The sequence below is a fragment of the Primulina eburnea genome, chromosome 7 (assembly GCF_022965805.1).
Source record: "Primulina eburnea isolate SZY01 chromosome 7, ASM2296580v1, whole genome shotgun sequence".
Lineage (NCBI taxonomy): Eukaryota > Viridiplantae > Streptophyta > Magnoliopsida > Lamiales > Gesneriaceae > Primulina > Primulina eburnea.
In genome coordinates this window covers 18,136,063-18,208,151 of record NC_133107.1, presented here as the reverse complement: position 1 = coordinate 18,208,151, position 72,089 = coordinate 18,136,063, and the positions used below count along the sequence as shown (strand labels likewise).

The 72,089-nt window shown below is 35.9% G+C and overlaps 2 protein-coding genes and 1 non-coding gene across 4 annotated transcripts; 2 read left to right on the top strand and 1 right to left on the bottom strand.

The window, feature by feature from the left end:
• The first annotated feature begins 7,183 nt into the window (after positions 1-7,183).
• On the top strand, positions 7,184-8,740 carry LOC140835752 (uncharacterized). Its single transcript, XM_073201160.1, has one exon. The coding sequence runs from the start codon at positions 7,184-7,186 to the stop codon at positions 8,738-8,740; it is 1,557 nt and encodes a 518-aa protein (XP_073057261.1).
• LOC140836174 (uncharacterized) lies at positions 8,649-9,802 on the top strand. Of its 2 annotated transcripts, none has more exons than XM_073201579.1 (4): positions 8,649-8,969; positions 9,054-9,225; positions 9,339-9,514; positions 9,654-9,802. In XM_073201579.1, exons 1-4 carry the CDS (start codon positions 8,801-8,803, stop codon positions 9,797-9,799), a joined length of 663 nt encoding a protein of 220 aa, XP_073057680.1. In that variant the 5' UTR covers positions 8,649-8,800; the 3' UTR covers positions 9,800-9,802. The 2 variants fall into 2 exon arrangements, with proteins under 2 accessions (XP_073057680.1, XP_073057679.1); XM_073201578.1 differs by having other exon boundaries at positions 9,054-9,258.
• Positions 9,803-60,161: 50,359 nt separating this feature from the next.
• On the bottom strand, positions 60,162-60,268 carry LOC140837550 (small nucleolar RNA R71). Its single transcript, XR_012119379.1, has one exon. It is a non-coding gene; the product is annotated as a small nucleolar RNA R71 (small nucleolar RNA).
• Between the last annotated feature and the right edge of the window lie 11,821 nt (positions 60,269-72,089).

The window sequence follows — 72,089 nt, the reverse complement described above, 5'->3', positions numbered from 1 at the left end:
GTCGTCAATCAATTATCATTTTGGGTGAGGTTTGATCTTTGAAAGTGACTAACCTTTATTCTCTGGTCGACTGATCAGTCTTAGCTCACCATTGCATATTGGTACGGGCACTAGACATCGACGTAAAATGAAAATACGATCGTTGAGCTCCTTCTGGGGTTTTCTCTCGTAAACGGGCTCCCTCTGGGGTCTTCTCCCTCACGATATTCCCAAAAATCATATATCATATCTTTTTTGTCACATTCAATTCATATCCTTCAAAATATTTTTTCTTTTCTTTTTATTATAAAATATCATGTCCTTTCCACATTCGAAAAATAGCATTTTAACAGTAAAAATTGCACAGCTTTAATCATAAAATTTCATATTTTCATCATAAACATTTTAAATCCTTTAGCATGTATTATGTTTCTTTTGGGCACTGCCAAGCCTTTCGTACTACCAGGGAAGCAAAATAACCATTTTACCATTGGACCCTAAAATTTTCGATTTTGACCTTTTCTTACTTTTATTGACCCGAGACTATCCCAAATCATTATATAAGCTTAAATTTTTCCTTTAATATTTTTCTTAGACGTAAACTCGAGCATTTCGATTTAATAACTTATTGACTAAACCATGAAGCGTTTTTACCCCGAATAAATTCAAAACTCAATATTTTCTTCCCAAATTTTAAACATAAACTTTTCATCTCTAAACTTAACACGACACCTTAAAATACACCGATAAACATTTCTTAGACGAAAAATTTAGATTATCAACTAATTTTACAATTCTTTTTAAAACTTAACCGTGTGTGGCGGTTTTAACCCGTATCGACTCAAAACTTAACCAAAGTTTACCAAACTTGAACCATAACTTATTAATACCTTACTAACACTTTTTCATCCCAAATAAAGCAAATTAAGACCTTTGAACAAGCCTAGAACCATGCTGGAAAATTCTGCTCATTTCCGGAAACCCTAGCTTGCAGAAACCCTAACTTGCTTCGACCCTAGCCCTTGGCTGACCCAACCAGACCTTATGTAACCTTACTAGGACCATGACAAAGCCCTTAAAAACCTACTAGAACATCCCCTACAGCCCATGCACTTGCCAACACATAAACCATCACCTACAAGCCTTGCGCGGCCAACCCCGAGCGTCCCATGCCCTAGCCCTCACACCAGCCATCCCTTTGCCTATCTAGGACCATCATACACCCCTCTTGAGGCCTCTAGACGATACCCATATGCAGTACACATCCTTTCCCTTCTAGCACCCAAATTCGAAAACCCTAGTTTATTTAAAACTCAATTTTCGTTCATCATGACACCCTATCATGTCCAGTCCTTAAACATGCACCTAAGGACCCTTAAACATGTGGAAAAATGACCCTTCCCATAACTCTACCATGGCAGTCCCTTTATGCATCATAACCATGAATCTAGAAACCAAAAAAATCAAGTTTTGTTCATATTATACCATAAAAACGAAAATAAGAGGATTTCATATTTTTCATGCAAACATGATTAAAAAAACATAATTCGAATGGCGCAAAAAGAAGGTTTGAAAACGTTTCTTTGCGTTTAAAACGATGAGCCCAAAATATCTTAGTTGAATACTAAAAATAGTATTCATCTCATATCATAAAATATGCCCATACATAAACAAATCAACCACATATAAACAACTCATATCCTCGGGACATGTCCCGGTATATAGATACATATACATATATACTGGAAAAGACCACGAAACCTCAAATCTCAACCATGACTCTCTCCAGAAGTACCATCTCCGGTCTCCTGATATCCTAGAGTACCTGTCATTGTCAACATTCAAAGACAACAATAGCCCCTTCTGGGGTGAGCAAAGCTCAGTCTGAAACAACCACAATATATACCACAAGTATCTAAACAATGATATATGGTATGAAATGCATGTATGTCGTGGAGGTATCAGGTCAAATGCCCATTCACTGTGCATATATTAGAATCAATCGAATCGCTATCAAATCAATGCTCGAGCTAGCACACCGGCCTCAATCAGGGATACTCATATGATAACATCGACAAAGCGTCATAAAATCCCGAATCTCAATCAATCATCAGGGCCACAAATGACTTTGCTTTAAGGGACATGTAATACCAAACATAGCATCGTGTTCACAAACCCCAGAATCGAATCGAATCAAATCATATCAGGGTATCCAAGGATCATAGCTCAACGTGCATGTCATGTATGCCACATAAACTCAACAAATAAAGCACATAGACATGTATTCTCAATCCAATCAATCAAACATATATCGTATAATACAGATACATGTCGTATGTTACCCGGTCGCAACATACCTCAATTTTTCGTTCCAGACGATGTAGCTTTAGATTTAAGTATAAAAATCTATCTACATCAATAACATATTCATTTCAATCAATAAATTCATTCAAATTCAACAATATAAGTTTCAAATATCTTTAGAAACTTTTAAAATTCATATCAAATCGAAATCATAACATAATTCAATTCCGACTTCGAATATGAGTTTCTTGTTGGTTATTCTATTGCATATATTGAAATCAACTTCAAATAAATGCTATTCCAGCACTTTAATATTTAGAGCTGCTGAAACCAAAAGAATCTTACCTCAAAATGAGGCTCTCGACGCGAGGATTCCGAATATATAATTTGTTTTAAGATTGGACAACGTTTCGAGGTAATTTCGTACAAAAGAAATCAATTTCCTCTCATTTCTCTCGAAACCTCGAAGGGATATGCAGCAAACTTCATGCTGATCTTCCTTATAACGTGTGTAGCAGAGGTGTGGGTGCATATGCGCGGCCGGAACTCGCGCATATGCGCGGCTCATTCTGCCCACGCACGCAGCCTACGCACGTGCGCGTCTTGTTCTGTCCGAAACTCTAGTTTAGGTTCCGAATTAGAAAAAGGGGTAAACATGAAAGTTGTAGATCAATCTTCTCCGGTCCTCCGTTCCGGCCAACCATCGATGTTCTTATGAAAATCTTTAAATCATGAAATCAAACAAAATTACACAATTAATCATTTATTTGCTCAAAATATATCACTCATGTATCCAAAATCATTTAATTAAAATATTTTAGCAATATAATAATTTTCATGCATGCGGTTAACATAGACTGATTTTTGGACGTTACAAAACCTCTCACCATAAACCTCATAACCCATGCCTCTTCACCCAATAACACTAGGACTCTCCATCAGCCAAGATGCACGCACATCACACGAAAATTTTGAAGGAAAAGTCACATAGAAATCGAAGAATTTCAGCAAGGTCTCCCCCTCGTTAACGTTCTTCGCATCATAAGTTGATTTTCGAACGTCATATATGTAAAAGCATGCCTTAATCTTCCTGCAAACATCTTTCGCACCACATTATGTATATTTAATTATCCTTGCATGAAAAACATGATGCACCACTTGTATTTTCGTTTTTATGGATTTATATGCATAAAAGTAGAGTTTTTTTTAAAAAAAAACTCTTCCATGCACAAAGGGGCTGCCATGATAGGGGTATTGAACGGACGTTTTTAAAACACGTTAAGGGTCTATTGATGCATAAATAAGGGTTGCACGTGTAAGATTGAGGGCTTGAGCGAAAATAGGGTTTTCATGGGACAAAGGCTTGCATTTTGTCCCGAGGAAAAGCCTGTTAGCTGTTGTAGGGAATTGATCATGGGTCCTATTAGGGTCTATTCATTGTCCTAGACGGCTCAAGGGGAGGCTGGTGCAAAGATTAGGAAGGAGATACACGTATGAAGTCGCGCATGGCTTCTTGTCACGGCTTGAGGGCTGTGGCTTCTTGGCTGGTTTGGTTCCATCCAATAGGGTTCCTAGGGATTGTTCATGGTCCTAGGATGATCAGCTATGGTCTAAACGGGTTGGCTAAGGGCTAGGGTCGAAGGTTGCATGGGATGGGTAAGCTAGGGCTCGAACAAAATAGGGCAAAAATTTAGCGGCTGGTCTAGGCTTTTTCAAGTCTTAATTGGCTTGATTTTGGTTGTATATGGTATAGCTAGGTGTTATTAAGCTATGGTTCAAGTTTGTTTAAATTTCGAGTCAATAATATTAAAAACCGGGATGTACGTCTAAGTTTAAAAATGAATTGGGAAATTAGTCGAGAAGCTTAAGTTTACCTAAGAAATATTTATGGTCATATTTGAAGGTGCTATGTTATATTTGGAATGATTTGGGCCGTCGTTTTAAGGTCTAAGAGCAAATTGGAAAAGTTAGGGTTTGAGGGGCAAAACAATCATTTTACACCTGAAAAATGTTAGATGTCCTGGCAGTGCCCTGAATGATGTAATAAATGTTAAAATTTTTATTTCAAATGTTTATGAAATTTTATAATGAAACGTTAATGCTAAAAGACATGTTGCATGCTTGGTTTAAAAGGAAAATGATTAATATATGCATGAATTTTTATAAGTGATAGAAATATGAAAAGTTGAAGGAGGTGAATTGATTGTGACTAATACGATGATACGATGATATGATGATAAGTAAGGCCAATGCTCAGTTGACGGGTGAGAGTATCGATGATGTCCCCGCCGCCTGGTACCGTGGTAATACGTAGATGGATCCATCGACCTACAGCTAATATGAAAGTCACAATTTAGGATCTGAATTCAATAAAAAAGGAAACGTATACGTATGTGATGAAAATGAAAAATGTATGTGATGAAAGGAAAATGTTTAAAGTTTATGTTCATGAAAAGCTAATTTGATGAAAAGTATTTTCATTGTTGCTTGTGAATGTATATGTATTAATTTCTATCATGTTTAAGGTTTTCTGAGTCAATAGATTCACTAGGTGTGATCGATGCAGGTGAACGTGATAAAGACGGAGATTTTGATGGTTGAACTAGCTGGACTAAAGGTGCACACAACCCGAGGATTATCGCTAGTTTTTTCACAAATAAAAATCATGTTTAAGATTTAAGTTACTTTAAAAATGTTATGACTTATGACGCTTTTTAGTGGTTTTGAGAGGATGTTAGAGTTAAGTTTATTTTTGAAATAATTTAGCTTAGGGTTGGTAGACGTTTATGATTTTATGTTTTAAAAGCGTCCTTTTGGATTTTTAAATAATAGTTGGTTGGTTTATTTTAAATTGTGCAAAAGAACTTTAAAATATATTTATGCATACTTTCGGCCGAATGCTTAAGTGGGGGAAAATTCTAGTATATTTTAAAGAAAAACGAGTAGTAGACGTTCCAGTTTTAATACTCTTTTCTTACTATTTCTCTACTTCATCTCTTAATTCTTTGAAATTTTTATAGGCATCAGACTTCAATTTCATTAAATACACATACATATACCTTGAGAATTCATCAGTAAAGGAAATGAAGTAAGGTTGCAAATTTTCCGTGCTAATACTTAGCGGGTCAGACACATCTGTATGGATCAAATCCAATGTTAATGTGTACGCTAATTGTTATCATGAAATATTGTCAATTTCTTGTGTAAAGCTAGCCGTGAATTCACAACTTCATATGATTCAGAACAAAATTTGTTCATATTCAGGCTTAGCCTAATTAGCCTCATTTTTTTTCATCAATCCTTTGATCAAAAACGTCAGAACTCAAGTTTGATTGCACCCATCAAATCATGGTAAGAGCATCTGGCAGAATCCCCCTATAATTTCTTACGTATCATTGATAATGTTTGCAAGAACCTTAAGTTATGATTAGAGTACATTACAATCCCTTCAACTCATATATCCCGATCAAATACGTAGATCCCCCACGTTGTAAGGACTAATCGTGTACAATCATAACTACATACTACTTCACTTGATAAGTGATAACTAGTTGTTCAATGCATCATCAAATAATCACTCATCCGTATGAATGAACATCTTCATGCCATTAAAAATGAAACATAACATTTACATCACATATGATAGTATCCAGCTCAAGTTGTCTTTATCCTTATTTTAGTGGATGAATCCAATAGGAACCTGTTTAGAAAATACTGTATACCAGTGTTATCAAAACCGGACCGGACCGGACGGTCGGACCGGTTCAACCGCGAACCGGACTCCAGACCGGTCCGGAGATACATAAAAACCCGGAAAACAGGTTTAACCGGAAAAAACCGGTTAAAAATCGATTAAACCGGAAACCGGTCGGTTTTTAGGAACCGGACGGGTCTGTGAAAACTAAATATGGGCTGTGTATGAATTTGGGCCTCCTTAAAGCTGAGCGGCTGGGTCCTAAAACATTTCCCAAATAATTTTCCCGTTCACCATTTTGGTTCCAATCCGAAACCCTAAATCGAATCACTCTCATGTCACAAATTTCACTCGTTGCTTTCCCTCGCAGTGGCTTCGACAGATGAACAACTTAGTCGCTTAGCAGAAGGTGGTTCCTCATTCTTATTTTTTGTTACAAGTCTCTGTGCACACAAAATTGCTGCTTTTGGTAATATTTTGTAGTTTTGAGATCATTTGTGTTTTATGCATATATCTGTGTACATGTTCTTATAAATGAAGTAAATCTTATATTTATGCAAATATTAATTTATAATTTAAATTCAAATATATGTTTAACGAATCAAATGAAAATTTGTAGCAAGGCTCCACGAAAAAAGTTGGAACTATGCTATGTGCATTACCATACAGGGGAAAAAAAGAGCCTTTTTTTCGGTGTAAGTGCCAAAAGTTTAGTTAGACAAGGACTGTGTATTGCTTAGACATGGTTAACTCTTCTTATATATTGGATCATAAAACGTACAAGAATTAGTGAAATTAGTTTTGACCAAAACCTCGAAGGATTTGGACAGTGGCATCAAGCAAAACTTTCTTGGCATCGCTAGGAGTTTTTATTATGCTGCTTATTGTAATTCAGGCACCATTAATTTTCACATTGCCAAAGTGCTCTTCGAAGGAGTTACGTGCTCTTCCATTTCTTTGATATTTTTTTCCCAATTTTCCATCGAGTGCACTGTGCAATAGCTGTTGGATTCCATTTTTTAAAAATAATTTTGTACTCATGTTTTCGTGTAGTTTAGTTACCTTATCAAATTTATATTCCTTTTGTGATGTATCTCTCAATTATTATATTGAATTACTCATATGTTCATAATTTATTGTTTATTTTTCCTCTTTTACTATACTTCATCAACTGTGCATTAAAGTTCATTATTTTTTAAAATATAGATGGATTCATCAAGTGGCGGGCAAAAATCTAGTTCCACATCTAATTTTGTTTCCTCGTTTAGAAGCAAAACCGATCCAGCATGTGCTCATTTTAAAGAGGATGTGGGTAATGATGGGAAAAGAAGTTGGACTTGTTTGCATTGCAATAATGTGTGGAGGGGTGGAGGGATCAATAGGATGAAAAAAAATTTAGCAGGTAGAAAAGGAGATATTGCATCATGCAAAAAAGTTCCATATGATGTAAGATATCAAATGGAACAATCTTTAAAGGCATTTGAAGAAAAAAGCATAGCTCCGATATCATTTGAAGATGATAATATTGATGGTCCTCATATGACAAATCTTGAAGAAGAAATGCATCCACCACATACTCAAACAAGGGGGAAAGATAAATCTTCTTTTGGTGTGGCTTCTCAAAAAGGAAAGAGAAAGAGAGATGAGAAGATGCCTAACTTTTTTGCACCAAGAACTACTGTCGGTGCACAACGTTCTATCAAAAGTGTGCTCGTAAGTAAAGAAGCTTTACTTAATGCTGATATGAGCATTGCTAGGTTTTTTTATGATACTTGTATTCCCATCAATGCTGTGAATTCTGTTTATTTTCAACAAATGATGGATGCTATTGATGCTGTTGGTCCCGGTTATAAAGCAACGAAATATAAACAGTTGCGAACAAACTTATTAGGAAGCATGAAAAAGGAAGTTCAATTAGTAGTTGATGGTTATCGAAGTGTTTGGGAAGAAAGAGGTTGCACTATAATGGCTGATGGTTGGCAAGATCGGTCAAATAGGCAACTTATAAACTTTCTAGTGTATTGCAAGAGGGGAACATCATTTGTGAGATCTGTTGATGCTTCTGATATTGTGAAAAATGCAACCACACTTTGTAATCTATTTGTTGAGTTAGTGGAATGGGTTGGATCAAATAATATCGTTCATTTGGTAACTGATAATGGGGCCAACTATAAAGCAGCCGGTGTTTTGCTTCATGATAAGTATCCCTCTATCAAATGGTCGCCTTGTGCTGCACATTGTCTGAATTTGATTCTTGGTGATATTGGTAAAATGGATCTTGTTAGTAATCTTACAAAAAAGGCTTCTTTGGTAACAAAATTCGTTTACAATCATGCATTTCTGTTGGCATGGTTGAGAAAGAGAGAAGGATGGACAGAGATTGTACGTCCAGGGCCAACTCGTTTTGCTACTACATTCATTGCATTGAAGAGTATCCTTGAACATCAACATGATTTGCAAGCTTTTTTTACTAGTAAGACATTTAAGGATTCTCGATACTTCAAAGACAAAAAAGCAAGTGTTGTTCTGGCGGTTGTTCTTGATACAAGATTTTGGAGTGATTGCATAGTTGTAGTCGGTGTTGCTGCTCCTCTAATACGTATGTTGCGTATAATGGATACTGATCGAAGGCCTTCAATTGGTTATGTATATGAAGGAATGTATAGGGCAAAGAAAGCAATAAAAAATATCTTCAAGAATAAAAAGAAATTTTACAAGCCTTTTACAAGTATTGTCAAGACAAGATGGGACAAACAACTTTGACGAGATATTCATGCAGCAGCATATCTCCTGAACCCTGCTTTTGCATATGACAAGTTTAATATGTGCACTAAAAAGGAGATAATGGATGGTTTTGTTGAGATGGTCACTACCTTGATTAGTGATAGATCTGTTCAAAGAAAGTGCATTGATAAAATAGCAATTTATCAAGATAGATTAGGAAGTTTTGCTCGACAACTTGCTATTGATTCATCAAAGAGTATGCAACCAGGTATGCATTATTATTTTAAATATTATTGTTGTGGTAATTCTTATATTTTGTACTTATTGTTTAAAAGTTTAAATTTTCTTGTAGATGAATGGTGGAGAGTTTTTGGATGTAGTGCTCCAAACATGCAAAATTTGGCTATTAAGATTTTGAGCCAAACTTCTTCTTCTTCGGGATGTGAAAGAAATTGGAGCGTGGTTGAAAGAATACATACAAAGAAAAGGAATAGATTGGAGCATCAAAGATTAAATGATCTTGTGTATGTCCATTACAACTTGCGTTTAAAAGAAAGGTGATGGTTTTTTTACTTACTCTTTCAATTTGAATTCTTGAAATTTAGAATTATTGTTTTGTTTATTGTTGTTGTTGTAGGCTTGATAACCAAATGAATTGTCAAGATCCTATTGATTATGAGAGCATTGATAAAACTGATTTTTGGGTTATGGAAGAAGAAGAAGAAAATTCTTCACCTATTTTAGACATAGATGAGTTGGATGAGATGCTTTATGGTGAGGAAGCTTTTCTAATAAATATTCAAGAAGAAGAAAGTAAATTTTCTTTCCTTTATTTTTGTTAAATAGTTTGAAAAAATAATTATTTCTTGGTTTATGTCTTAATAATAATTTTTTTTAGCAAATTTTTGCTTTCTGTTTGCTAAACATGTATTATTTTAATTTTTTAAAAAAGATTTAGATAAAGGTATTGGTGAAATGCAAGAAACACCTTCTTTGGACTTGGAAGAACTTTTGGATGGTGGGGATGAAGATGATAATGACTACGAAAGAACACTTCAAGAATTGGATGCGGTGTGGTCATCAAAGGATGCAACTTGAAAGTTGAAAACTGGATGTTTGATACTTTTTTATATAAGAAACTTGATGTTTGCTACTTTTTTGTATAATTAAACTTGATGTTTCTTGGCCACTTAAACTTGGTCATCACTATTTGGTTACATGTTAGGTGTAATTTGGATTTTTGAATTTGAAAAGTGATGTTTATTTGGATATTTGTTGTAATTTTCATCTTAAAAGTTAAGTAAAAACTATAAAAACATAAATAATTAATATTTTACTATTTTATTTATTATATAAAATACATAAAATATTAATTTTATTGATCCGGTTCGACCCTTCGGTGGAACCGGTTGAACCATTTTTTAAGGCTTGACCGGTTCGATTAACGGTCCGGTTATAAAAACATTGCGGTATACTTCCTAATGAGTTTTATAAACTTGCGTGGAAAGACAGATCTCATGGTATCTATAGTATATTCAAGGACATCATTTATGCATCTTGAATGAGTATACAAATAACTAAATATCGTAATTAGATAAAACCGTCAAATATTATTAAAATTAAGATTTTTTACATAAGAGTCAATAAAACTCGAGCTACAATTTTGTTTGCTGGACATCTACTCTAAGATCTAAAATACTATCGATTCTATGTATGAAAAATACTCTTGTTTTTATTAGGATGGCGAATGTAGCTTGCCCCATTAATCGCTGTCTGGTATACCTTACTGACCTATATTTTTAGTCTTCCCCGCATACATTTTCATTGTCTTTGACTTAAGCATCAAGTAATAAAATTAAAGTGTATTTCTTCTCTCTAAAAGGAAATTTTCAACCAAAATTGTTAAATGCGTTTGTTTAAGAAAAAATATACCTTTTATCTTGTTTAGTAATTACATTTTTTCTGCTTATTAAATGTTGGAATTTTTTTTTCGAAGGAAAAAATAAACTTATACTTGTTTGGAATGTAAAGATATCATAAAATTTAAAAGTAACAAGCTTGTCAGTCAATAGAAATTTTATGTTATGACTTCCTAAATTCATTTAATAAATAATATTGGGAAAGATCATGAAAATATGATTAGATGGAAAATTATGGAATATGTAATGTGATATAAAAAAAGTTAATGGAAAGAAGTTATTTTCCGTTCAAACTAAATACTTTTCTTCTTGTGTCCCAAAACCCAACGAGGTTGTCTCCAATTAGGGACGGAGCCACCCCAAAGGCTGGGGTGGGCTCCAGCCCATGCTAAAATTTTGGCTCAAACTAGTAATATGTATTGGGTTTTTTTTGTATTAAATTTTAGCCTTCTTAGTAAATTTTTTGAGCCCACTTTAGCCATTTCTTTTAGCCTATTTCGTTGATGAATGGCTTGCTTTTCATTTTTTAGGGCAACAATAATATGATTATGGTATGCATCTCAGCCAGGATAAAAAAAATTCCTGGCTACGTCTCTGTCTCCAATCCATACCACTTTTTCTCTTAAAACTTCAAAAATGATGGAAATGAGAGATGTCATGTGACAATCTCTCCAAAATATTCTGACATAACAATTCACTAAAATAATATTTATTTATGTGTAGTGAGCTAAACGAACTATAAATTTATGAAAATTTGGTGCTTCTTTTTCTATATCGATTCAAGTTTCTACTATAATCATTTCATTAGAAATGTAATTAATAACTAAAAATTATTTTAGAGTTTAATGAAATTTATTTTCAAATTAATATTATTACTCCAGAGTTTAATCTATTAAATTTTAAATATTGGTTTTGGTGAATTAAATTTGATTTTATTTGGCTTTCAATTCTATTTCTCCGTAATGATGACGCGATAGTGAAAAATGCTAACACGATATTGAAAAAAATCCTGACGTTATATCGAAAATTGTTAACTTATCTTATGTGAATTCAACATTTAGACAAAAAAAAAACCAAAAATTAAAAGTCAAGTGTACCTAAAGTAAACTTTAAACACCTAATAAATCCAAACTAAAAATTAGAAAAGTTGTTTGCCTAAAATATTATTTTTCGTATTTTTAATAATAGTTCATAAAGGTGTGTCCTTGATTAGGTGTCCTGTAATCCAGAAAAAATTTAATAAAGTCTACTATTTAAGATTCAAAAAATTTGACATTATAATTTATATTCGTTTTGCAAGAAAAATGAAACTAGTTATTTGTACCTACATTTTTTAGCTCACTGCATAAAAAGAAAGTCAATCTCATTCATTTCATTGAATCTATAGTTGGATAGGTTTCATTTATTTTCGTGCCCATATTCTTGACATGAGGTATTTTGAGTAAAGTCTGAAAACAAATTCATGAGAGTTTATGTACAAAGTAGACAATATCATGTCATTTTGAAGATATATAAGTTTCATTGTACAACAAGTGGTACCAGTCAGGGTCTATGTCATGTCTCATGTCCCGAGCTCGAGGCGTAAATGACATATGACATTGTTTAAACACAATAAGCCTAATAGCAAAAGAGAGCGAAAACCATTCTATTTCATAAAATAACGTCGTCTTTACATATGCAAAATTAGAATAAGGATGAAGCTATTCTTACAAAGAGAATGTAAAAGATGCGGAAGTTGTTATAAAGAAACTTATAAATTTTGAAAATCAGGAACTTGATATTCATAACTCCGTATTTCATTACCAGCCCCAAAATTAGTCTAATTTTCATTTTCTACCTGTTCTTCACCTTTATCTGGGGTGGAGCATAATGGGGTGAGAGTTTTGAAAAAACCTCAGTAAGTGGGAGTTCAATCGATTATCATAATGACAAGTTTTACATATCTTTATTTTTAAACTGATCATGTTTCAGACCTGGAGTAAAAAACGGAACAAATGGAGTTTAAAACCTATATTGTACCGGACGATCATATCATAACAGAACAGAACATAATCTTAATATTTAAGTCTTATCAAATCATAATAACATATTGAACACATATTTTATAATAATGACGACGGGCTATCTTTGATATTGGGTTCCCTTTGGAGCCTTCTCTTGTAAATGGTCTTCCTCTAGAGCTTTTTCCTGCATCCGAGCTCTCTCGCCTTCTCCCATAGATAGGCTCCTTCTGTAACATTTTTCCTCATAGGCTTCCCCAATTCACCATCATTCAAATCATATCTAACAAGCTTATCTCTTGGAACGAAGGAACTTATCGAATTCAAACGGAAGAAACTTATCAAATCGGATGGATCAAGTCAGAACAGAACGTAGCAAAAGATGCAAATATGAAGCATATAGTCAAACAAATGGATTCATAGAAAAACATACAGTATGGATCAAATTTTAACACCTACATAAGCCTTTAAAACATATATAAACCTACTTATAGAAATTCAAATATGCGGGTTAAAATTGATCGTATCCTTGGTCAAACTTGGGAGGAGCTTGAACGTAAATTGGACAGCACTATGAGGAAAACTTGGATGTAGTACATAGGTAAAATAACACCTTAAAACATTGACTAGATGTTATGTAAACTCGACTAGAATCACACGATCTTGGAAGCTACATGCTCGAGGAACCCGAACTATAACGATTTGAATGGGGCTCAATTTAAATTTTGTTGCTGCTCAAATCCTTAGGGCACTTTTGGTTTGATTATAATTGATTATTTGGACAGACTAACTCCTTAAGATAATTTCTACTTGGTGCCCAAAATTTAAGAGCACAACAACAAATTTTCTCTCGCGAAGGGGCCGATTTTTTGGTGAGATTGTGGAGGCTTTTTGGAGTTTAAATTGTCTAGGCCATGCGTGGTATTTATAAGCTTCAAATGACATATCAGGTCCATATATGTGCAAAAACTTGGAGCCCAAACAAACTCCATGATGGTTAAATTGTTTAACCACTTCAAAGGTCACTTTGGTTTATTAAAAGGTCATCTTTTACACCATAAATAAGTCTAACTCCTAGCTCATCCCTTAGCTACATTTTATTGTCATTTTATGAAAATATGAATGAGCTTCTTCGAGATAGATATTGGGATCCATGAGCTGGGGGTTTGCATCCTCGAGTTGTCCCACTTGTATTCTTCGATCCGGCATCACCTTGGGATCCAATAAGCTGAATTGAGTACCTTTGACATGTTTTGCTCTTTAAACTTTCGAGTTCTCATATCTCACCCACCTTATTAGAAGTTTCGTCCTAAAAATTGGGTTTTCTTGATATTCAAAAAGGTAGGGGTACTGGGTATTCATCTTCTCCTCTACTCCCATGTTGCATCTCGTTCGTTATGAGTAGACCGTTGTATTTTCATATATGGAATGGTGCTTAGTATTTGGTGATGTGATACTCACATTGATAAACAAGAAAATTAATGGTGGAGCATTCAAGTACCTTGATTTTTATATATTGAAGATGATGAAAGAAATTGAAGATCAAGATACTGAAAATTTGAAGAAATTTAAGAAGTTGAAAGATTATGCTTGGAAGTTTAAATTATTTTTTATTGGTCAATATTAGTTAATTAGATATCTAAATTTTCATAAAATTTTATGTTATAATTTTCAAATTTTAAAGTCTATATTTTCAGTATTTATTAATTAATTTCGAATTTTTGATCATATATATTTAGATTTCTTTTGTTGCAAGCTAGAAAGATTCCAAATTAATAGATTTCCTTATTTACAAAGTTTCCTAATTTGAGTAGATTTAGTTGTCTATAAATATTTCATTGCATTAGACCTATGGAAAAAAAAATTATCGATTATTATTTGAGTTTTATCAGAATTTGTTTGCACATTTTCGTGTGTTTTTTCAAAAAAATAATCAAACTTATCAATTTTTTAACATTTTTGGCGTTTGTTAATTGTTCTTCAATTAGGTTGCCAATGACAAGTTCCTTGGAGGTTCAATTGATTACAATTATTTGTTTCTCAGATATTTCTGTTTCTAAACCATATAGTTTAGAGGTGGAAATTCGAAGCTTGAGTCAAAGAAGATAGGGACGTTGCCGCATGAATTCTTGTTGTTTGTGGAATCGATGACACATGTTTAATATACTCGTTTTTATGTTTCCAGTGCATACAAGAATCATATCATTTGATATCAAAGATTAAGTTCGCTTTGATTCAAGTATCGTATTTATTTTCAATTTGTGTTGTCCATTTTTTTCTTTTGTTGTTTCTTGTGTCACAAGATTTTTTGTAAAAAATCTTGTGAATCATTTTCCTTTGTTCCTGAATCTTGCCATTCTCAAATATTCTTGTGTAAAAAAAAGTATTAAAAAAAAAGCATTTGATCCTAAAAAAAGATTGAGCTTACAAAAAAAAAAGATAAAGGACATGAAGAACAAAGAAAGAGAGATAAAAAAATAAAAAAAATAAGAAGAAGAAGAATAAGAAAAAATGATTGGACAAGATTCAAACAATAAAAATCATGAAGATGAATTTTAAATTTGTGAAGATGAGTTCCGTGGATATCCAATCATGATTGACGTTATTTCTCATACTACATTCGTTAAGGTAAATTTAGGAAAATTGAAAAATACTTAATTAAATTATTTTAATTAATTGATTAAATATGGTAGGGATGTTTACGTGTTAAAAATATGGTCTGCTACTGGAATGCATAAACAGTTTCTTAAGGGTTATTCGAGACTCGATCGAGGAATGGAGACCGGAGACCGTAAAAAAGAAATATTTTTTATTAAATGATTATTTTTAATTATTTAATATATGATATATTTAATATATTATTTTCAAAAATAGGGTCTTTTGAGATATTTTTATACGCGGAGTCGTATTTTAAACCGTTAATCGATTTTTGACGAAAATAAGAATTTTTTAGAAACTCGGCTAATATTTTTGAAAACTTTCCTAAACAAAATAATTTTCCTACTTTATAATAGGCCTATTATACTAAGTTTTTTGGGCCAAGCTCACAACCAAATATTTTGTATCAAACTTTGAACCCCCAAGCCCCACAACAACACAAACTCACACCTTTCTATCCAAACACACGTCCACACACACCCCACATTTTCAAGGCTATTCACGTGAGTTTGAAGAATAAAAATGCAGCAAGGCTCCCCCGTCTCTCCGCTTATATCCCTCGTTTCAATGATTGTTTTTCGTGCGTGAAACACGAAAGGCACGTCTTAATCTTCCTTTACCCATCGTTCATATCATATTATGTGTGTTTATACATGTTTGCATGAAAAATATGACATTATTCTTATATTTTCGTTTTATGGCATTACATGATCAACTTAGATTTTCATGATTTTAAATTCACGGTATAGAAGCACAAAGGTGCTGCCATGGTAGGGCCATTAAAAAAGGACATTTTTCAATAGGTTTAAGGGTCCATAAAGGCATGGCTAAGGGCTGGAAAAGAAGGTAAAATTTTGAACGAAAATTGGGATCATGATGGCTAGGGCTTGACTTTTGGGAAGAAAACAGGAAGGAGGCTGTGCAAGGGCTGGCCAGGCAAGAAGCTGGTCTCTTGAGGGTCCTAGCCATGATTCATGGTTTTCCAAGGATGGCAAGATGGTCCAGGAAGGGGAGGCGCACGGCTAGGACCCAATCTAGTCGTGCGCGTGAGGGGCATGAGCAGGTGGTGCATGTTCTCGTGCATGGGCTGTATATGCTTGTCCAAGTGAGTCCTACGGGGTTCAATCTAGGTCCTAAGAGGGTTGGTCAGGGTCTGGTCCACCCGGTTAGGGTCTAGATTCGAAGGATTTGGAGTTGGCTTAGGGCTAGGGTTTGATTGAAAGGTAATTAAATTTTCAGTGGGTTCATAGATTATTCTATGGGTTTAGTTGGCTTATTTGGGACGAAAAAGGGTTGATTAGCTGTTAGTAAGCTATGGTTAAAGTTTGGTGAAGTTTGATTAAGTTTCGAGTCGATTCGGGTTAAAACCAAGACTTCGGTTCAAGTTTTAAAACAAATGACGAAATTAGTCAAGGAGCTTAAGTTTACATTTAAGAAATTTTTATGGGTGTATTTTAAGGTGTTAGGGTAAGTTTGGATAAATTCGGGTCATCGTTTTAAGGTCCAAGGGTAAATTGGGAAAGTTAGGGTTTCAGGGGCAAAACGTTCATTTCACACCTGAAAAAATGTTAGACTTCTTGGCAGTGCCCTGAATGCTGTAATGAATTATAAAATGTTTATTTTAAAAGGTTATGGGATTTCATGATGAAAAACGATAAAGTTAAAAGATGTGTTTGTAAAGGCCATAAAACTCCTTGCTTGAAAATTTGCGGAAAATAAAAAATTTTCTTTTTATAAGAACTTAAATGGCCTTACTCATAAAATCACCCGGTGAATCAAGTTCAATGTTTAAAATAAAAGCAGCGGAATAAAATAACTGTTTTCCAACAATAACATTTTAAAAATGTTCGATGACTGATAAAATGTTTGCGGAATAAAATAAACACTGCTGCACTGAGGTCCTCGGGTGCCACTACTGCCGACCCAAGCTGGCTCACTGGTCCCCGTCCTCGGCCCTGACCTTATCAGTACCTACAACAATCAAGTCTAGTGAGCCTAAAGACTCAGCATGCATATATCGCAGGTAACGAGTAAAAATCTGAAGTAAAATATGCATGGGATAAAATATCATGTCATGAAGCATGCTGAAAATAATCTGTACTGAGCAATTATAATACGTGCATAAGTGAACTGATAATCACAGTAAAAATGTTTGCTCCTTGGAGCCTGTACTGAAATAACTGGTAAAATTTTCTGTTGAGATTATGTTTTACGCCTGTGGCCACTGCACGAAGCTGAAACTGATCGGTAACTGGCTACCGGGGAGCTGAAACTGAACTGATCTGGACGGTCACTGGCGACCGGGTGGTACCATACTTAACTGATCGGTCACTGGCGACCGTATAAAATAACACTCCCACATAGTGAATGAACCACATGCCATATCGCATAAATCTAAAAAATAATCATTTTCTGTTTTCATGCACTGTAATATAATTTAACTGGCATAATGAAAAATCCTGTAATTTTACCAACTGGATTGGATTGGATCGTCCCCCAGGCGCGCTGCAACCTAACTGTGCTATGAAAAATATGCAAATGCTAAACCTTGACCAACTATGCAATTTAGTCCAAAGGATGCGACTATGACGCCTAATGACTTCGTATTTAATCATGACTCCGAGCCAATCTGAACCGACACTGAACCGACATAAAGTCATGATTAAAATACGCTGAAATATCATAAAATAATGCTCATAAAATGATAGGGTCGATCTAAACATCTAGGGGCATGGTATGAACCGTGGCTAAGGGCCATAGGCCAACCAAGATCCATACCAAGCAACAAAAGAAACAAAACCATATGCTGAAAAATGGAAGAGGCCGAAGGGTTATAGGGGGCTGTTTTGATTAAAAACCGATGAGCCATGGACCAAGCCACCAAAAGGGCGACTTAGTCACGTCTTAGACATGCTAGGGGAGTGATCTAACCATGGATATAGGCCCTTGGGGTAGCCAAGATCAGATCCTTCCTCCTTGCCATCAAAACTGAATTTCGAAACTCATAATGGACCAAATGAGAAGTTGCTGTCCATTTCTGAATTTCCAGCAACCAGGGGCTTGAACGAACGGACCAATCTGATCCTAATACCTCCTATTACGTGTACATATGTTGCTTTGGGAGCCTGGAGTCGAACCAATCACCTGAAACTCACAAACCAAGAAAAACGTGAAGCTTGCCAAGGAATATCAAAAATTCTGCATGTGTTGTTTCAAAATGTTTTGACATAGATCTCGATTTTTGCTTGAATAAACATGATCATGTACTGAAAAATAAATGATAATATGACTTGATTGAGGTTTGAAAGAATCTAGACATGCCTGGTTTCGTTTCGAAAGAAAACGAACGAAACGACGACGACGCGGACACGGAGGAGGTTGAGCGCTTTCTATTCTACCTTTCTTGCTCGATTTTTCTATCCTCTTTCTATCTATGAAACCCACGAAATTTCTCTCCAAAATCACTCTGAATTTCGAGACTAAGGGAGGGGGAATGGTGGTTAAGAGGGTGAGGAGAATGGGGGCAAAAATATAGGGAAAATCAAGACCAAGTCTCCCCCTTTTTGAATTTTGAATTCTTGTTGCTATCAAATATTGGTGGGGGGAAATATTAGAGGTGCATGGCCGATTCTTGCATGTCCAACAAGGGTTGGATAAGATTGATCATTAATTAAATGGTGCTAGAAAAGAATGAAGAGATTATTCTACTAATTAAATACAAAGAAAGGTCAAAGGTGTTGAGTTGGCAAGATAATGCTTAGTCATCTAAGGGGCCAAAAATTCATCTATTAAAAGGAGGGGAAATTATTATCTAACTAGTAAATTTATAACCCTTAAAATCCTCACTAATCCTTTAATTAATTTAGTGAATTAACCTCTTAATTAAGGAACTTAAAATGAATTTATTTTCTACTCACCTCAAGTAACTTAAATAATTCCTTAAACTTCCTTTTAACTTAAATTAACTTACTTGCTAGCTAAAATAAATTCTGGAAATATTTTCTCAAATCTTAAATTCTATCTCAAAACTCCAACTCCAGTCCGGCCTCACTGAAATAACTGAAATGCTAAAAATCAAACTACTGAACTGAAATAATGAATAATTAACTTCAAATAAATGCATTTAAAATAATTATGCAATGAAGTCAATTTAAATTTAAAATACTAGAATTATGCATGGCTTATACGTAGACTGATGTACGGGTTCTACAGTGTTACATGCTTAGTTTAAAAGAAAAATGACATATATGCATGAATTTTTATAAGTGATGTATATGATGAAAGATTTTGAAGGAGTTGATTTGAAAGTGACTAATATGAATACGAATACGAAAGGATATGATGACATGTAAGGCCAAGGCTCAGTTGACGGGTGAGAGTGTCGCTGATGTATTCACCGCCTGGTACTATGGTAATACGTAAGATTGATCAATCGATCAACAGCTGATACGAAAGTTACAATTAATGATCTGAATTCAATAAAAGAGAAACGTATATTTATACAATGAAAGGAAAGGTACATGATGAAAGAAAGGTTTTAAAGTTTATGCATATTCATGAAAAGTTATTTTATAAAAGTATTTTCACTGTTTCATGTAAATGTATACGTATTACTTGCTATCATGGTTTGGGTTTGCCGACCCATTAGACTCACTAGGTGTGAATGATGCAGATAAGGATGTTTATGAGGATATTGGAGGACTTCATGGTTGAACTGACTAAACTGACGGTGCACAGACCCCGAGGATCATTGCTAGTTTTTCTGCATTATGATGACTTTACAATACATTAAAGATTTTATGACTTTTACGCTTTTGAATGGTTTTTGAGAGGATTTAAGAGTTTATGCTATTTTTGAAAAATGCTAGTTTTAGTTTTTGGATTGACGATTTACGATTTTATATCTTGCACTATGTTTTGGATTTAAAATAATTAGTTGATGATATTTATATACGTTTAAGTATTTTCGGCCGAAGCTTGAGGAAAGGGAAAAAAATCTAGAATATTTTAAAAAAACGAGTAGTCGACGTTTAAACATTACAAGATTTGAGGACAAATCTTTGTAAAGAATGATGTGAACCTCACATTGATAAACAAGAAAATTATTGGTGGAGCATTCAAGTACATTGATTTTTATATATTGAAGATCGTGGAAGAAATTGAAGATCAAGATATTGAATATTTGAAGAAATTCAAGAAGTTGAAAGATATTCTTGATTTAAAAAAAAATGTAAAAAAATTGTGTCCGTCATTAAAAAAAAGATCGACCTTACATAAGCAAAAAGAAGAGGAGATAAAAGGCATGAGGAAGAAAGAAGACGAGATAAAAGAAGAACTTGGTCTTTGGTGTCCAATATACAGATAGAGACTTCTTTGTATTTTAGTTCTTCGTACAGGTTTCCTTCTATTAGAAATAGTGTGACTTCAAGAATATGGTTTGGGTCAGGAAGCTATATTCTTAGTTGTGAAATTGGAAGACGTTGTGAATTCTTGACATCCTGGTGACAAGGATAGTCGGTAAGCTAAGGTTCCAAAATTTTCCAAGAATATCGAAGGGTCCAACATATCTTGGATCTAGTTTTCTTGATTAGCTAAATCAAATCACTCCTTTCACATGAGATACTTTCACATATGCTTTTCAACGGCTTCAAAATTTAATGGTCTTTCAAATTAGCCTAACTCTTTTGTCGATCTTGTGCTGCCTTGAGTTTATCCCTGATGATAGCTACTTTATCAACAGTTACTTGGAAAATTTCAGATCCCATGATAGCTTTCTCCTCGATTTCATCCCAGTATATGGGTGCTACACTTTCGTCCATAAAGGGTTTCATAAAGAGCCATTTTGATATTTTTGTGATAGATGTTATTATAAGCAAACTCAATTAGAGGAAGATGTTTACTCCAATTTCCATTGAAATCTAGGGCACACGCCCTCAACATGTTTTCTAGTGTGTATATTTTCATCTTAGTGTGACCATCCGTTTATGGGTGGTAGGTTGTGCTGAGAGTGACTTTAATTCTCATGGCTTCTTGGAAACTCATTCAGAATTGGGACACAAATCTTGGGTCTCTGTCGGATAATATACTTGTCGAAAAATTGTGTATTCTGACAATGTTTTCCATGTATAGGGTGGCTAGTTTATCCAGAATGTAGTTCATTTGAACCTCTAGGAAATGTGTAGATTTGGTTAATCTTTCAACGATTACTCATATCTCATCATGATTTTGCCTTGATTTTTATAATCCTACTACAAAGACCATGGAAATGTTCTTTCACTTCCATTTTGGTATTTCTAATGGCTGGAGAAGTTCTTCAGTCGCTAATATTCGGCTTTGACCTATTGACAAATTTGGCACCTAGAGACAATGTCAGCTACATCTTTCATCATTTCATTCCACCAGTATTTCTTTTTCAAATCTCAATACATCTTGGTGCTTCCAGGGTAGACTAAAAATTTTGACTTGTGTGTCTTGTACATCAATACTTGTCAAATTCCATCGATTTCCGGTACACACAAATGCCATTTTATCCATAGAACACCATTCTCATCAATTTGAAACTCTCGTGCTTTCCCTACTTAGAGTTGTTTCTTAGTATTTTTCAAGTATAAATCTATGTTTTGTTTTATTTTGTTGATTCTTGAAGACATGGTTGGGCTGAAAGGGAGGCTCAATTTATTCTCCTCATGTCCTTTCGACTTAGCGCATCAACAACCTTCTTTGCCTTTCTTGGATGATAACTAATGTTTAAATCACAATCCTTCAAGAGTTTGATCGATCATCTCTATCTCATGTTCAATTCTTTTTGTGTGAATAAGTATTTGAGGCTTTGCTGATCGGTGAATAACTCGAATTTAGCACCGTATAGATAGTGTCTCCAGATTTTTAACGCAAATACAATTGCATCTAACTCAAGATCATGTGTTGGATAATTTTTCTCATAATATTTTAAATGTCTTGACGTGTAAGCAATCAATTGTCCTTCTTGCACGAGCACGTATCCCAACACTCCCTTAGATGCATCACTGTAAATCATGAATTCCTGCTTTCATCGGTGGGTACCAATACTGGGGTAGAAGCGAGTTTCTATTTCAGGATTTTGAAACTTTTCTGACACCCTTCATTCCAATTAAATTTGGAGTTTTTCTGTGTGGTTTAGTTGGAGGAATGATAATTGAAGGAAATCCTTCAACAAATTTCCTATAATAGCAAGCTAAACCCATAAAGCTTCGGACTTCGGTTACTTTTTTTGTCTAGGCCAGTCAATGACTGCTTCTACTTTCTTGGGGTCCATTGATATGCTCTTTTCTAATATTATATGACCCAAGAAAGCAATTTTTTTTGCCAAAATTCACACTTCTTCAATTTGATGTGTAGTTCTTTTTCTCTGAATATCTGTAAAAATAGCTGAAGATGTTCCTTATGATCTTCCCCAGTTGGTGAGTACAAAAGGATATCATTTATAAATACTACCACAAACATGTCGAGGTACGGCTTGAAAACTCAATTCATGATATCCATTAAAGCTGCTAGATCATTAGTCAAACGAAATGGCATTACCGTGAACTCATATTTTCCGTATCTTTTCCTAAAGGTTTTTTTAGGAATATTTTCAGCATTGACCTTCATTTAGTGGTATCCTGAACTTTGACTGAACTTTGAAAAGACCTTGGATCCTTTTATCTGATCGAAAATGTGATCTATTCTAGGGAGATGAATTTTTTTAAAAATTTTGATCTTATTCAACTATCTACACTCGATACATATTCTCATACTCAGTATTTCTTTTTCACAAATAATTATGGGGCTCTCTGATAAGTGCAAGATTTGCACTTAATTTATATAATAATCCATTTTGAATTATGTTAGTTTCAAACGAGATTATGCGGTTTTTGTTTGTTTCTGTTGTCATTGCAGGAGTGAGAAAAATAGTGCAAAAATAACAAGAAAACACACCAAGCATAGCAGTGCGAGCACGTCTCGACCAGAAGGGTGCGCACGGATGCGCGACATCACGCGCTACCGCGCACGCACACATGCAAGAAGATCTACATAAGCTTGCGCGCGGCCGCGCGACATCACGCGCAGCCGCGCGTGCAGGAACATAGGCGAGAGACCAGAATGTCGCACGCGACCTCGCGACATCACGCGCAACCACGCGCGCAGACACAAGCAGATGAACAGAATGTCTCGCACGACCGCGCCACTTCTCGCGCAACCGCGTGCGCCGTGCGTCCAGAAAAATATATAAAGCCGCGAATTAGGTCATAAACGGGGGGAGCCGCCGTGGGAGAAAGAATCACGATAAAAAACCATTTTGGAGAGAAAAACACACGGGATAGAAGCGCGGACACGAGACGAACATCTAGAGTGCAAAGAAAAATCAGAAATACAAAGAACGGCGGATCTGGGGACAGAGACGAAACTTCGGATTTGTCATCTATTCTTTCGCCTTTATATTTTCTTGTATTTCGATGTCTATATCTTCGAATATGTGTTGTTTTTATTTAGAATTCATCATGAACTAATTTCCAGTCTAGAAAATGACGTAACTTTGTGGATACGATGATTTTACGCAGTGGTTGTTTATTTGATTGAACTCCGTTTTTGTTTAATTGTGTTCTCTGTGTTTATTTTACCGCAATTTACTGGTCATAAATTGTGTGTTGTTCGATTAATTCTATAACTCGGGAGAGACTATGATTATAGATCATTAGAAACACATCGTTGAATGTTTAAATCGTTCGGAAGGCGTATAAATTTAGCGAGGCTTGGGTAAGAACATCGTTTGCATCTATCAATTAAACTTAGATTTTATTAGGGATAATTGAATCGAAGTTTGATAGATACAATTTATTCGTCACTTGGGAAAGGGGAAATAACATAATTTAGTGTTCTTAGCTATTAAATAATTGAAATTCAGGAATATAAATTTAATTGGAAATAATTGTCGTGGAAACTTGGTGAAATCGTTTCTCTACATATTTTCTCTAATTGTTATTCTTCAACTCAGTGATTAGATTAATTCTTTGTTTTCATTTAATTCGTTCAAGAAAACCAACCTTTTAATTGATTATTCTAAATAAAGTCTTTACTATTTTAATTACAAGGATTGATATATATTTTATTTACACTACTGGTGGGATCGACACTTGCACTCAAAAATACATTTTACTATAACTTGACGTCATGCGCTTGCGAGCAATCAAGAAAACACGCAACACTCCCCACGGAGATGCAATAGGTTAGATTTTATTTTTGTCCAAAAACTTCTGGAGTTAATCTTTTGACTCCCTTAGCTCTGCTGAGTTCATTTGGTATGGTGCTTTCGAGATCAATGTAGCACCAGGGACCAAATTAATTTTTAAATCCACTTCGCGGTAAGGAATTGTGCCAAGCAGTTCCTTGGGGAAAAAATCCAGAAACTCTGTATGACCAGAATATCTTCTAGCCTCAGGGTAGTTTCTTTATTTACCTAGTTTATCACTGCCAAATTTTCTCACACGAAAGGGACGAATTTTTGGTCAGTTTCTGGAGGTTTTTTTGAGTGTGAATTGTCTAGGCCATGAGTGGTATTTATAAGCTACAAAATAGCATATAAAGGCCCATATATGGTCGAAAACCTGGAGCCCAGCCCAAACATCCTCCATGATAGTCAAATTGCTCAAACACTTCAAAGCTGACTTTAGTTTACTAAAAACTCATCTTTTACACCATGATGATGTGAACTCCTAACTCATCTCTTGGATGCATTATATTGTTTTTAGGACAATATAAATGAGCTCTTTGAGCTAGATATTAGAATCCATGAGCTGGGGGTTTGCACCCTCGAGTTGTCTCACTTAGATCTTCATGAGCTTGCATCACCTCGGGCTCCAATAAGTTGAATTGTGTACCTTTGAGATGTTTTGCGCTTTAAAATTCCAATTCCTCACAATCTAGATCTAACCACATGGGAGAATCATTAGAGACTTAAACGAATGAGGTGGGAACTGAGCTCTCAGTAATGTGATGATGTCTTGAGGTAGGTGGCACTCCAAGTATTTCACATAAGATGTTTGTTCTCAACACAGTGGAGAGAATTGATATCAATTGGAGTGTATTATTCTCTAAGTGGAGAGGATGGATGGATGTGCTTGAGTGGAAGCCCATGCCCTGAAAATAATATTAAAACTTTGTTTGAGGGGAGGATTTTTGATAATACAATCAAAATCTCATATTTGAAATACATAGGAATGTTCATGTGTTTGATGGAATATATCTCTCTTTCTATAGATCTTTTGGGGGAAGTCTAAAAAAATCCACGAGAGTTTATGGGCAAAACGAACAATATCATATCATTGTTGAGATATGTGAGTTCCATTGTATAACATGCTCGTCCAATTTTTTAATCACATTTTGACCATAAATCTTTTCACTCTTTCTTTATAATATATAAATATTTCCTCTTTTACTTTTCCGTGAAAATTGCAATTTTATTCCTATAAGTTGACTTGGTTTTTATTTTAGTCATATAACTTGTTAATTTTTTGTTTTCATCAACTAACTTGAATTTGTTTTGGCTTTGATCATTTTTTTACTCGAATCCATTAAATCTATCAAATATTACTTATTTTAATCTGATATCCTCCTACATGACTCATATAGCAAGAACAAAACATATGTTATACACATTAAAATCTATTTAAGTAAAAGGAAAGGGATAGACAAAAAATATTCCTCTCATTTTGAAATATTGGGTGTCACTTTGTTTTTTCTCCACTTTTTTTGTTTAGATTTATTTTGATGTGTGTAATATGAGTTTATGCTCGCTACATAAGTTATATAGAAGAACATCGATGTCGGATAAATAATATTCGAATGAGTTATCAGTTTTTGGAAAAAAAAGGGACCAAAACCAGAAAAAAATCCAAAATATCGAATGGAAACCAAATATTAACAAATTATTGGAATAAAATCAAAAAAGACCTGAACGGAAATATAATTTCCCTAATATTATCTTTTCCTTGTTGATTTGATTGAGTATAATATTTAATTGTGGTTTGCCTTTCTAGATAATTATGTTAAGATTTTAGTGTGATATAATATCTTTTGGAATATTGAGTTTTACCTTTTGTTAAGATTTTAGTGTGATATAATATCATGTGGAATATTGAGTTTTACCTTTCGAGATATTATTTTTATGATAAAGATTTTCTAGATATTATATTTATGATAAAGATCTTAGAGATATGGTATCAATGTTTAAAAGGAGTTTATTTCTAATTAAACTCTCACTTTTCTTGTGAAATAGGTTTCCTTGAAGAATAAAAGTCTACATCTATAAATAAGAGATAAAAGACGTTGTTGAAGTTCTCTCTCTTACTCTCTCTTCTCTCTCTCTTGTGCACAAGCCTTCTCGATTATTCATACACGCACTTTGGAGAGAGCTCTTGGATTGAGGATTCACGCATACTTTTAAGAGAGAGCTTTTTCGATTTATATGGTTTTCACTCTTCGCTTGGAGGTTTTCATGAATGCATAACTTATGCACTTTTGCACGTTCAGAATTTCAGAGAAAACCTTATTCAAGAGACGTGCTGTGTTTGAAGAGTTGTGGTAGGATGTTGCAGTGAATGTTGAGAACATCTCCAGACAACATCTGGGAAGAAGTTGGCCGAAGATTGCTTCTCTTGGATCTACTATTTGGCAACACGTTTTTGCTTTCTTGTTTTAGTTTTATTCTGGTTATTTGTTTTAGAAAGCATTTGTTTTCTCAACTTGTTGAGAAAATTGATTTTAGTGAGAATCACTAGTGATAGGTTTTTGTGTAAACGATTTGGTTTTTCTAGTGATTAATTTTTGCCATAAGGCACCGCACAAGTATTTATACTTGTGCATAGTTAATCTTGTCCATCTATTTATTTCAAATCAATTTGTGTTATTAATTTTCCGCTGCATGTAGATGTTGTCCGAGATGTTGTAACATCTGGTACAACATTTAATTCTGATAAAACACGAATTCACTATTTTATATCATATTCTGATATTTTCATTATTTTCGATATCTGTCGGACAAAATAATCCTAAAAAGTGGTATCAGAGCCAACTCTTGATCTACTAAGTGCTGATTCTGGTTTTTATTTTGTTTTGACAGAAATATTTAATGGACACATCACTTGCAAACGGAGCACTTCGACCACCTGCTCCTAAACCTCCTGTCCAAAAACAGTTTCGACCAAGGAATCAAGAAAAACGTTGGTTGCAAGTGAATCCTTTAGGTGTTGCCCTAGGTGTTGCCACTCATGGCCGCAACATCTGCAAAAATTCAGTGTGTTTAAAATCTACAGCTTCTGGAAATTTCAGTGAAGATGGTGTGGAAGCTGATGATGAAGAAATCACTCTTGAGAGTGTTCAAAAACTTTATGAAGAGTTGTTTGAGGATTGGACCAAAAGAAACAAGCTAAACTCAACTCTTATGAAGGAGAACATCGATCTAAAATCCGTGGTTGCCAAACTTGAGGTAATTTTGAGCAAAAAGGATTTGGAACTTGGCAAGACCAAAGAAGAACTTCAAAAGGCAACTGAAACTTTGTCCAAGTTTAACTCAAGCACATCCAAGCTTGACTCCATACTTTTGATGGGAAGAGATGACAAAAAAGGGCTAGGCTTCAAAGACAGTGTGTTTGAAATAGGTGAATCTTCCAAGTCTACTGTTTTTGTGAAGGGAAAAGCAGATACATCTCCACAACCACAATCCAAGTCACAAATCAAAAGCTCTCCATCAAAAAGACAACATACTACACATGTCCCTAAGAGAAGAAAACGAAAGTATGTATGTCATTACTGCTTTAAGCCTGGTCATATCAGATCCTACTGTTTTAAACTCAGGGATGATCGCATGAATCAAAAGTCGAGCCAGATGTTGCCCCGAATGTTGTCCAACATTTCCCGCAACACCTCCCACCATCGACCTACAGTAAGACAAATTTGGGTCCCAAAGGTAAAAACTCACTGTAAAGTTGTTTATACTTCGTTGAAAACTAATACTGCAGGTCATTGGTACTTTGATAGTGGAAGCTCACGCCACATGACGGGATCACGAGAATATCTCACCGATTATGTTGAGCAAAAATATGGTAGAGTGACCTATGGAGGGGGAGCTAAAGGAAAATTGTTGGAAAAGGCACTTTGAATGTTGAAGGACTACCAAAGCTCCACAACGTGCTTCATGTTGAAGGATTAAATTCGAATTTGATAAGCATAAGCCAATTGTGTGATGATAATTTGCTTGTTAAGTTTGATAGACATACTTGTGAAGTTTTTGATGAAACTAATATGTGCATTATGACAGGTACAAGGTCTTTGGATAATTTCTACCAAATAGGTGAAGATCTTTCATGAAAACATGTGCAAATCACCGAACTTGACCTTTGGCATCAAAAACTCGGACATGCAAGCTTCAAAACCTTAAAGAACTTGAGTAAATACGATGCAGTACGAGGTATGCCTAATCTTTCATTTGGTATACCATTTTTGTTCGGAGATCTCAAAAAGAAAACAGCTGAAGATGATGTGGATGAGTTTCTGGAAATTCAAATATCACTGGAAAATGCAGATGTTGCCCCAGATGTTGCAACATCTGACACAACACTTGACACTGAAGTCACTGAAGCTGAGGACGGAACGAATAACGATGATGGACAGAATATTCCAAATAACAGAAAAATCATCCATCATCTCAAATAATTGGAAGTATGCATGAAGGTGTCCAAACTCGAAAGAAAGAAAAAGTGGATTACCGAAAGATGGCTGGACTTATTTGCATGAGATCCTTATACTCACAGATTGAGTGAATATCTACTGGTAATTGGATTCAAACGAGGTGAGGTAGACAAAACTCTTTTTATTAAGAAATCTAAAGGTGAGATTCTTATTTGTCAAGTCTATATTGATGATATAATCTTTGGTTCCTCATCTCAAAAGCATGTAGATAATTTTGTTTCTTTTTTTGTCACTTTCAACTGCTGAATCCGAATATGTGGCAGCAGGAAGTGGTTGCACTCATCTTTTGTTGATGAATCAAATGATTGAATACTATGGAATTTCAAGTGAAACTTTAGTTGTATACTGTGATAATTCTAGTGCAATAAACATTTCAAAAAACCCAGTACAACACTCTCGAACCAAACACATTGACATTCGTCATCACTTTATTCAAGATCTAGTAGAGAAAGGATTGATTCGGATGGAATTTGTTGATACAAATAACCAATTGAACGATATATTCACAAAAGCATTAGACTTTGAGAGGTTCTCCAACCTTAGGAAATCTCTCAGCATGTGTTCTGTCTGATCATACATGGATGTTGTCACAGATATTACAACATCTCGGACAACATCCAACATGCATGTGCATTTCTAGGATTTAGACATACTGCATTTTTCATTCATACTATTATATGATGTGTTATCACAGTGTTGCATAATCTTCTGGTGCGCTTACAATTTCTTGTTCTATCTAAACTTAACACACTTGGATATGATTGATAATCTGATTAAATCACAAAGTAGTTGAAGGATGATCATGTACTCCATGACATTATCTCATACGGAAAGTGACACGAAAAGATTGAGTAAAAAGAAAAATCAATTATGCATATGCTCTGTATCAGAAGAAAAGATGGGAAAAAGCTACCTAAAAGAGTCCAATGAAGACTGTGCTTTTAGTGTGGGAGCTACCTTTTCTGAATTTAATACAAAGGGCAAAAATAGAAGAAAATGAAAAAAGCTACCTAAGGAGTCCTAAAGAAGACCGTTCTTCTAGTGTGGGAGCTACTACTTCTATGATCAGAAAGTTGATAAGTCTTTTCAAGTGTGAAGAAAATAAAATTGTTTTTATGGAATTGTGCGTGTTGTCAGAAGATGCTGCCAACATTTGTGAAAACACTTCATTTGTGAACATAACTCATATTTGTTTTCATGTTTCTATTTTTGTTACATTCTGTTATTAGGCATAAATAGGTCATGCATAAACATAACATTGTGAATATTGTTTGTTGGTCAAGAGGGTATGCGTATTTCCACAGAGAAAATTCGAAGAAAATCCGAATTTTGCTAGAAATCCAATATTTGTGATTTTTGATGGTTCAGTAGTGTTAATTCGATGTGGGTTTCAATTCTGGAATTTTTTTTGAAATGATATTTGACGCAATTATCTCAGTAATTTTGGATAGTGATTACTCGCTAAAGCTGATTTTGTCTCTTATAAGAACTTAGTTTCTGACTATTGTTTGGCTATGGAGGTGGATGTCCATTCTGGACAAAAAGGGGGAGAAGATGCGACTCAAACTCAAGAGACTGTGAATTGAAAGGATCACATGATACCATCTATCTGATATATTTACTTGATTTCATTTTTAATATTCTGCTCTGTTAAAGTTCTGCTTCCCTGATGTGATTCTGTTTTAATGAACTGTTAATGGTTTTTGCAGGTGTTGTCTCAGGTGTTGCCAACACGATGAACAACACCCGTACTAACTTGATTTTATTCAGGGGGAGAAAAATTCTCATATTGAGGGGGAGTTAACTGGAGCTTAACTGAAGAATTGAGTTTGATTTGCTTTTGTCCAGAAAGGCAAAAAGGGGGAGATTGAAGGGAAATATAATTTCCCTAATATTATCTTTTCCTTGTTGATTTGATTGAGTATAATATTTAATTATGGTTTTGCCTTTCTAGATAATTATGTTAAGATTTTAATGTGATATAATATCATGTGGAATATTGAGTTTTACCTTTTGTTAAGATTTTAGTGTGATATAATATCATGTGGAATATTGAGTTTTACCTTTCTAGATATTATTTTTATGATAAAGATTTTCTAGATATTATATTTATGATAAAGATCTTAGAGATATGGTATCAATGTTTAAAAGGAGTTTATTTCTAATTAAACTCTCACTTTCCTTGTGAAATAGGTTTCCTTGAAGAATAAAAGTCTACATCTATAAATAAGAGATAAAAGACGTTGTTGAAGTTTTCTCTCTCACTCTCTCTTCTCTCTCTCTTGTGCACAAGCCTTCTCGATTATTCATACACGTACTTTGGAGAGAGCTCTTGGATTGAGGATTCACGCATACTTTTAAGAGAGAGCTTTTTCGATTTATATGGTTTTCACTCTTCTCTTGGAGGTTTTCATGAATGCATAACTTATGCACTTTTGCACGTTCAGAATTTCAGAGAAAACCTTATTCAAGAGACGTGCTGTGTTTGAAGAGTTGTGATAGGATGTTGCAGTGCATGTTGAGAACATTTCCAGACAACATCTGGGAAGAAGTTGGCCGAAGATTGCTTCTCTTGGATCTACTGTTTGGCAACACGTTTTGCTTTCTTGTTTTAGTTTTATTCTGGTTATTTGTTTTAGAAAGCATTTGTTTTCTCAACTTGTTGAGAAAATTGATTTTAGTGAGAATCACTAGTAATAGGTTTTTGTGTAAACGATTTGGTTTTTCTAGTGATTAATTTTTGCCATGAGACACCGCACAATTATTTATACTTGTGCATAGTTAATCTTGTCCATCTATTTATTTCAAATCAATTTGTGTTATTAATTTTCCGCTGCATGTAGATGTTGTCCGAGATGTTGTAACATCTGGTACAACATTTAATTCTGATAAAACACGAACTCACTATTTTACATCATATTCTGATATTTTCATTATTTTCGATATCTGTCGGACAAAATAATCCTAACAAGACCAAATTACATTACTAAAATCATAATTTTCCCTACTTTTCCTTTCGCTTTTATCTGCCAAAGTTAAAATAATCCATTCTATAATTAAATCATTACTACTCCTCTACTTTCAAACCCTTTTACAGTTTGTTACCAAAATTATTTAAAAAACAAAAAACAAATCACTGCCTTTCTCCTTTAACTTCACCGAGATTCACATAACCAAGTCAAATGGCCCGTTTTCTGTGTTTTTTCTGGACCTCCAAGTCTTTGATACCTCTTCTTATTGTTATATTTGCGGTATTTACTAACTTTTCACTGTCATTATCTGCACTTTTGATCATGTTTTCGACGCTTGTTTACATCAAATTCTCCGAACAAAAGCAGATAATCTCGAATGAAACATCACAGCAAGAAGCAGCAGCTTCCAGATCTAGTTATGGTTTTTTACCTCAAGAAAAGCATCCACCTGCCCTTGAAGAGATCAAAACCACGTTTATATCCTCAAAGGTCCAAAACGAAAAAGAAATGCTCGTGCGAGGACCAAAAGAAGAAGAAAACCGAAAAGGATCTTCGATCAGATCGCAAGATTTAGACTCAGACTGTGAAAGCATGGATGAACACTCAAGTTCTGATTCAGGCCATGAAGATGATTATTCTGATATCGAGGGTCTACGCGACATGGAACATAAGCAAGCAGAATATTTCCTGGAGGGTTCGATATCCGATGAAGAAAGCCTGATTGAAATAGCAATACCAAGTGGCCAATTTGTTTCTCCGCAGGAGGAAGATCCTAAACTAAATCTTAACTTCAAGTTGTCTGCAAAAGAGAGATTTCAAGAGCGCAACGCATCCGGTTTCACGGCTGATACCGGTGACTCAGCGGGCGATCAGGAAGATAATCTGATTGAGATTGACATTTATATGGGATCTATCAAATATTCAAAACATTATGGGCTCAAAGATATCTCTTACTTGTAAGGAACAAGCGAGAATTAATTCACAGGTGAGTATCATGAAGAGTGCCTAAGTGCTTTTTTCATCCAAGTTTTCGGTCAAAAATTGTAAATATATAGTCTTTGAAATTGGTTTAAATCAACATTTTTGGATCATCTAACTAGTTAAAATATGATCTTAATTTGTTAAGATTGGAACTTGGACCTAACTCAACCCCAAAAGCTAGCTCATGGAGGGAGGATTGTTCAATCCAATATATACCACTCAAAGGTTATTTAACCAACCGTTGTGTGACAATTCACACCCCTCTCACGCCCAGGAATGAACATCTGGAGCGTGGAGTTTACAAATGACCCAATTATGGGCAGAATGGGTGGCCTAATTATAGGCAGTCCAACACATAACGGTGGAACCCGGGCTCTGATACCATGTTAAGATTGGAACTTGGACCTAACTCAACCCCAAAAGCTAGCTCATGGGGGGAGGATTGTCCAATCCAATATATACCACTCAAAAATTATTTAACCAACCGATATGTGACAATTAACATAATTCACTGGATTCCAATCCAATTTTTGTATATTTGATTCGATTTAGGTTCTTGGTAGTTGACTTAACATTATTCTTTTGATATAGATGAATTATATAACATAAATTAATAAACCAAAATTTTAATTAAAAATCTTCTAAACATTTTGGAAATCTCTAGAAATCATGGGTCGAAATGCAAGTGTCGAAAATATAATCATTTTGGTACTTTTTTTTTACAAAAAGAATAAAGCTAATTTCGATAAAGTATTAAAAAACTTTGGATTCCAATAAAAGTTGACTATCAACTACTATATAGGGCCCTTGGTTTGATTCAATTCGCCTAAAGTAATTAAATTTAAAGAAAAATATGATTGTAATGGAACACCACTTGCATTTATTTAGATCCTCAAAAGAAAAAGAAAAACATTGGGCATCTATAATTATGGCCTGAAATCATTTTACAGGCCTGCACGTCAGTAAAACTATAAAATAATAATTAATATAATAAAGAAAACAGTTGAGTGATTTTCTTATAAAATATAATTATCCTACCAATTCAAACTGACAATTAATTTATTATTTTTTTGCATTTGTATTCCATATTATTAAAGACTTCTTCGAAAATATGTTCATCACTGATTTGACCTTTTTTCTTGTAGTGAATGTATAATTCTAAACACTCAATAGATGTTTTTAAACACACGATGCTCAAGAACAAAAATTTTAAATTTTCGCTGTGTTTTGGGTGCGAGAACACGATGTTCCAACAAAATACACGGGATATATCCAGAGAATCAAGAAATCAAATCCTTCTAACACATTTATAAAGAGCATCAGCTACATACTGCCAGTTCTTTGCTCTGACACGCAAAAAATTTGTATTTTCCGAAAGATCTCTTCAATGCATTGTTTCTTTTGAGCAAACGAACATTTATTCCTTGCATTCCATAAGTGATATACGACTGCTGCTGTGGCCATGCAACGCATTTTTGACAAAGAAGATGTACCTCGATAATTGTCTCGAAAAGCTTTTGGCGAGGATTGGTGCGTCCCCATAACTTCGTTCACCTCTTCACTTGGTCCCATAATGACCTCGAGAACCTGCATTTAAGAAACAAATGTTCGAAACACTCATCATGATCCCCACAAAGAATACTTCTTTTGTCCTCCACGTAACATTGTCTATCCCTTGTCATGATGAACTTCCAATGAGAAAACAACCATAATGAAAATATGTGTTTTGGTAGTATACAAGACTTTCAAACCAGTGATTTCCATGGCCAACACCCATATCATCAGGCAAAAAGAATATGTTGTTAGAATAAGTACTGCTCAATAAACCAACTTGTGACTTGAGTTTTATTGATTTTTATTTTAATAATATTGTATGTTTTATTAGCGAATGAATCTCCACAACGAAAGATGAACTCCAGAAGAAACTCAAATGAATATATTGAGAAAAGGTTTTAAAAAGAATACAAGGCAATTGTTCTATTTATAGCAACAAAATGAATAAAGCGTATTTCCCTAAAAGCGTATAAGCGTATAACAATTCTAATACTCCCCCTCAAGATGGAGAGTGAATGTTGTGAATGGCCATCTTGGATAAGAGCTCTCGGAACCGTGCGGGGGAGAGAGACTTTGTAAACAAATCAGCAAGTTGCAAATTGGAGGCCACATACAATACTTTGATGATTCCAGCCTGTAACCTTTCCCGTACCACATGACAATCTATCTCGATGTGCTTAGTGCGCTCATGAAATACAGGATTGGAAGCAATATGCATTGCTGCCTGGTTATCGCAAAACAAAGGTACTGGAACATCAAGGTGCACTCGAAAATCATTGAGTAATGAGAGCAACCAGACCACCTCACATGTTGCATGAGCCATTGATCGGTATTCAGCTTCCGAAGACGACCTGGAAACAGTATGCTGTTTCTTTGATTTCCAAGAGATCAATGACTCTCCCAGAAGCACACAAAAACCAGAAATTGAATGTCTTGTATCAGGGAAAGCTGCCCAGTCAGAATCAGAGAACAAACTCAGCTTGAGATTGGATGAGGAGCTGTAAAACAAACCTTGACCCACTGTTCCTTTAACATACTTGAGCACAGAATATATGGCTTGCAAATGAGTGTTTCTTGGCTTCGAAACAAATTGACTTAGCTTGTTAATTGAATATGCTAAGTCAGGGCGTGTAACAGTGAGGTAAAGGAGCCTACCAACCAGACGTCTATATACTGAAGGATCTGGAAGTAATTCACCTTCTTCTGCGCTGAGCTTCAAGCCCACATCCAACGGTGTAGTACGCGGCTTACAGCCAGTGAGTCCCGTATCAACAAGCAATTGGAGAGCATATTGTCGTTGACACAGAGAAATACCTTGTGATGAACGTGCCACCTCAATTCCAAGAAAGTATTTGAGGTTACCAAGTCTTTTAGTTTAAATTGATTGTCCAGAAATGTTTTTAAAGTAGTGGCTTCTTCTTCATTGTTCATGGCGATGACTATATCGTCCACATACACTACTAAAGCCAGAAACACATTTCCTCGATTGCGAATAAACAATGAATTATCTGCATGAGATTGAATAAAACCAATACGAAGTAATGTAGAAGAAAACTTGGCAAACCATTGCCTAGAGGCTTGTTTCAAACCATATAAAGACTTGTGCAACTTGCAAACCGCATTCGAGGGCAATAACTCCCCTTGTCGTTGATATCCCGGAGGCAACGACATATACACCTCTTCAGATAGGTCACCATGCAAGAATGCATTATTTACATCCAGCTGTGTTAAAAACCAGCCATGTATAGAAGCCAAAGCTAACAAAGTTCTTACCGTTACCAACTTTGCGACATGAGAGAATGTCTCAAGATAATCGATTCCCTCTTGTTGCGTGTAGCCCTTAGCTACGAGCCTTGCCTTATAACGTTCTAAACGTCCATCAGCAAAGAATTTTGCCTTATACACCCATCTACAGCCCACAACACGTTTGTTAGGTGGCAAAGACACAATGGACCAAGTTCCATTTCGTTCCAAAGCGTTTAATTCCTCGGACATGGCTTGTCTCCATTCAGGTTGCACAACAGCCTGAGAAAAAGTGTTTGGTTCGATGATGGATGAAACAGCATGGATGAAAATTTTGTGAGCTGGGGATAACCGATGATCACTAAGGACAGAAGACATCAGGTGAGCTGTGCAATTCAATGATGAAACAGTAGTGGTATAACAATGGAAGTCACTCAAATAGCTTGGAGGTTTGATTATTCTGTTAGACCGACTGGAATGTGTTGGATGATGTTGAGTAGAGATTTGAGAAGACTCAAATTGTGTTGGTAAGACATTCTCAAGGAAAGAATCTAAATGTGAAAGGGAAGATTCATTGTAAAAAGGAAAAATGGTCTCGTGGAAAATCACATCACGAGAAATGTATATCTCATTTGTAACAATATTGAGGAGTTTGTATGCCTTAAAACCCAATGGATAACCCAAAAACACAGACTTAATGGCACGGGGTGAAAACTTAGTACGATGGCTCAGATAAGTAGAACCATAACACAAACAACCGAAGACTTTTAAGTGAGAATAGGAGGGTGGTTTGGAATGCAAAAGTTCAAATGGAGTTTTATATGAAAGTCGAGGAGAAGGGGTTCGATTGATTAAATGTACAGCAGTTTGAACACAATCACTCCAATAGACCAAAGGAATGCTCGACTGAAACAACAAAGCACGTGCCACATTGAGTATATGTTGATGTTTTCGTTCAACAACTGAATTTTGTTGTGGTCGTTGCACATATGAATGCTGGGAAACAATGCCTTTGCTACGAAAGAAATCATAGAATTCTAGCTCAGGAGCATTGTCAGTTCGAACAGCCTTGATCTTACGTTCAAATTGGGTGTAAATCATTTTGAAGAAAATGGGAAATATGTTTGATACATCAGATTTAGCTTTGAGGAAATAAACCCAAGTGAATCGTGAATGATCATCCACAATAGTTAGAAAGTATCTATAACCTTCAATACTGAAAGTAGAGAAAGGACCCAAAATATCAAGATGTACTAGATCAAAAAAACCGTCACTAATTGAATTATTTGAAATGAATGGTAAACGTTTCTGCTTAGACAATGGGCAGACATGACACTCAAACTCTTTTGTTGGACATAAGTTCCCAAGAGCTAAATCTTTGCCTATGACAGATAATCTGGAAGAGGATGGGTGACCCATTCTAAAATGCCAAAGTTTACATTGAGTTAAGGAAGCATTACAAACAGTAGATGATGGAGAAACCCGTGATACCAGGCTGGAGTTGCTTAACGCATAGAGATTGCCAACTCTTCTACCCATCCCAATCATTTGTTCTCGTTGAGTGCCTGAATTTGACAAGAGTCAGAAGAAAAGGAAACTGAGCAATGAAGATTTGTTGTGAGTGAACTAATTGACAGCAAGTTGAAGTGGAATTGGGGAACAAACAAAACGTTTTCTAGAACAAAATCACAGGACAAAATGACTGAACCAATATGTGTGGCTAGGGCAGTGGAATTATTTGGCAATGTGATAGTGGAAGCAAGAGATACATATGAAGAGAAAAGTGACAGAGAACAACAAATATGATGTGTTGCTCCAGTATCCAACACCCAATCACAATTTTGAATTGAAGTAAAAGCAAAGGATAAGGGATTTATACCACTGAAACAGGAAACAGAAGGCTCAGGTTGTTGTGCAGCCGAATTGAGGCCATAACCAAGTTGAAGTTGAGAATTGAGGAAGGCAATGAGCTGCTTGCAACGGTCAGGGCTAAGTGAATCATTCAGAACATTTGAGCCCTTGTCACTGGAATGACAAACTTGAGCCACATCAATAGAGGCAGGAGTGGAAGCTCGAACTTGATTAGCTCTGTTGCGATCTTCACTTTGCTTTTGTTTGTACTTGGGATGACTAGGTGGATAACCATGAAGTTGATAGCATTTGTCTGATGTGTGCCCTGTATAGTGGCAATAGGAACAAGTCATTGGTTTATCAAATTTATTTCCTTTACCATGTGAAGAACCTTTAACAAAAGCTGCGGCAAAAGATTGATGCATAGGTGATGATGAAGTAGTAGAACCAGAACCACCACCACCACCATAAGCTTCCTTATATATCGATCTCTGCCTTTCCTCCTGTACCACAAGTGAAAAAATCTTAGAAATGACTGGAAGTGGATCCATCATCAAAATTTGAGCTCGTATCTGAGCATAGGAATCATTTAATCCCATCAGGAATTGTAAAGCACAATCCTGATTTTGATAATTCATCCACTCCTTCATCGAGCCACAGGTACATACAGAAATCGGCTGGAAATCCCTCAATTCATCCCAAAGAGTCCTCATACGAGTATAATATCCACTGATATCCATCGATCCTTGCTGCAAACTGCTCAATAATTTCTTAATCTGAAATATACGCGGAGCATTACTTTGATGAAAAAGATCACGCAAATCAATCCAAATTCCATGTGCAGTATCAATGTACATTAAACTATCCGCAATGTCACGAGAAACCGAATTAAGGATCCAGGAAATAACCATGATATTACAGCGGATCCAAGCACTATACAATAAATCCTCAATTGAAGGACGCATAGAGGTGCCATCGACGAAGCTCAATTTGTTCTTCGCCGTTAATGCCATAGTCATTGCACGACTCCAAGTGTTGTAATTATTACCTGATAAAGGATGGGACACCAGAACAAGACCAGGATGATCGCCATTCTGTAAGTAGAAGTGGCTGCCGGAATCTTCGAAAGCAATTCTCTGGCCCTGACCTTGATTAGTGGTGGAACCTTGAGCATTTGAGTTAGGAGCACCTCTCGCCATGGAAGAGAAGCGGAATTACTGCAATTACTGTAAATTATAGCTCTGATACCATATTAGCGAATGAATCTCCACAACGAAAGATGAACTCCAGAAGAAACTCAAATGAATATATTGAGAAAAGGTTTCAAAAAGAATACAAGGCAATTGTTCTATTTATAGCAACAAAATGAATAAAGCGTATTTCCCTAAAAGCGTATAAGCGTATAACAATTCTAATATGTTTTAACAAATTATAACATTTACTTTATATGTATACTCATGAAAGTTGTATGGATAAAGATCTAAAATATATTATGATACAATGAGGTCGTTGTTGGTTTATCAGTTTTCTCGTGTCCAAATTGCACCGGAAGTTTAAAATTTTTATTTTGACAATCAAAATATTTGGACACTCGCATGGTTTAAATTGAATAAACATTCATAGGGAGTTTGTAAATATACCTTTAGTGAAATTTCATTAGCTCCAACTACTCTATTATTAGCGGATGTAGCTCTTGTTGTATATCCCTACAAACTTTCTTCAAAGATTTCTTTCTACAATCTTCTAATCCGGTCCACGACTGGAATATTTATTCATCTTCTAAATTGCACTAGAAAAATAGAAGATATATTGCGTACAGATAGAACACGAAGAAGAAATCGACTCAATATTATTGATTAGGATAAGCCGAATTTTTCTTGCAAGAGAAATAGGATTTCGAGAGCTGAAATTTCTGCCTTGTTTGTTAAGAATGTTTCGAATGCCCTCTTATGCAATAAGAATAATAAATCCTTATTATATTTCTAATCCATCATTTATTTAATTAATTAATTTAATTATAGATTCTAATTGCATGCCATGTCAAAAACAATATCGAATTTTAATGCATATATTTTTGAGAATATCATGCATTAATATTATTTTGCTTTGTGTGCAAGTTTTTAAAATTATAGTATCATGAATATTTCCATATTACATAAATCAATACCGTATTTTATAAAAATTTAATGGGCTATATTTTAACCCAATTAAAATATAATATAATTATTAAAGTCCTTTTGAACTTTAACAAATTAGCATGATGGACTTATACTCTTACAAGCCCATGATCCATGCTCCCTTTACATTAATCTCATCATAATCTCGATCGGTGATCAAATTCACCGATGTGGCAATTTCAACTTGTTCGTTATTATGACAAACACTTTAATTTCGAGAACACTAATATCTAAATAAATAGGGTGCACTCCCTTTAACTGTTTTAGCAGTCATGCTCTCAAAATTTCTATAAGCTTTTATAAATTTTATCTATAAGCTTATCGATTGATTATATCAAACTTATTTATTATAAATTCAACTCATTGAATTTATTATATCAACGGGAACAAGTAAATCAGTACTTGTACGACCCTCAATGGTTTAAGGATACAGCTAGCTGTGGGTTCACTTGTGATTCAAGACAATTTCTTTTATTCGGGCTTACTTGCCCACATTCTATGTACCAACATTTGATAACGAGAATGTCAGAAACTATGTTTTTATTAAACTCATCGCATCATGGTAAGAGCGTCTAGTAGCATCGCCCCATGATTCCCTAGGTATCACTGATAGTGCTTGCAAAAATCAATTGGTTATGATTAACGTACAGTACGATCCTTTCATTTCATATATCCCGACCGAATCTGCAAGGATTGGTTCATCGAGGGTCGCATATTAAATTTGATAATTATGTGATACAATCATGAAATATTTCCTATTGCCATCGCATGCACAATTAGAGAATTTTTTTCCTAATGTACATCTCATATTCTGGCCAGATATTTCATTCACTATTATTTTGATAGATCACATAGAATATCCACACACGTAGGTGAGCGGTGAATTCTCAACTACAATGCATGGATCCTGAACACGTCGCAATTGCACCCGACCTCGCCACTTTGTGACCCTCGTGGAGTCGACAAACGAGTCAAAGCAAAATCCTAGTATGTAGAGACTCAATGTTGTCTCGGATCGTAAGGACTAACCATGTACAATCACAACCACAGACTTTTCATCTCGATGAATGATAACTACTTGGAAAGTCCGAGAGAGAGTTGTTCGGTACAATCATCATATGATTATCCATCTGCATGATTGGACATCTACATTCTCTTACCACGAAACACGGTACACAACATCACAGATCCTAGTCTCAACCTCAAGCGGTCTTTATCCTTATTTTTAGGCCGCTAAATCGACTAGGAACGAATTTATAATATGCAGTGTTTACAAATGAGTTTCAAGATCGAATTACGATTCATTTGTATTAAAGTATAATTAACGATTTTATCTATGCTGATTGCATGTGTATACAGATAAAGCCAAATGAAACCATAAAAAGTTAAATTCTATTAAAATAAGGTTCTTTATTACACTTGAGTCAATAAATTCTCTAGCCAACCATTGGCTTGCAGGACATCTACTCTAACAGTCGTACATGTCAAGTCTGTCATGAAACACATTTTAGTTACCATATAGCATTATTCACATTTCTTCACCAATAGTTCAACTCTAGTTTTTTGACTTCATGAGTTGAAATTTGTAGAATAACAAGACCAAGTACCTTTTGGATTTTTTGTATGAAGTTATCTTTAACCTCTTCAATGGCAAGACAAATATAACAATCTCACACTTCATTTCTCTATTTTTTCACTACTTCAGAAGCATGTGTATACTTGTTGACATCATACCAAAGAACCATATTTTTGGATATCTCAGTTTAACCAATGCCACACCATCATAGCAGCCTATTTTGATCCAAAAGAATATGTGAGCCCTTGATCAGTGTTGATCTTAGACAAATTTTTGTCATATTTTGATGTATCGTAAAATATTTTGGTTCTCAAGCTGTTTAAAAACTTCACTTTCTTCCGTCGACCACCCAAAATTCTTCTTTCTCTGAACCATTCCATTATTGTCAAGATGAAGTTAATGGGAATATGCAAGAAAACAAAAGAAAACTGTAACACTCATTTTATCACACATTGAGTGCATCGTCGAACTAACTCTAATAAACCTGCTATGAATTGGGATTGACACAAATTTCAACGAGTCACATTGTAAAGACAACATAAGACCAAATAATGAACATAACATATAGCAACAGGACTCATGCAAAACTAGAATACCATAAACAAATATTCAAGTTAACACCATAATCTACATGAGAAGTATTGTTATCTAGGCTATGTAGAAATTGATATATATGATCAATTAAAGCCAATAATATACGAAACAACATTTGAGATATTACTTAATTCTTGGGGAGAATGAAGCTCTAGCTTATTTCCTCACTTTGTTTCACCTCTCAACTAAAAGTAGTATTTATTTGGCAACTGAGTAACTTATATACAAGTGGCTTGTAAGCCTACTTTACTTGAGCAACACAACATTTTTTTCCCTCCATTTTTATGCATCCTCAATAATTCTCCACATTCTTAAGTTCTCTAATATATTCACAATGCTCTAATCTTGTGCTTTAAACATTCCACCATCTTTTCGAGAGTTATTGGCCTAACACTCTTCTTTTTGCGTTGAATTAAGAGGAAGTGTGAATTTCATGTTCCTTGAATTGATAATTTGAGCAGAGTATTGAGACACCTTTTACTTTTAACTTTAAAATATATTAAATACTGCTCTCTTATTTAATAACATTTTCTTCTAAACTTCGAAACTATCCAACATAAATAAACTAATAATTAAAAATGTTAAATGGATGAAAATCCTTAAATCGGTAATCATAAAACGTAAATCGACTAAAATAATCCAACAATTTAAGCTTCAAAATCAACTGTAAAATTTCCATAAAATAACCCTCAAAATTTTCTTAAACTTTAAATATTAAGCTAATGCGGAAAATAGATACTTGTCTCTCGGGAGTATATTGTCGGACCCGATTTACTCAAGCGTCATTGCCTCCATCAAAATCATCCTCGCTTGCGACCATTCAAACTTAGAGAGTCTAATAATTCAGCATGTTCTAACTATACATATCAATTAATATATATACAGGCACATGAAGCTTTTAAATAAATCTTTTAATAAAATAATTTAGCGTAAAATATCGTAAGGAAAATGATATAAATCATTTTAGCATATAACATCATAAATCGTTTCCTCATCATATATCATTTTGGGTGAAGTTTGATCTTTGAAAGTGACTATCCTTTATCATTCATCACTGGTCGAAACTCTCGTCACTGGGCCGTCAAATATGAAAATATGATTGTTGAGCTCTCTCTGTAGCCTTCTCTCGTAAACGGGCTCCCTCCGGATTCCCTCATGATATCCCCATTATATCCTCTGTGTTATAGTCAATTCACATCCTTCAAAATATATTTTTTTCCCTTTATTTATAAAAATATAGTTTTCTTCCAAAAGTCGTAAAATATCATTTTTCAGGAAAAATCGTACATCCTTTGCATATATCATTAAAAACAATCACATTTTTATCATAAATATTTTCAAATATCATTTAGCATGTATTATGATTTTTCGGGACATTACCAGACCTTTCGAAATACTGGGGGACATAAAATTACCATTTTACCCATGGACTCCAAACTTCTCGATTTTAACTTTTTCTTACTTTTATTAACTCGAGCCTATCCCATTGCATTACATAATCTGTAACGCGAACCACATGCATTTCTTGTATATTTCAATTAATTATTTTAATTGCATAAATTAATTATGTTGTGCATGTTGACATGTTTAAAATATAATTTTCTACAGTATTAAAAGTTATTCGAGTTGCTATCGAGGAACGGAGACCGATGGCTGAAAAAATAGAAAATGTTTTTGTTAAATAATTGTTTTTAATTATTTAAATTATGAGTGATGCTTTTTCTTATTTTTGAAAATAAGGGGTTTTGAGGTGATTTTATATGCCGGGACGTAAATTTTTTCGATGTTGGATTTTCAACAAAAATACGAACGTTTTAGCAACCCGACTAATAAATTCACAAGCTTTACTAATCAAAATATTTTAATAAAGAACTAATGGACTATTTGGGCCTAATTAACTTTTTATAATGGGTTTGTTAGTGCCATAATTACTATTTAAAGTGAAAAAATACACCCACAATTTCACAACACAACTCACGCCTCCCCTACCCCCAAAAGCATCACAATTCTCTTTCAACAAAACTCACGACACTCAAGGAAAACAAGTAAAGGAAAGTTTCGAATTTGCAAGGAAATATCAAGCCATCGTCTTCGTACCATCGTTCTTCGATTCAATATTTAATCGTGCGTAAAATACGCAAAGGCACACCATATTCTTTCCTTTAATCATCTATCACACCATAGTATTTATTTAATTTTGTTTTGCATGAAAATCAAGTAGCATCATGTTATATTTTTGTATATGCTTCATAAGTGATTTTTAAGGCTTGGGTTTTCATCCAAAAACATGTTTTATATGTACATGGGGCTGTCATGAATTAGGATGATATGGGGCATGTTTTACACGAGTTTATGGGACTATAATTCACGCAAACAAGCTGCACACGAATTGTTACTAGCTGGAACCTCTATTCATGTGTTTTGTGGGTCAAGGGTTCGATTTTTTGTATGGGGCTTGGGGGCTCGACCAGGGCTGGGTCAGGGGCAGTGGTGGTCTCGGTCTAGGGCTGGGTTGGGTCCTAGGGCGGCTAGGGGTCAAGGTAGTGGCTAGGGAAGAGTCCTAGTGAACTAGGACTCTCCCCCATGTGAGGTTCTGTGTGCAGCGGGAAAGTTAGGCTTGCGGCTAGCCTGGGCACGAGCCAGGATGGTCCATCCAGGTCAAGGAATTTTATCAAGGGTTGGTTCGTGGGCTGGTGCAGGGTGGCTCGAGCCAAACCTAGGGAAACATGAGAAGAAAGGGTAGCGCGCGACTGCTGTGCTTGGCGTGGTGGCTCGCTGCACGGGTTCCAAGACTTGGTCTGCTCTTGGCATGGTCTGGGCGTGGTCCAGGGATGGTTAGGGTCACGAGGGTTCAAGTGGTTAAGAGATGGAAGAGTCCTAGCTGAGTTAGGAGTCCTAATGCTCAAAGGAGTCTCACACACACACATGCAGATTCTGTAGCTTGGTTCCAGCAGGGTTTGAGCGAGCTAGGGCTAGGTTCTAGGAGTCAGGGTTGGTAAGGAGGGTGCCAAGGTGGGTTGGCTCAGGTTTGACTAGAGGTGGCTCGACCATGGCTCGAGTATTTTGGGAGATGGCTTGGGTGGTTCAATAATGGGTCAAAAACGAGATTTTAAAGATTAAAATTGGAACCATGGGTCAACGGGTGTGGTTAATGGCTCACAAGGGTAGTTTAGGTAATAAAAATGTTATGTTTAAAATTTGGGATGAAAATAATGAGTTTTGGATTTATTTGGGATTTAATCGTCTCACGAAACGTTAATTAAAGAATTCATTGAAACGCCTATATTTAAGCTTAATAAAATTATGGAAAATTATATTTAAGCTCAAATAATTATTAAAAGTCTAAGTTTTTAATTTAGGAATTTTATATTAAAGGTTGGTTTAATTTGGGATTGAAATGCATTAATATGTTATATTTAAAGATTAATTTAAAAATACTGGATCACGCTAAATAAAAATATGAGAATATTCATGCAAGCTTAAATAATTATTTGGGACATGTTAGAGTCTATAAAATTAAGAAAATATCAACAATTTGAATTTTTACGTCTAGGGTCAAAACGGTAATTTTACACCCAAAAATTAGTAAACGTTGTGGCAATGTCCTGAATGCTGTTTTATATGCTAATAAGATTATTTGAAATATTTATGAATTATTATATGTTAAAATGTTTATGGATTTTTAATATTTTAAAACGTTTAGTTTTATTATTTAATATGTTAAAAATTTATTTTAAACGTTTATGGATTTTATGATTAAATATGTTAAAACGTTTATTTAGAATGTATAAAGAATTTTATATGTTAAAATGTATATTTAAAATTTTTATGGATTTTTATATGTTAAAAGGTTTATTTTAAAATGTTTATGGATTTTTATGAGGAAACAATAACGTTAAAAAATATGTTGCATGCTTGGTTTTAAAGAAAAATATTATATGCATGTTTAATTTTATAAAGTGATGAGAATACGAAACGTTGAAGGAAGTGAAGTAATTGTGACTTATATGATAATATGTTGGAGATATCGTGAGGGCGAAGGTCCCAGTGGGAGCCCGACGATCGTGTTTTTATTGATACAAATATGATGATATGCTGGAGATATCGTGAGGAAGAAGGCACCAGAGGGAGCCCGTTTACGGGTGAAAGCCCTAGAGGGAGCCCGACAATCGTATTTCTATTGACATGATATGATATGTTAATACTGTTGTCCCCGCCGCTCAGTACTGTGGTTACATGTAGATGGATCCATCGCCCCAATACGTGATACGAATGCGAATATTGTGGGGACCCGGACGCTAATAATCTTCTTAATCATCGTTGAGACAATTTAATCAATTATAATAAATTGGCTCTAAATTTTTTTTTTAAAAAATACAATATTAAATGCGGAACGTAATGAAATACATGGTAATATACATGTCAGTATTAAAGTACAAGTCGTGTACTATAAACAATCATTCAAACTAAGGTTCAACAACTAATTATCAAGTGTCCAAAACCTATCTCCAATCGAGTTCGTAGTCTCCAATCTAATCACGATCTCTCTCTTCATCTCCTTGACCCCGATCCTGTCCCACCTGTTGTCATGCACACATACAAACACGACAACAGCCGGATAACTCCGGTGAGAAATACATCCCAGTATAAATCAACGAAACATGCAATCATATAATCAATATAAAAGCATAAACAAATATCATGAATATGTATCAACGTCTGAAAACATAACCAATATAAAATTGTCAATCAAACTTATAACTTCACGTCTAAGACTAGACTCAATCCTAATCTAGGGATCCCGGTTTTCAGACGTTGGTATTCCTATATCGAACATCAGTAATAGAAGAAATTCCAATTCTATCCACTTCGATATAACCAAACATCCGGTGTCTTGACCTATCCGTCACAGACTTGGGCACTATCGCCAATTCACTATCTTGTGACAATATGCAATGTGCCAGTGACGACTCCATCACTATCGGCACTTATGTCACAAGATCACTCGTCAAATACAAGTCTAATACATGTTTTCTATAAATCAATAGAACAAGCATATCAATTCAAATCAAGGCAAATAATAACAATAAGTATGTGATTTAGGGAAACTCAAGTATATCATACTCAAGTCGTTCTCCCAGTACCACAATGACTTATACCTTTGTCTTCTCGATATGACGAAGTCGAAGTCAAATCTGTCCATATCAAATCTGAAATGACAATATCGAATGTAGAACTCGTAAATCAGTATACGTATAGCCATGCATAATTCTAGATTTTTTAAATTTAATTGACTTCATTGCATGATTATTTTAAATGCATTTATTTGAAGTTAATTATTTTATTTCTTCAGTTCAGTAGTTGATTTTTAGCATTTCAGTTATTTCAGTGAGGCCGGACCAGAGTTGGAGTTTGAGATAGAATTTAAGATTCGAGAAATATTTCCGAGAGTTAATTTAGCTAGCAAGTAAGTCCATTTAAGTTAAAAAGGGAGATTTGAGGATTTAATTTAATTACTTGAGGTGATTAAGAAATAAGTTCCTTTAAGTTACTTAATTAAGGATTTAATTCACTAAATTAATTAAAGGATTAGTGAGGCTTTTAAGGGTTATTAATTTACTAGATAAACAACATTTCCCCTTTATTTTATTATGCATTTTCGGCCACCCTTAGTTGCTAGAAGATTCAATTGCCAACTCATCACCTTGGACCCCTTCTTGGTATGTAATTAGGAGGATAATTCTTTTTATTTGGGAGCACCATTAAATTATTAATTAACCTCATTCTAACCTAGACAACCATGCATAAATTCGGCCACCTCATCTCCAAGTAGATTTGATATCAAACAATTCAATTGCCAACTCACCTTTGACCCTTTCTTGTATTTAATTAGGAAAATAATTCTTTGATCTTTCTAGCACCTTTTAATTATCTAATTAGCATTATCCAACCCTAGTCTAGTATGTAGATTTCGGCCACCTCAACCATACTAGCACCAACAAATATTTTTTGTAGAAACAAGAATTCAAATTTCAAAAGTTGGAGACCAAGTCTTGCATTGTTTCCATAAAGTTTGCAACCATTCCCTCCCTCCCATAACCATCACTTCTTCTCCCTCCCCATGACCGAAAATTTGAGAGCATTTCAGAGGTAAAAATCGTGAGTCTTAGGTAGAGGAAATGAAAGAAAAATCGAGTGCAAGGAATAACAAGAGAAGCAACTCCGTCTCCTCCGCGCCGTCTCGTCTCTTCTTTTCGTTTATATTTCAAACGAATCCAAGGCATGTCTAGATTCTTTCTAAACCTCAATCAAGTCATATTATCATTTATTTTTCAGTACATGATCATGTTTATTCAAGCAAAAATCGAGATCCATGTCAAAACTTTTGAAAACAACACAGGCAGAATTTTTTATATTTCTTGGCAAGCTTCACGTTTTTCTGAGTTTTGCGGGTTCAGGTGGATGGATCGGTTTCAGGCTCCCAAGGCGACATCTATACACATAATAGGATGCATTAGGATCAGATTGGTCCGTTCGTTCAAGCCCCTGGTTGCTGGAAATTCAGAAATGGACAGCAACTTCTCATTTGGTCCATTATGAGTTTCCGAATTTCAGATTTGTTGGCAAGGAGGAAGGATCTGATCTTGGCTGCCCCAAGGGCCTGTAGCCATGGTTAGATCACTCCCCTAGCATGTCTAAGACGTGACTAAGTCGCCCTTTTGGTGGCTTGGTCCATGGCTCCTCGGTTTTTAATAAAAACATCACAACAGCCCCCATGTCCCTTCGGCCCCTTCCCATTTCAGCATATGTATTTCGGTTTTGGTTGCTTGGTATGGATCTTGGTTGGCCTATAGCCCTTAGCCACGGTTCATACCATGCCCTTAGATGTATAGATCGTGCCATGGTCAATCAAATGGCCACTGGAACGACGCAAGACATCGATCTAAGCAAAACACTACACACGCATGCACGTTGGTTCTCGGTTGGAGTTTCGGTTGAGTTATGGTGTAATGCGGATTGTGGCTGGCCTAGGGCCCTTAGCCATGGTTCAAATCACTCCTTGGGATGTTGGTAAGAGTCTTTGGTCGGTGGTTCACGCGCCAATGGCCGGTAGTCTCGAAAACAACACAAGTTACACGATTGTACAGTTGCTGGAATTTTACAGAACGTTGCTGTGTCGGTTCGGAGGCTCGTTTGAGTTCTCGGTCGGCTTTTAGCCTATGGCCTTGGACTGGACAGTGCCCCATTGAGTTAGGAAGGTCGTGTTTTCGACCGTTCGTGATTCGGATCATTTTTGAGGTCGTACGAGAATTTATGGTGCGATGTGCCAAATTGACTCTCGAAAGAGCGTTTCATGTTTTGGCCTCCATTCCACCTAGATTTCGACCCTATCGTTTTATGAGCATTATTTTATGATTTTTCAGCGTATTTTAATCATGACTATACGTCGGTTCAGTGTCGGTTCAGGTTGGCTCGGAGTCATGATTAAATACGAAGTCATTAGGCGTCATAGTCGCATCTTTTGAATCTAAATTGCATAGTTGGTGAAGTTGAGCATTTGCCTGTTTTTCATTTCACAGTTAGGTTGCAGCGAGCCTGGGGGACGATCCAATCCAATCCAGTTGGTAAAATTACAGGATTTTTCATTATGCAGTTAAATTATATTACGTGCATGAAAACAGAAAATGATTATTTTTGAGATTTATGCGATATAGCTTGTGGTTCATTCACTATGTGGGAGTGTTATTTTATACGGTCGCCAGTGACCGATCAGTTCAGTATGGTACCACCCGGTCGCCAGTGACCGGCCAGATCAGTTCAGTTTCAGCCTCCCCGGTAGCCAGTTACCGATCAGTTTCAGCTTAGTGCAGTGGCCATAGGCGTAAAACATAATCTCAACAGAAAATTTTACCAGTTATTTCAGTACAGGCTCCAAGGAGCAAACATTTTTACTGTGATTATTAGTTCAGTTATGTACGTATTATAATTGTTCAGTACAGACTATTTTCAGCATGAGTACAGATTATTTTCAGCATGCCTCATATCATGATATTTTATCCCATGCATATTTTATTTCAAGATTTTACTCGTTACCTGCGATATATGCATGCTGAGTCTTTAGACTCACTAGACTTGATTGTTGTAGGTACTGATGAGGCCAGGGCCGAGGGCGGGGACCAGTGAGCCAGCTTGGGTCGGCAGTAGTGGCACCCGAGGACCTCAGTGCAGCATTTGTTATTTTATTCCGCAAACATTTTATCAGTCGTTGGATATTTTTAAATTGTGATTTTTTTGGCAAACTTTATTTTCTTCCGCTGCGATATTTTAAACATTGAACTGGGTTATCAGTTGATTTTATGAATGAGGCCATTTAAGTTTCTTTTAAAAAGATATTAATTTCCGCAAAATTTCTAAGCGAGGGTTTTAGGGCCTTTACAGTTGGTATCAGAGCGGTGGTTCTGTATAGGGTTACACTACTACTGACCGCGAGAAGCTCACAAAGCCACGTCTTTGGTCTGTAAGTTTTACAGTTCAGCATTTTATTTAAAGCATGAATTATTTTGACAACATGCTTCCATGAAATAATTTCGATCAGATTTTCAGTATTTCAGTGTTCAAAAAAAAAATAATAAATTATTGAATTATGCATGTTGGGTACGTTTGGAATTGGACATGTCTAAGAATTCGAATATTGGGATTTAGTAGAGGTTGAAAATGATTTGACTATATTAATTTTTAGTTCAGTATTGTTGATGTCCTCCTTATGGGTTATAAGTTAATCTTGAAATTATGAATGGTGTTGAGACTTGTAGAATTTCTAAGAAATTATTAATGGTTCTTGGTTGCTAGTCGAGTAAATTTTTGAGGATTTCATATAAGCAAGAGCGATTCGAAGACTACGACAATCTTTAGGATTATAAATGTACAATTTGAGGATTTTAATTATCTATGGAAATGTAAGATTAATTATGAGAATTTATTTAGGATGCATGCTCTACGTAGTTGGATTTAAGGATCGAATTACGGAAATTGAGAATTTTAAGGATTAAATGCGAACTTTTGAGAAATTGGAATTTTAAGTATTTATATAAATGTAAGACGTGTTATGGGAATTAATTTTGGGTTTAATAAACATAAGACTGTTGAACCTTATGATACGGGAAATCTATAAAATGAAATTGAGAATACTGAGGACTAATGGGTAATTGTGGAATTTTCGAGATTGAGGGAAAAATTGGACGACATTCGAGGAAAGTAAGAATTAATTATACAATTTTAAGAAATTTGAGAACTTATTTAGTAGTAAGTGAGAATTGAACGGTTTAATTGGTAGGAATTTTCGGTTATTTAGGCTCGAAGGAAATATAGAATATTTAGATATTTGGATTACAATGTTTCTTAGGCGTAAAAATTTAAGCGTTAGTGAAATAACGTTGTGACAAATTAAGAATTTATCGTGATGATGATTTAAGGTAAAATTGATCAGTTAGTTAAGTTATAAGTATAGACATTGAGATAACAAATTGTTGGGAACTTAAGTTAGAGGTGTCGTAAGTTTTATTCATGATCTTAACAGTTAGGACTATACTTTTGTTTGAATTTGATCTTTCTAGGAAGTTGGGTATGATTGATGGTTAGGTTACTCGATAGATGCAAGTAAGAATTGAGGTAGACATCTTGTCTTGAGAAATTTTTGCAAGTCATTGAGAAACTTGAGAATAAGTGAATATGTGTGTTGGGAATATGTTATCTAATACTATTTGGGTCGCGTAAGCTTGAAGTTTAAGTTTGTGAAATAGGTGTTCGTACGAAAATTTTGGGTGAGATAAAAACCAAAAGAAGCGAGTTGTGTTCATCATAGGTTATCAATGAACGAATATTAAGATTTTTATCGAGTAAGAAATCTGAAACTTTGATATGGGGATTCTAGAACTCTATGGGGTATAAATGAGGTTGATTCATTAGAGTTATTCTAAGGCTACCATGGAATGACTTAATAAGTTTTTACGTTGATACGTAAGAATGTGACACTTGTTCCAATGAGGAGAGTCCAAGGATCTTAGGCTAATTTTGTTATAGGATTGAGATAAGGTTAACTTTTAAGTGTATTAACGAGGATAGAAGTCTGTCAGTAAATTTTGGGGGCTAAGGTTTCCTAAGTTGAACTGTCTAAATGCTAATATAATAAGTCGATGAATATTACGAGTATAGTATAAGAAAATTAAGGTGCGATAAGTTTAGACATCCATCTCTAGTATGAGAAACTGCGGGATAAGACAAAATTCGGGGCTATAGTTGAATAGAACTAAGTCGCCATAAGTTGTTTTAAGTTGCGATTCACAACGAGGACTTTGGTAGACAAATTTATTTAGGATTGAGGAGACGTAAGGACAGCTTAATATTTATCTTATCAGAGTAGCGTATCGGAAGCGTGGATTATTAAGATTATAGAATTAAGAGTCTAAACTTTTGTTTATCAAGGATAAGCGAATTTCGAGGACGAAATTTCTTTTAAGGGGGGAAGGATTGTAGAACCCGTAAATCAGTCTACGTATAGCCATGCATAATTCTAGATTTTTTAAATTTAATTGACTTCATTGCATGATTATTTTAAATGCATTTATTTGAAGTTAATTATTTTATTTCTTCAGTTCAGTAGTTGATTTTTAGCATTTCAGTTATTTCAGTGAGGCCGGACCGGAGTTGGAGTTTGAGATAGAATTTAAGATTCGAGAAATATTTCCGGGAGTTAATTTAGCTAGCAAGTAAGTCCATTTAAGTTAAAAAGGGAGGTTTGAGGATTTAATTTAATTACTTGAGGTGATTAAGAAATAAGTTCCTTTAAGTTACTTAATTAAGGATTTAATTCACTAAATTAATTAAAGGATTAGTGAGGCTTTTAAGGGTTATTAATTTACTAGATAAACAACATTTCCCCTTTATTTTATTATGCATTTTCGGCCACCCTTAGTTGCTAGAAGATTCAATTGCCAACTCATCACCTTGGACCCCTTCTTGGTATGTAATTAGGAGGATAATTCTTTTTATTTGGGAGTACCATTAAATTATTAATTAACCTCATTCTAACCTAGACAACCATGCATAAATTCGGCCACCTCATCCCCAAGTAGATTTGATATCAAACAATTCAATTGCCAACTCACCTTTGACCCTTTCTTGTATTTAATTAGGAAAATAATTCTTTGATCTTTCTAGCACCTTTTAATTATCTAATTAGCATTATCCAACCCTAGTCTAGTATGTAGATTTCGGCCACCTCAACCATACTAGCACCAACAAATATTTTTTGTAGAAACAAGAATTCAAATTTCAAAAGTTGGAGACCAAGTCTTGCATTGTTTCCATAAAGTTTGCAACCATTCCCTCCCTCCCATAACCATCACTTCTTCTCCCTCCCCATGACCGAAAATCTGAGAGCATTTCAGAGGTAAAAATCGTGAGTCTTAGGTATAGGAAATGAAAGAAAAATCGAGTGCAAGGAATAACAAGAGAAGCAACTCCGTCTCCTCCGCGCCGTCTCGTCTCTTCTTTTCGTTTCTGTTTCAAACGAATCCAAGGCATGTCTAGATTCTTTCTAAACCTCAATCAAGTCATATTATCATTTATTTTTCAGTACATGATCATGTTTATTCAAGCAAAAATCGAGATCCATGTCAAAACTTTTGAAAACAACACATGCAGAATTTTTGATATTTCTTGGCAAGCTTCACATTTTTCTGAGTTTTGCGGTTTCAGGGGGATGGATCGGTTCCAGGCTCCCAAGGCGACATCTATACACATAATAGGATGCATTAGGATCAGATTGGTCCGTTCGTTCAAGCCCCTGGTTGCTGGAAATTCAGAAATGGACAGCAACTTCTCATTTGGTCCATTATGAGTTTCGAATTTCAGATTTGTTGGCAAGGAGGAAGGATCTGATCTTGGCTGCCCCAAGGGCCTGTAGCTATGGTTAGATCACTCCCCTAGCATGTCTAAGACGTGACTAAGTTGCCCTTTTGGTGGCTTGGTCCATGGCTCCTCTGTTTTTAATAAAAACATCACAACAGCCCCCATGTCCCTTCGGCCCTTCCCATTTCAGCATATGTATTTCGGTTTTGGTTGCTTGGTATGGATCTTGGTTGGCCTATAGCCCTTAGCCACGGTTCATACCATGCCCCTAGATGTATAGATCATGCCATGGTCAATAAAATGGCCACTGGAATGTCGCAAGACATCGATCTAAGCAAAACACTACACACGCATGCACGTTGGTTCTCGGTTGGAGTTTCGGTTGAGTTATGGTGTGATGCGGATTGTGGCTGGCCTAGGGCCCTTAGCCATGGTTCAACTCACTCCTTGGGATGTTGGTAAGAGTCTCTGGTCGGTGGTTCACGCGCCAATGGCCGGTAGTCTCGAAAACAACACAAGTTACACGATTGTACAGTTGCTGGAATTTTACAGCAAGTTGCTGTGTCGGTTCGGAGGCTCGTTCGAGTTCTCAGTCGGCTTTTAGCCTATGGCCTTGGACTGGACAGTGCCCCATTGAGTTAGGAAGGTCGTGTTTTCGACCGTTCGTGATTCGGATCATTTTTGAGGTCGTACGAGAATTTATGGTGCGATGTGCCAAATTGACTCTCGAAAGAGCGTTTCATGTTTTGGCCTCCATTCCACCTAGATTTCGACCCTATCGTTTTAGGAGCATTATTTTATGATTTTGCAGCGTATTTTAATCATGACTATACGTCGGTTCAGTGTCGGTTCAGGTTGGCTCGGAGTCATGATTAAATACGAAGTCATTAGGCGTCATAGTCGCATCTTTTGAATGTAAATTGCATAGTTGGTGAAGTTGAGCATTTGCATGTTTTTCATTTCACAGTTAGGTTGCAGCGAGCCTGGGGGACGATCCAATCCAATCCAGTTGGTAAAATTACAGGATTTTTCATTATGCAGTTAAATTATATTATGTGCATGAAAACAGAAAATGATTATTTTTGAGATTTATGCGATATAGCTTGTGGTTCATTCACTATGTGGGAGTGTTATTTTATATGGTCGCCAGTGACCGATCAGTTCAGTATGGTACCACCCGGTCGCCAGTGACCGGCCAGATCAGTTCAGTTTCAGCCTCCCCGGTAGCCAGTTACCGATCAGTTTCAGCTTAGTGCAGTGGCCACAGGCGTAAAACATAATCTCAACAGAAAATTTTACCAGTTATTTCAGTACAGGCTCCAAGGAGCAAACATTTTTACTGTGATTATCAGTTCAGTTATGCACGTATTATAATTGTTCAGTACACACTATTTTCAGCATGAGTACAGATTATTTTCAGCATGCCTCATGTCATGATATTTTATCCCATGCATATTTTACTTCAAGATTTTACTCGTTACCTGCGATATATGCATGCTGAGTCTTTAGACTCACTAGACTTGATTGTTGTAGGTACTGATGAGGCCAGGGCCGAGGGCGGGGACCAGTGAGCCAGCTTGGGTCGGCAGTAGTGGCACCCGAGGACCTCAGTGCAGCATTTGTTATTTTATTCCGCAAACATTTTATCAGTCGTTGGATATTTTTAAATTGTGATTTTTTTGACAAACTTTATTTTCTTCCGCTGCGATATTTTAAACATTGAACTGGGTTTATCAGTTGATTTTATGAATGAGGCCATTTAAGTTTCTTTTAAAAAGAAAATTTTTAATTTTCCGCAAATTTTCAAGCAAGGATTTTCGGGCCTTTACATCGAATGGACTGTGTCAATGTACAACTCAACTCAAGACTTGTTATGATCAATACGCAAATCAAGACATAATCTGATCAATGTCAACGACCTCATGATACAATCTCAATCAATACTAAATCTGATCAAAATCAATCTACTGATGTTTCGACGACATAACAATACAGTCTTGATAACCACGTCAATCTCAACATCACAGATAGAATACCACAACTCATAATCAATATCAGTACAACCCATAATCTTAACAATAACAGATCATAATTTCAACTCTGTACAATCTCGCAATACCGGCAATACAATATCAGTATATACGAATCGACAACTCGTCTGATCCAAGTCTGAATAATATCAATATGCCCAACAATACAATATCAACCAGATATCAATCCCAACACCTCATAATCGATAACAACAAAAATCTGATATCAATTCAATCTAATCAAAATCAAATCAATTCTGAAATTCATAATAATTTCATACGGTATCTGTTCTTCGATCCGGTTTCGATTATATGATGTCTGATATCGCAAGAACAACATATATCAATCGTATCTGATTCCGGCAGTATTATAATTTCAAATCATATCAAAACGTAACAAAACTTACGTCCTGTTGTAGCTGTCGTTGCTAAGAACTCGGTGCTGTACTCGGATTCAAAATCTAACAGACAGATCGAAATATAAAGGCGTAAGGATTTCCGAAAGATTCTCGTTCCTTCCCATTCTTTTCTGAGAAATGAATTACTTGTAATATATATATATATATATACATATATATATATATGTATGTATATATACGGTTCATGTAAGGGGCAAGTGGCTTGTTTTCGCTTTGCATGTCGCGCATATGCACGAGTTGTACTGTCCTCGCACATAATTCGTGTTTTCTTCCGTCTTTTCCGGTCTAATACTTTCCGTCTATAATCACCTAAATTATCACCAAATCATTTCAGATCACGGTAATCAAATTCTCGGGCCTTACAAATATGAATACGAAAGTCACAATTTACGATCGGAATTCAACGAAAACGAATATGAATATATTGATATGAATACGAATATGGATTGGATACGAATATTAGTATGTTTATGATGATATGAATATGTTTATGAAAATGTTTATGAAAATGTTTACGAAAATGTTTATGAAGAGTTTATGAAAATGTTTATGTTTAAAAATTATGCATCATTATGAAAATATTTTTATTTAAAGTTTATGCCTGATAAAAATGTTTATGAAAATGTTCATGTTCAAAAGTTTATGTATCTTCATGAAAACGATATTTTAAGTACAAGTATTTTCACAGTTGCATTTGTTCTGTATATGTATTGCTTGTTATCAAGATTATATTGTGTTGAGTCTTTAGACTCACTATGTGTGATTGATGCAGGTAATTATGATAATAATGTTAATGGAGGTCTTGATGGTTGACTTTGTAGGACTGAAGGTGAACATAACCCGAGGACCGACGCCAGTTTTCCGCACTAGTTATGATTTATGATTTCAACTTATGTTAAAGATATTTTATGACTTTTATTATGGTTATGAGTGGTTTTTGAGATGTTGATAGTATGAGCTATACCTTTCAAATAATGTTGTTAGGTTGGGTAAAACATTTAACGATTAATAATTCAAACTATTTTCCTTTGATTTTCAAATGAATGTTGGTTGTTTTATTTTTAAAAAAATGGTTTCAAGGTATTTTAAAGTATATATATGTATATTTCGAATTATGGAGATTAAGGAGGAAAAAAAAATTTCTAGCACGTTTTAAGCAAAACGAGTAGTGGACTGATAGGACTCGTTTTTACGTGTTTTTAGTGTTGGTTTTGAGTCGCATTCATGCATCATATTAGTTTGTTTTAGTTTAATTTAGCAATTATTTAGCATTATTTAGCCTATGACTGATCTCGTGTATTTTGTGGTTGTTTTGTAGGAATTGGACCAAAAAGTGGGATTTTATATGTCAAAGCAGCGAAGAGGTCTCGCTAGGGCGGTCAAAAGTGACCGCCCCAGCGAGCATTTTAATTTGGTCGAGTAGTTATTGCACGAATGTCTCGCTAGGGCGGTCAAAAGTGACCGCCCCAGCGAGAATGTTGGTCTAGCCGAGGAGTTTTTGCGCGAACCTTTCGCTAGGGCGGTCAAAAGTGACCGCCCCAGCGAGACCAGAGACATGGCCGAGGATTTTTATTCGAGAACCACTCGCCCCAGCGGTCAAAAGTGACCGCCCTAGCGAGCGACGAGATCCAAGAAGATTTGTTTCCAAGTTTTGTGGACTCTATCCTACACTATAGACCTAATACACGAGGGGGGCGCCGTTTTGGAGTCTGACATCATTATTTTCATCATTTTTTCTTGGAGAAAAGGCTAGGAGCAAAGGAGATTTCGAAGACCTCGAGATTTCCACGCGTGGTGGCCGTCATCCGTCGTCATCTTTAGTATTTTCATTATTCAGTTTTTATTTCTTAGATTTTTGTTGGTTTTTATTATGAATTTTAGTGGCTAAACTCTAGATTTGTTGGGATTTGAGGGGATCCTACCCCGTACTCGTTGTTTAATATTGTTGCTCGACGTTTCTATGAGTGATTTGTTTATGCTTTTGTGCTTTCTTATTTCAATTGAAGTCTAGATAACTTCCTCTGATTATTTCATGTTGTTGATGATTTCGATAGAATAATTGACAATAGGATCGAATAGTATAGACCACGGATTTACAATTTTAGTATATATACGGAATTGGATACGTGTCGATAGTGATAATTCACCCGGATGAAAGCTAGTGGATTCCATAGAACGTAATGCAATCGTGAACTGTTAAATAATTGAGGATACTTGATTACTGCATGTTTATGATTAGTATTAATATAGCTCGACAGAGTATATTAATTAGTCTAGGGAATTCCGTCGAATGCACGAGTAAAAGTCGAGTATAATTATTTGAACACGAGCGGTAGGTGAACTGATAATTCCCAACAAATTCGTTTCTCATTTGATTTTAATCCAATTTAATCATTGATTTATTGATTACTTTTTCTTGCACTTTAATTATTTTAGTTATTAAATTCACTTTACTTTAATCACCAACTCAATCTATCGTTGCTAAAGAAATTTACTTGAGAATAAAAATAGTGTAACGCAGTCCTTGTGGATCGATACTCGTATTCACTTCCGTTTATTATAACTTGACTATCGTGCACTTGCGATATTTAAATCGAGCTTTTAATTATACAACAAATTTTGGGACCATTCACTGTGCAAGTTTTGCTCGATCAAGTTTTTGGCGCCGTTGCCGGGGACTGTTGATTCACGATTTTTTTATTTCTCATTTAAATTCTTTAGTATTACTTATTTTATTGCTATTTGATACTCTCCTTGTGTTGCAGATTTTTCTGGTGGTGCATGCGAAGATCACTCGAATTTAAGCTTGAGCCTTTTGACCCCGAGATTGAACGCACAGCTAGACGTCGAAGACAACAACAAAGACTCAAAGAACAGATGGAAAGACACGAGCAAGAACGTGGAGAGGAACAGCGTGACAATAGACAAGTTGAGATACCACGTCGCATTCCAATGTTGGATTATGCACAGCCGTCTCTTGATGGAGCACGTCCAAGCATCGTAAGACCAGTCATCCGAGCTAATCAGTTTGAGATCAAGCCAGCTATCATCCAGATGATTCAGAACACTGTTCAATTTGGGGGAAGTGCACTTGACGACCCTAATTCTCATATAGCTGACTTTCTTGAAATTTGTGATACTTTTAAGTTTAATGGCGTGTCTGATGATGCTGTTCGTTTGAGCTTATTTCCATTTTCACTGAAAGATAAAGCTAAGTCGTGGTTAAACTGTTTGCCTGTAGGGTCTATCACTACATGGGAGGATATGGCAAAGGCATTCCTGATCAAGTACTTTCTTCCGTCGAAGACTATGAAGCTTAGAGCCGACATTACTACGTTTGCTCAATATGAGAACGAGTCACTTTACGAGGCATGGGAGCGTTACAAGGACTTGTTGAGGAGATGTCCACACCATGAGCTACCGCTTGGGTTAGTTGTTCACACTTTCTACTATGGTCTTATTACTCCTAACCGTACTATGATAGATGCTGCCGCATGTGGTAACTTACTGAGAAAGACGGCTGAGGAAGGATATGAGTTATTGGAGGAGATGGCTGCGAGTAGCTATCATCCTCAGTCTGATAGGCAGAGACGAGGTGCTGGAGTTCATCAAGTTAATGATTTGTCTGCGGTTTCAGCACAGTTAGAGGCTTTGAGTAGAAAGATTGATGGGATGAGCATGAGTGGGTCGGCTATGCGTCTGCAAGAAATTTTCTGTGATAAGTGTGGGGGTGAGCATGACGTGCAGGATTGCCAAGATGGCAATCCATTTTATGTGCCTGAGGGAGCACCGGTGAAACAAGTGGGATTCCAGAACCGTCCTAGAAATGACCCTTATTCGAATACATACAATCCGGGATGGAGGAATCACCCAAACTTTTTGTGGGGAGGCCAAAACAGCCAAAATCGCCAACAAAGAGGTCCACCATATGGGATGCACCAAGGATTCAAACCAGAGCCGCCTCGGGAGGAGAAGTCCAATTTAGAGCAAATGATGACTAAATTTATTTCTGCAACAGAGACGAGATTTCAGAATCAAGATGTATCCATAAAGGGGTTAGAGAATCAGATTGGACAATTGGCAAAGTTGATTTCTAATAGGGAGCAAGGAGCTTTGCCAAGCAACACGGAAACTAACCCAAGAGAGCATGTGAAGGCTGTGGAATTGCAGAGTGGAAAAAGCACTCGAGTCTCATGAGGAAAAGACCAAGCATGGCGAGTATGAGGTAGAAACTCGAGGAGGTAAGTCTTCTAACTCTACATCTACACCTATTGCACAAAATAAAATTGTTATCCCTCCACCTTTTCCTGCAGCGATGAAGAAAGCTAAATTAGATGCACAATTTGGTAAATTTCTTGAGGTATTTAAAAAATTGCATATTAACATTCCTTTTGCTGATGCCTTATTGAATATGCCAAGTTATGCAAAATTCTTGAAAGATATCTTAGCGAATAAGCGGAGGCTAGAAGATCATATGACGGTGAATTTGACGGAAAATTGCTCCGCTTTAGTTCAAAACAAGATGCCTCCTAAGCAAAAAGATCCAGGGAGTTTTTCTATCCCTTGCATGATTGGTGATGTTGCCTTTTCTAAAGCTTTATGTGATCTTGGTGCGAGCATTAATCTTATACCTTTATCTGTATTCAGGAAACTTGGATTGGGCGATCCTAAACCCACACAGATGTCCTTGCAACTAGCTGACGGATCTGTCAAACATCCACAAGGAGTCAAAGAAGATGTGTTGGTGAAAGTGGGAAAGTTTACATTTCCTACAGATTTTGTGGTACTTGAGATGGAAGAGGATAGGGAGATGCCTTTGATTTTAGGGAGACCATTCCTTGCAACCGGCAAGGCCGTGATTGAAGTGCAAGAAGGGAAGTTGAGATTGAGAATGGGAAAGGAAGAAATCAATTTTAATGTTTTTAACGCTCTCAAGCACCCACTGCACACTAATGATTGTTTTAGAGTTGATTCATCGGATTCACTTGTGTGTCAATTTGTGCAGGATGCTATAAAAGATTCATTGGAAGTCACCCTCACCACTGAAGTGAAGGATGAACTTGATGAAGAAATATCTGAGAGAGAAGCATACCTTAATGTCAACCATCCATGGACGAAGCCAGTGAAAATGAAATTGGATGAATTGGGAGCTCGAAGAGACCTGACCCCTCGGAAGTCAAGCGTTAAGGAACCGCCGACATGTGCTATGCGAGATGGGAAAAAGGAGCCGTTCACTGTGAACGCTCAACGATTGAAGCACTATATCGGTGACACAATTGAGCCACAAATTGGGGTCACTCGGCTCCATGACAGTCATTGAGGACACGGGTGAAAAGTCGAGCTCTAGACTATAAATTGAGAACTACTTCTGCTCCCTATGTTGAGTTTATTTTTTTTCCTTTATTCATTAATCGCATCATTTGCATTTAGGTAGTTGCATGGCATGGCATTCATTGTTTTTATTTTTTTTACTTATTTCTTTTTTTTTTTTTCGACGAATGTCTCGCTAGGGCGGTCAAACCTGACCGCCCCAGCGAGCACTCGTATGTTTCAAATAATTTGTCACCAAAAACCACTCGCTAGGGCGGACACTTTTGACCTCCCTAGCGAATCGCGCAGAATAAAAAAAAATAAAAATTTTGTTTCCCCTTTCTTTTTATTCTTTTTGCTTATTCTGTCGTTGCATTTGCATTCATGAGTTTTTTTTGGTTTTTAGTGTTTGTTTCGTTTTGTGCACTGAGGGCATTGCACAACTCTAGTATGAGGGGGGGTAGATAGTTTTGGCCGTTTAGTTAATTGGTTATTGTTTTGGTTGTTTAGTTAATTGGTGTCGTTTATGGGGAGAAAACATGTTTATGAGCCAATGATGATTTAAATTGATAGTTTACAAAAGTATTGATTGGGTCACGTCGCGAATGATACTCTTGATTGTTAAAGCATGAATTTTGGTACAAAATTTGAACCTTTTGAGCACACATGTGTGGGGACTAGAACTTTGCAGGAATAATGGTGAAATTTGAAATTTTTGTGTGGTTAACTTGAAAGGCACCATTTATGAGTTGATTTGGCATGTAAACCCGTGAAAATAAGTCGCTAATTGGGACCTTGAATGAGAAAATTTGATTTGCATTGAACTTTACATTTACCTCTTTTCCATTGCACTGAATTACAATGTCATACTCCTAACCAGCCGTGATCCAAAGTATTATATTCTTAGCCTAGGGAGTACATGTGTGAAAATGGTGCAATCAATTAATAATAAAAAAAACAGAAAAAGAAAGAAAAAAAGAAGGAGATGTAAGGTGAGGGGGAGCCGAAATAAAAGGAATGAAATTCTATTCCTAGGCTAAAAGTTGGAGATGTAAGGAGACGAGGAAAGTCAGACGAAAAGTCTTGACGATTGCACAATGAAAATGATCGGTGTACTCCCAACTTTTAGCCACTTGAGCTTATTTTCCTTCTTTTCGACACCCTTATCTGTACTTAAAAGCTGAATAAAGTTCAATTTGTGGCTAGTGATGAATGGACACGGGGATGCATGCTAGTGAGACTTGTATTGAAGTGTTAATTGAGTGACTCGCATGATTTGATAATTGATCTAATTGAAGTACGAATGACTAAGACCCATCATGACACACACACACGTTCAAATTAGTGTCGAAATTTATGTGTAGATGAGAATGAGTATTCGGTTGCGATTTGACTTGATTGGTAGTGGGAAAGTAAACTGAGGCATGAACATAAACATTGTTAACTCACCATTGACATTTACTCGTGTTAGTTATTTCTTATTTGAGTAATTTTGTGGTTGTTGAGTTTGTTTAGTATCTCGTGCTTTAACCTATTTTACTCGAGGGCGAGCAAAAGGTTAGTATGAGGGGGTTGATAGGACTCGTTTTTACGTGTTTTTAGTGTTGGTTTTGAGTCGCATTCATGCATCATATTAGTTTGTTTTAGTTTAATTTAGCAATTATTTAGCCTATGACTGATCTCGTGTATTTTGTGGTTGTTTTGTAGGAATTGGACCAAAAAGTGGGATTTTATATGTCAAAGCAGCGAAGAGGTCTCGCTAGGGCGGTCAAAAGTGACCGCCCCAGCGAGCATTTTAATTTGGTCGAGTAGTTATTGCGCGAATGTCTCGCTAGGGCGGTCAAAAGTGACCGCCCCAGCGAGAATGTTGGTCTAGCCGAGGAGTTTTTGCGCGAACCTTTCGCTAGGGCGGTCAAAAGTGACCGCCCCAGCGAGACCAGAGACATGGCCGAGGATTTTTATTCGAGAACCACTCGCCCCAGCGGTCAAAAGTGACCGCCCTAGCGAGCGACGAGATCCAAGAAGATTTGTTTCCAAGTTTTGTGGACTCTATCCTACACCATAGACCTAATACACGAGGGGCGCCGTTTTGGAGTCTGACATCATTATTTTCATCATTTTTTCTTGGAGAAAAGGCTAGGAGCAAAGGAGATTTCGAAGACCTCGAGATTTCCACGCGTGGTGGCCGTCATCCGTCGTCATCTTTAGTATTTTCATTATTCAGTTTTTATTTCTTAGATTGTTGTTGGTTTTTATTATGAATTTTAGTGGCTAAACTCTAGATTTGTTGGGATTTGAGGGGATCCTACCCCGTACTCGTTGTTTAACATTGTTGCTCGACGTTTCTATGAGTGATTTGTTTATGCTTTTGTGCTTTCTTATTTCAATTGAAGTCTAGCTAACTTCCTTTGATTATTTCATGTTGTTGATGATTTCGATAGAATAATTGACAATAGGATCGAATAGTATAGACCACGGATTTACAATTTTAGTAGATATACGGAATTGGATACGTGTCGATAGTGATAATTCACCCGGATGAAAGCTAATGGATTCCATAGAACGTAATGCAATCGTGAACTGTTAAATAATTGAGGATACTTGATTACTGCATGTTTATGATTAGTATTAATATAGCTCGACAGAGTATATTAATTAGTCTAGGGAATTCCGTCGAATGCACGAGTAAAAGTCGAGTATAATTATTTGAACACGAGCGGTAGGTGAACTGATAATTCCCAACAAATTCGTTTCTCATTTGATTTTAATCCAATTTAATCATTGATTTATTGATTACTTTTTCTTGCACTTTAATTATTTTAGTTATTAAATTCACTTTAGTTTAATCACCAACTCAATCTATCGTTGCTAAAGAAATTTACGTGAGAATAAAAATAGTGTAATGCAGTCCCTGTGGATCGATACTCGTATTCACTTACGTTTATTATAACTTGACTATCGTGCACTTGCGATATTTAAATCGAGCTTTTAATTATACAACAAATTTTGGGACCATTCACTGTGCAAGTTTTGCTCGATCATGGACGTTTTAGTTAGTATCAGAGCAATGGTTCTGTAAAGGGTTGTGCCACCATCAGTGTCGGGAAGCTCAATCGTCAAGACAAAATTTATAAGTTTACATTTTTATATGATGTTACCTACATGTTTATATGATTTATACGTTTAAACTACATGTGCATACACGTTTTGAAGTTAAATGACATTTATGTTTAAGGTTGCGTGATAAATGTTTTTTATCATGCATGGTTGCATGACTTTGTTATCCTAAAAGATTATATGCTTCATGATTTTTATACGTGTTACGATGTGGATTAAGGAATTATATGATTTTCATGCATGCTGGCTTTGCAGTGGAATTGAACATATTTAAGAATTTGGTTATTGGGCAGGAAAAGATGAAAATGATTTGACTATATTGATTTTTTGGTTTTAGTACTGATGTTTTACTTTTCGGGACATAAGTTAATCGTGAATATTGGGAATGTTTTTGGGATATGTAGATTTTCTAAGAAAATCACTACAAGAAATTCATGAATCAACAATACACATACGACAACTTTTAACAACGGTTTTAGTGAAAACCGTTGTCGTATGGCGTTTTTTAAGCAAAAGACAATAGTTTTATAAAAATCGTTGTCTTTTGGAGGTCAAAGACAACAGTTTTTAGGGTCAATAACAACGGTTCTATAAACCCGTTGTCTTTGAGCGTTTACGACAATGGTTCTATGAACTGTTGTCTATAAGCGTGTTTTTTTGGACCATCGACAACGGTTGTAAAACCGTCGCTATATTTACAACGGTTTTTTTTTTTATAAAAACTGTCGCTAATTTAAAATGGCGACGGTTTCAATACCAACCGTCGTGCAAATTAGCAACGGTTTTAGGTAGATCCGTCGACTGCTTAAATATAGAGACGATTTATCTACACCTGTCGCTAAATTTAGCGACTGTTTTAGACAAAACTGTCGCTAAATATAGCGACGGTTAGAGCAAACCATCGCACTATTTCAAAAATGAAAAAATCTGCCATAATTAACAACAATTTTAAGTTAGCAACGTTTTAACGAATAACCGTCGCAAACTTTCTTTAAATACCGGCACTTCTGATCCATTTTTCCCACCACTTCACAACACTTAAAATTTTTCTCTCTTACACAATTTTAACATTTTACAACATTTTAAATTTTTTTTCTTACACAATTTAATTTCTATTTCGGGTAAATTTTTTCCCTTTCATTTTTGGTAACTTTTTAAGTGTTTGTTAATATCATGAATATTGTTAGCCTATTTAAATTGTAAGTTTTTTTAGATTTATTAAATTATTAAAAGTAATTTTTTTTATTTTCTCGAAAATATTAGCGACGTAAATCATGATCTATCTGTCGCTAAAATATTTTAGCGACATAAATCATGATTAAACCGTCGCTAAATTGGGCGACGGAATTTATGATCTGACCGTCGCTAATTACATTAATCCATCGCTAATGTTGTAGGCGACGATTTTTCACCAACCGTCGCAAATTGTAGCTACAACAACGGATAAAAACCGTTGTCTTTGAGCGCATCCTTTAACCACAGAGGCTTTAACAACAGTTTTAAAACACCTACAACAACAGTTTTTCACAACCGTTGTCGTAGGCCTTTTTCCTTGTAGTGAATACTTACGATTCCTGGTTACTAGTTGAACTAATTTTTGAGAATCACATAAAGAATAATGATTCGAGGACTGTGATGATCATTAGAAGTAAGAAAATGTATACATTAAGATTTTAAGTTTTGATGAAAGGTAAATTAGTTACGAGAATTGATTTTTGGGTGTATAAGCTTAAAATTATTTAAAATTTTGTAATGGGAAATCAGTAGAAGGAAATTAAGAATGTCAAAAACTTATGGGTTAATTGTAGGATTTTCGAAATTAAGGACCAATGGGATTATTTTTGGGGAAACTAAGAATTAATTTCGTAATTTTAAAGGAGATTGAGGACTAGTTTAGCAATATGTGAGAATTGAATGGTTTAAATGTTAAGAATTTTGGTGATTTAGGCTTGAATAATACTTGGAACCTTGAGATATCTTGGGTTATAATGTTATAAGGATTTTAAAATCAAGGGTGTTATAGGATGAATCGATATTAGGCTTAAAGATCTAAGAATTTGTAGGTGTGTTTGGGATTTTAAGATTGAAATTTGATAGGCTGGCGAATATTTTGGGAATAATATGAGGAAAGTAATAGACGATAAGTGTGGTAATCCATTTTGATTTTTGGAAATTGTAAGAAAACTTGAAATTTAAAGTTATAGAAAAATGGAATTAGGTCACCATGGGGCCTCGTAAGTGAGTTTCGCAAACAAGGATTTAGATGGTAGATTTAATTGGGATCGAGGAGACATAAGGACACCCTAAGATTTATTATTTTATCAGAAGAGTACATCGGAAGCGTGGATTTTTGAGATTCTAGAACTAAGTCTGTAGTACCCAAATTCAGTACACGTATAACCCATGCATTTATTTAATTATTAAATCATTTAATTAATTTTATATTGATCTTATCAGTGCATGATTTATGAAAATGCATTATTTTAAATCATTCATGTTTATTGTGATGCACGTTAAAATGTTTCTCAAGTTTCATGTTTCAGGCGATCATTCGAGGCGGGATTGAGGATAGGACCCGGCGACGGTGTTGGCAATCTAAGAATGTGGTATTTTATTTTTTGAGGATGTGGCGTTTTAAATAATTTATTAAGTTGTTAGTATTTTTAAAGCTTAATTTAATTATTAGGTGAATTTTAGAATTTTAAAACTTTTAAAGTCTAGCACTTGTACCTCTTTATTTTAAATTAGAGATTGTTTTAAAGTTAAGGGAGAGTTAGTATTTTAAATTAGTTGCTAATTATTTAATTAAGCATAATTTACTCCCTAATTACTAAAACACACGTACACACACACTTTTACACACACCTGTACACGACTAAACATGCACACACATATTTCCAAATCAGTTTTATTATTTTTGAGAGAAGAGAACTAGGGTTCTAAGAGGAGAATAGAGCCGCCCCTTCTTCTGGAAATCCTGCGAGATTTAGTCGAGTTTTCTTCAGAGAATTTAGTGCCACCATCATCCCGGATCAAGCCTCGCGCCATCTCCGCTTCGGTATCGCCGTTACGGTATTTCAAATCATCAAAAAGCACGTATAATCTCTCTTTTGCTGCGTCGATCATGTCATATTATGTGTTGCGTTGTTTTGCGCGTGAAAATTCATGTATGATGTTCATAGTTTGAGCGGTTAATTGTTTGGATAGATTTTGAAGGAAAAGTTTTAGATCTAGATCACGTTTTTACTGTTCTTATTAAAACTATGAATTTTTCGCTCAAGATTTTGGGAAAATTTTCAACGTGAAAAACGTAGAAATTTTTGATACCTTTGATTTTATATAAAATTCGAAATTTTTGGACGCAAATTGAGTGAGTTATGACGTTTTTCGTGGTACTGCTCAAACTGCGAATTTTAAGTAAATTGTGTTCTTGAAGTTATTTGTTGCAGGCTTCGTTGGGGATCGATGGGTGATCATTGCCGCGTATAGGTACTCTGGTAATAATATTTGGGGTATTTTGAGGTTTCGTTTCATGTCTTTAGGCTCTTTAACTCAATAGAAGTCGTAAGAAAGGATTTGGTGTCAATTTCTGTGTTTTCGGGTTGTATGTGTCGTAGGGTGGACGTCGTTATTCTTGGGGCGTTCGTACGAGTTTAGTTCAATGCTATGGTGTCTTAGGATGGTCTCAAGGTCTTTAATTTCTTTCCATTAGTCGTTCGATTGGGAGAATAGACATTGTGTAAGTTTCCTCGCAAGTTCAGAAAAATCGAGACAACACGGACCCATCCACGGACCATGACACGGGGTCCGTGCCTTTGTTTCCTTCGAGTAGCCATTTTTGCAAAGCCACCCTGGACCCCTACACGGGGTCCGTGTCCTCACCTCTTCCTGAGTTTTCATGTTTGTGCACCTACACGGACCCCCACCCGTACCTCAGCATGGGGTCCGTGCCTTCCCTTTTCTTCACGTGTCATTCCACTGCACCCACACGGACTCGGAGCCGGACCTGGGCACGGGGTCCGTGTACTTGAGTTTTGGGAAATATTATGCTATTCTTTGAGGTTTGATGTCTTGGTTTAGTGCAATGTTTAACAATGTCGAGTCACGGGAATTTTAGAACGTTCTAAGGAAATGTATGAACTCGTGGGTAAGCTTGACTGTTACGTTTAAGTTATACCCGTTAAGCTTATGAATTCACGTTAGTATGTTGCAGCAACGACCTCGATCGATGTCCAACGGATCCCTCAACGCCAAGTAAGTATGTATGACGTGTAAGCAAATATTTTAAGATTTTGAGGTATGCTAAATGTCTTGTGACCAAATTATGAATGGGTTTGGAAGTCGGTGAACATGGCCGAGGACCTCTCCACCCCGTTAAATTATGAACGGGTTAGATCGTGGTTGGAAAGCGTTAAATTATGAACGGGGACCAACCAGCCCGTTAAATTATGAACGAGGATCTCATGTATGTTGCAGTGGGTACGTCCCTGTCAGCCCAGTACTGTGGTTTAGTCTGATCAGGCGTTTATTATGTATGGGTCACTTGCTTTGAAACATCCTCTACGCAAATGATGAAGTTATATATGTTCAAGTATGTTCAAGTATGCAAGCATGTTTAAGAAAGTTTATTTTGATGGCACATCTAATTATGTACGTACGTATGTTCAAGTTCATTTTGCAAGTTCAAGTTTCATGTATGTATGTCCTATTTTAAAGTTTCCTGTGGTTTTATTATGTATTACTTGCTATTCCAGTTTATACGTGTTGAGTCTTTAGACTCACTAGACTTGATCGATGTATGTGAGGATGTCTATGAGGACACAGGAAGTGGCGACCAAGGAGCAGGCTTGGACTGAGCAGAAGGCTAGACCCGAGGACCGCCCACGTTATTTTAAGATTTTAAGCAAGAAAATATTAATACTCTGATTTTGTGTTTTGATGCGAGATGTTCTGAGCAAGCTTTCCTTTTAACAAAATTTTTATTGGTGAATGGATGATGTAGTGACGACCGTATGGATTTTATCTTCGTATTCAAGAAAATTTTTAATTTTTCCGCAAATTCTAAATAGTAAAGGTACGGTACGTTACAGTTGGTATCAGAGAAGTGTTCTTGTAAAGGGTCATGCTTACTGCCAGTCGCAAGAAGCTCACGAAGTCACACCTGAAGTCTGTAAGTTTTAAAGTTTCAAATTTATGTTGAGTAGTAAGCATTAAGTTCTGATTTCAGCATGTGCATATTTTAAATTTTTAGACGTGAACCTTATGTCATTAGTATCATGTTCATGCATATTGGGTTTACGTGTTGGGTAAATTGTTGGAACAAAATGCCTCCTAGACGTGTAGTTGACCGAGAAGCCAGGGAAGAGGACAGAGAGGCCCGAAATGAGGAGAGGGCCAATCCTCCACCTCCACCTCCAGACATGCAGGCTCAGGTGCTTGCTGGTATGAAGCAGTTCTTTGCACAGTTTGCGGGGAACCAGGCTGCAGCGAATGCAGGGGTAAGGCCTAGACCGGAGACGGTGTACGAGAGGTTTCAGAGGATGAATCCTAAGGAGTTTTCAGGATCTACTGACCCGATGGTGGCAGAGGGATGGATTAAGTCCATCGAGGTAATCTTCAAATTCATGGAACTGGCTGATGCAGACAGGGTTAGATGTGCCACGTTCCTTCTGTCAGGGGATGCCAGACATTGGTGGGACAGTGCATCTGTGGCAATTAATTTGCCGACTTTGTCTTGGACTGGATTTAAGGAAGTGTTCTTCGCCAAGTACTTCACAGAGGAAGTACGCTCCTGCCTGACCAGGGAGTTTATGACGCTGAGGCAGGGGTACAGCAGCGTGGCAGAATTCGTCCGGAAGTTTGAGAGGGGGTGTTACTTCGTACCCCTCATTGAAAATGATGTTCAGGCAAAGCTGAGGCATTTCATGGATGGGTTGCAGCTGATCTTGCGCCGTGACGTCCGCATTGCTGGTCCTACTACCTTCGCTGTTGCCGTATCTAGAGCTTTGGCGGCAGAACAGGATCAGAGGGACATCGAGGCGGACAGGCAGGGCAAGAGGCCCTATCAGGCACCACCGCAACCCTAGCAGCATCAGCATCAGCGACCCTAGCACAAGAGGCCTTACCAGGGGCCACCAGGAAAGAAACCCTACCAGGGACCGCCGAAAGGCAAGGGTCCTATCCAGCAGCAGGGGGCGCTTCAGAGGCCCGGTAATTTCTCAGTGTGTCAGAAATGCAATCGCCAGCATCCCGGTCAGTGTTTATGGGGATCCGGGAAATGTTTTAAATGTGGAGCTACAGACCACATGTTAAAAGAGTTCCCACACTGGAAGCAGCCAACCCAAGGGAGAGTATTCGCCATGCATGCTCAAGAGGCGAACCCAGACACTACCCTTTTGACTGGTAATTTATTTAATTCAGTACCGTATTCATTTCTTTGCCTTGCATGTTTAATTTTAATCGGGAATACTAGCGTTTTAGTTGGAATTTTGGGTGTCTTTTGTTGCATGAGGTTTATGGTAGAATTTTTGGGATATAAGTTAGTTTGTTGTGCTAACGCATCTCAGGGAATATTTTCATAAAGAGATTAGCCACGACGGCACTGATAGATTCGGGAGCCACTCACTCCTATATCTCAGAGACTTTTGCTAATCATCTGGACATCAAATCCATTGTCCTAGATATAAATTTTTCGGTGACAGTCCCATCCGAGGAAGAGCTGTTAACAACTAGTGTGATCAGAGATATCGATCTGGAATTGCAAGGCCATCTAGTATACGCATATTTGATTCTACTGCCGATGCCAGAGTTCGA

Excerpts from the sequence above, each read along its gene's own strand:
- LOC140835752 (XM_073201160.1), top strand. The coding sequence starts at position 7,184 with ATGGATTCATCAAGTGGCGGGCAAAAATCTAGTTCCACATCTAATTTT.
- LOC140836174 (XM_073201578.1), top strand. The coding sequence starts at position 8,801 with ATGTGCACTAAAAAGGAGATAATGGATGGTTTTGTTGAGATGGTCACT. Across the intron at positions 8,970-9,053 it reads ATCAAAGAGTATGCAACCAG|ATGAATGGTGGAGAGTTTTT; the intron begins GTATGCATTATT and ends ATTTTCTTGTAG. Across the intron at positions 9,515-9,653 it reads AAATATTCAAGAAGAAGAAA|ATTTAGATAAAGGTATTGGT; the intron begins GTAAATTTTCTT and ends TTTTTAAAAAAG.